The 70,443-nt window shown below is 50.9% G+C and overlaps 1 protein-coding gene across 1 annotated transcript; it reads left to right on the plus strand.

Annotated features, from left to right (window-relative positions):
* The first annotated feature begins 3,112 nt into the window (after positions 1 to 3,112).
* Positions 3,113 to 38,247, plus strand: Slc7a5 (solute carrier family 7 member 5). The gene is made up of 10 exons (XM_041650654.1): positions 3,113 to 3,718; positions 21,915 to 22,040; positions 29,379 to 29,484; positions 30,331 to 30,375; positions 30,825 to 30,948; positions 32,430 to 32,533; positions 32,899 to 32,995; positions 34,214 to 34,363; positions 35,541 to 35,718; positions 36,349 to 38,247. Exons 1-10 carry the CDS (start codon positions 3,187 to 3,189, stop codon positions 36,402 to 36,404), a joined length of 1,518 nt encoding a protein of 505 aa, XP_041506588.1. The 5' UTR covers positions 3,113 to 3,186; the 3' UTR covers positions 36,405 to 38,247.
* Positions 38,248 to 70,443: the final 32,196 nt, after the last annotated feature.

Here is a 70,443-nt window from a genome sequence, read left to right on the forward strand (position 1 = left end):
GTGATGATAGCTCAGTTGGTAAAGCGTTTGCCTTGCGGGCAGGAAGACCTGAGTTTAACCTCTCAGAGCCCATGTTAAAAAAGAAAGGGATGAAAGGAAGGAAGGAAGGAAGGAAGGAAGAAAAAAGAAAGAAAAGCCAAGTGTGGTGACACAGGCTTCTAATCCCAGTGCTGGGGAGGCAAAGCCAGGCAACCCAGAGGGCTCACTGGCAAGGCAGCCTAGCCCACTCAGCAAGCTCCAGGCCTATGAGAGATCCTCTTTCAAAACATAAAGATTCTGGGGGAGGCACAGAGGTTAAGAGCACTTTTTGCTCTTGCAGAGAATTTAGGTTCAGTTCCCAGTACCCATATGGTAGCTCATAACCATCTGTACCTCTAGTTCAGGGAACCCAATGCCTGCTTCTGTCCTCTGAGGGTGCCAGTCACACACAGGGCGCACACATGCAGGCAAAACACTCATCCACATAAAAAAAATAAATCTTAAAAAAATGTAAAAAAATGAAACAAGGAGAGGGTTACAAAATGGCTCAGCAGGTAAAGGTGCTTGCAGCCAAGCCTCATGACCCAGAATGCCACGTACGACTAGGGTAGGAGAGGGCAGCCAGGCAGCACAGGTAGGAGGGAGTAGCTGGAACCTGACTCTTCCCACCCCTTCTTCTATGAAGGACATTGAGGGGTCTTGAGAGAGTCTGACCAATGCAAAACAACATCCTGTCAGCTCTGTAAGAATACTCAACACCCTTTCAAATCCATTACCGACCAGCTGAAGAGCTAGCCACTAAGATATGCGCTGTTCCTGAATCCACCAGTAGATGGCACTCCTGGAAAAGATTTCAGAATCCTAGCCGGTGGAAAAGGAATTACAGGGCAGAGAGAGAGAGATAATTGATGAACACCAAAGCTGCCCTGCAGGAAGAAGGCCCTACACAACACCGTGAAAAGCAGCAGGGAAGGAGACACAGCCATGGGTCTTGGGAACATTCACTGGACCTGGTTACCCTTCCTAGAAAGGACCACAGCAGCTTCCCAGGACCTCAATTCCCAGGCACCAACCCTCCCAACTGTATCAGGGCACAAGTTTCCCCTCTGCCTTCCCTGTTGGTGCTAATTCTTTCTTGGAACTCCAGACCCAGAAAAGCCATTTGAACTTGCCTGCTTGCCCCCGTGACCACCCTTCTTGGCTTCTTGTAGTGTCCTTGGCTTAATTATGGCTGTGATTTTACACGTCCAGGGACTACTGCTACCTCTGGCTCACACCAAAGCTCCCCCACGGCTGTTGTACAGAACCTAGCTACTGTGACCGGGAACGGACAAGGGTTAGTCACCCACAGGTGAAAAGTGGGCAGCTTGCTGGGCTTGAGGTCGGAGGCCACGAGGGTGCGCTTCCAGGGCAGGCAAGCTAACACACCTGCAAAGCCAGTTTTCTCGTTTTCAAAGTGACTCTGAGAGTTGCCACATGTCCTGTTAAATTAGGAGCTGCACCTTAGCAATGCCTCAGTGAGCCGGTGGGATGCTTCTGACTTTCTGAAAGGACCCTGTAAGGAACGAGGGACCCGGGAGTGGGGTGCACGCCTTTAATCCCAGCACTTAGGGCCGGAGGCTATGAGTTGAGACTAGCCTTGTCTACAGAGAGAGTTCAAGTCAGTCAGAGCTGTTATACCGAGAAAGACTGTTGAGGAAAAAACAAAAACAGAAGGAAAAAAAAAAGAAAACAAAGAAAGAAAAGAATGGGAGGAGCAAGTTTCTCAACTGTCCCAAAGCCACCAACTTGGGCGGTCTGTAGTATGGCATGTTAATGTTAGTGCGACCTTTTAGCACCTTGGCTGCTCAGGCTACAGAGATTCCAGTTTGTCATTGATGTGTATGCCGGACATACTGGAATGGGGTGTGGTGGGCACTCCAGAGACCTGCCTTGGAGTCCTTTACTAAACACCCCCTGGACGTGGGCTTCAGAGGAGAGCTTCCTGGTTGCAGCTATAGATGCAGAGATGGCCAGAAGTTTGACATCTTCATTGGTCAGGTCTCCGGAGTGGGGAAGCCAGAGGTATCTGCTTGGCAGATTAGACTGGAAAGTGCACCTGGCTCTCATCCTCACAGGTCTGAAGACTCTCCTTGAAGTAAGGCCCCTCCTTACCCTGGCTTCTGCTTGTTTGTGAGTTTTCCTGAGGACCCGTTGGAACAGAGAAGAGAATCCTAGGTGAAAAGGTAGTCATGGGGCTTCCCGGTCTGACCTTGACCAGTGACTGGAATTTTCCCAGGACACCGGTCAGCTCAAATCACCATGCCCTGCAATTGGGCCGGCGGTGGTGACATTCTTCTCTGACCACTTTGCCCCTAAAGCCCTCTTAGCTAAGATTTCCTAAGAATGACAAGCAAAAAGCCCTCTCACCCTACAGCCTGCCTTTAAAATCCCTACAAAGATTTGGGGGTTTCTCTTACTAGGGGGTACCGTCTTCCAAAGCTTGCTTCTCCAGGTTGGGTGTACCACTAGGCACGCTTCTGACAAGACTCTCCTTGGGATCAGAAGGATATCTAAACCCGGGAATGGGCTGTTCCCATCCTGGCCTGTTCTTCCCTGCTTCCTGAGCTGAAGGGTCATTCCAACCTGCCTCGTTTCCCCAGGGTGGACCATATCTGTACCCACCCCCCACCTCCCAGAGGCACTGGCTGCGCAGACTGGAGGGAGCGGAGACAAATTCCCTCTCGGTCCCAGCCAGGCAACGCCTGGATTCCCTGCAGGTGGTGGGCGTGCAGCCTGTACCACCCTTTCGGTACTTTGACCCCTGGCTAGTCCTCTGCACCACTGGCTTCACCTGGGGCAGAAAGAGGCAGGAGAACCACGCCCTTACAGTCCGGGCCCCCAGTATCCCGCACAGAGAGACTTGCGAGGACCTGTGCTCCCCACGCGCGCCTCCAGTCAGAAGCTCCCGAAGCTCCCGCGCCACGCGCTCTAAAAGGCCTGAGGGCGGGGCCGCGGAGGAGGCGGGGTAACGAGGAAGGAGGTGGGTGGAGCTTTCGCGGACCGACCAACGGTGGCGGTGATGGGCGGGGCCCGGCGAGTGAGTAACGGCGAGGATAAAAGGCAAGGCAGAGAGGCTGGTTAAGGGCGTAGACACGATTCTCTGTACGAGAGCGGCTCGGCCGCGCGCACGCCGGGCATCCAGGCCGAGCCGAGAACGCCAAGAGCATGGCCGGCGCGGGCGCGAAGCGGCGCGCGGTGGCGGCCCCGGCGGCGGAGGAAGAGAAGCAGGCGCGGGAGAAGATGCTGGAGGGGCGGCGCGCGGACGGAGAGGACTCTGGGGGCGAAGGCGTGACTCTGCAGCGCAACATCACACTGCTCAACGGTGTGGCCATCATCGTGGGCACCATCATCGGCTCGGGCATCTTCGTTACGCCCACGGGCGTGCTCAAGGAGGCGGGCTCGCCCGGGTTGGCGCTGGTGGTGTGGGCTGTGTGCGGTGTGTTCTCCATCGTGGGCGCGCTCTGCTACGCCGAGCTGGGCACCACCATCTCCAAGTCCGGCGGCGACTACGCCTACATGTTGGAGGTCTACGGCTCGCTGCCCGCCTTCCTCAAGCTCTGGATTGAGCTGCTCATTATTCGACCCTCCTCGCAGTACATCGTGGCGCTGGTCTTCGCCACGTACTTGCTCAAGCCGATCTTCCCCACCTGTCCAGTGCCTGAGGAGGCAGCCAAGCTCGTGGCCTGCCTCTGCGTGCGTAAGTAGGGGCCCGGGCCCGGGTCCGGGCTGGAAGGGGCGGGCGAGTGCCGAGGTCCCTGTCCCTATAGTTCATCCCGCGTGCCCACCCCAGCATCTTCCGTCTCTCTCAGCAGTTTCAGGCTAAAGTCACAGGTTCCCGTAGCCACGTGCGTTTCATTAACTCATTCACAGTGTCTACACTTTCGGGTCAGCCCTCGCGAGACCTCAGTGGGTGCCGCGGCGGGCGTCCCCCTTCCCGACCTGATTATGATCAAGCAGGCAAGAGAAATACTCCCTATCTCTTTCAAAGCACCACGTGGAGTGTGTGTGTCTGTTTCCTGTTTCAGCTTCAATCGCTGACTGGTTACTAAGAGGGAAATTGCCGTAAAAAAAACCCCTTACGTTCTTCAGACTGGCCTGTCGGGAATTAGTGCTTGGGCTGACGCATGAGAAACGGTAGCAATAAACGTGTGTGGTAGTGAAAGCTGCTTGCTCATTAGAACTGAGCAGCAAAATCCTATAAAGACTGCCAATCAGTAAAGGACTGGCTCTTAACTGTAGACAGTCTGTGGATGGGCTTGGGCCTCCCAAGATGTGCCAGGTAACAGCTGCTGAGTGTAGGCCTTACAGAACTCAGGTCAGGAGGGATTGTTTTCTGCTTTCTAAAAACAGTTGGGAGATTTTGCATGGGGGGGGCGATGTGATCATTTGAAGCAAATGCCAGCTGATGGGGGGGGACAACCTGGAAATCATGCTGCTTTTAGAATTTACAGATGAGTTCATTCAGCAAAGACAAATTTATCTGTTTGCCTGGATAATGGACACAAGGAGAGGGTGCCAGGGCAGCAGGGCCACACTTAAAGTTTGGGGTTTTGAGCCATGGAGGTCACGGTCGGCACTGGGGCAATGCTTGTGGCACTTTGGTGTAAGTGAGACTTGTCCCTTGTTGTAAGTTACATAGCCTTCAGGCGTGCTCTTCAGTTCTGAGACCTCCGCTCTGCTCTGTGGTGCTGGCCAGAGACTGACAGGGTGTTCACCATAAGGTCTCCATGCTGTTTGCTTGCTTCGTGTGTAAAAAAAGAAATGGTCATAGTCAGGTTGGTCAGCAAAAGTGCTGGGCTGGCCAGGAACAGCCTCACCTTGGAACAGTGTGCATCACTGCCCTTGTTGGGTCAGAATTTGAACTATCCAGCTTTCACCATTAATTGGAATTACTTGGCCTTTAGGCAAGATAGGGAATGGCACCGGTATCTTTAGCGTTTTTTGTTTGTTTTTGAGACAGGGTCTCACTATGTAACCCTGGCTGGCCCACAACTTGCCTCTTTCTGCTTCCCACGTGCAGGGAGTAAGTGTGTGCACCACCATGCCAAGTTGGCACGGGCATCTTTAAAGAACTCACACTCCGGTCAGAGTGGACATAGAAAGCTGATTTCTGCTTCTGCAGATCCTAGTGAACTGTAGGAAACAATGCTTGCCCACGGGAGGCAGGGAGGGTGAAGGGTTTGCAAAGGTCCTCTCTTTTAAAGATGTTTTTCATGTTTCATTTTGCACACTGGTGGCGGTCAGATGATACTTTATGGAATCAGTTCTTTTCTTTCCACCACATGAGTCCCTGGGATGGAACTCAGATCTTCATATTTGGCAGCAAGCCCTTTTATTCTCCGAACCATCTTGCTGGCCTAAATACCTTCTTTCTAATAATAATAAAAAGCTGGCATTGATGGCACACGCCTTTAATCCCAGCACAGAGGCAGGCGGATCTGAGTTCTGGGCCACGCGAGCCTGGTCTACAGAGCTCCAGGACAGCCAGGGGCTACACAGAGAAACCAAATAAAATAACGTGGATGGATAATTGTTTAAATATTGAACTTATGTAAACATGAGCTCCACCTTACTGTCACTCCCACCCTGTGGCTAATGGTAAGGCCCCAGTTTGATCATCATAGACACCTTTTTAAGCCTGCGGGGACCCAGCATGTTTCAACTCTTCAGGAAAGCTTCATTTAGGGTTCTAACAAACTTATGCAGCATTTGGGAGTTTCGAAGTCTTAAGGATGAACTGGGTGGGGGGGTGGGGGCATGACACGAGGGGTGGGGGAAGATAGTGAGGAGCTAGTGCCTTCCATGGAGCAGCAAGTCACTTTCTCAAGGACTTCTTTTGTGATCCAAAGGTTTGGTGGGGTTTTTTTTTTTGTTTTGTTTTGTTTAAATTAAAAAATTATGTATATGAGTGTCTTGTCTGCATGTGTGTCTATGTACACCTGTGTCCATTGCCTGTGGAGACCAGAAGAGAGAGTTACAGACAGCTGTAATCTACTATCTGCGTGCTGGGGATTTTGAACCCCAGTCCTCTGGAAGAGCACCCATTGCTTTTAACCATTGATCCATTTCTCCAACCCCACGACACAGGGTTTTTAAAAACCGTCTTATGTAGCTTTCTTACAATCCTTTGTGGCTGCTATGGGTAGAACCCTCTAGGAGGTTCTAGAATGGACATCCCATGGCCTGAGTTCTGGAGTGCCAAGGTGAGACCTGTCAGTCATCCTCTGTCTGCTCACTTGGCCTTCACTTGACAGGTGCTGCAGACAGTTCTGTTTCTGTGAACCACAGCTGTGTGTCTGCCGCTGCCTTCCAGTTGGAATGAGGGTTCTAGGCTCCCACAGGAGGGCCTCATCTACACCTGCTTAAAACAGGCAGAAATCTAGAAAGGGAGCTAGGCTTGAGGAGGCAAGAGGACCCCTAGTGGAGGCCAGAAGGGCTGGAAAGTCTTTCAGGGCCTGGGTGTTGGCTGGGGAGGCTTGTACTCTTGAGTATATGCCAGTGAGTGCTTGTTCTTTCTGGAGGGTGCTTCTGGGGAACATAGCGTTGCGTTCCCTGGTTTCCATGCCTTGGGAAAGGCCCTGAGGCAGCACCAGGAGACAGATTTTAGAGCAGAGGTCTGGTTTCTGTTGCTCGCGGTGCTTGTCTCTCCACATGTTTGCTTTATCCAGTTAAGACTGTATTGGGAAATGACTTGATGTTATCCTAGAGTAAACCCACTCCTGGTAGAGGTAGATGCCATCTCCCTTACAGTGAGCCTGGATCCCGCCCTGTATCCTTGGACCTGATGTGGGAAACCTGGTGAGGAGTCTGTCTGTCTGTCTGTCTGTCTGTCTTTCGGGAGTTTTTTTGTTTTGTTTGTTTGTTTGTTTTGTGGCTTTTTTAGACATGGTTTCTCTGTAGCTTTGGAGCCTGTCCTGGAACTAGATCTTATAGACCAGGCTTGCCTCAAACTCACAAAGATCTATCTGCCTCTGCCTCCTGAGTGATGGGATTAAAGGCTGCGCCACCACTGCATGGCGAGTGTTTCATAAAGATGAGAAGACTTGCTGTCCACATTTTCTGGATGGCCATGTGCCTGTATGAGAGAGGCCTGGGCTGTGTGGCTTGTTCTTGCCTAAGCGAAGCTCAGTAGCTTGTGTAGTGTCAAGTTGACTTGGAGCCCAGTGTCTTGGGTAAGTTTGTACTGCGACGGACACAACACCATGACCAAAAGCAACTTGGAAGAAAAGAGGAAAAGGTTTTATTTCATCTTAACAACTTGTAGTCTGTCATTCAGAGAAGTCGGGGCAGGAACATAGAGGCAGTAAATTGATGCAGAAGCCATGGAGGAATGTTGCTTACCTGTTGGTTCTTTATGGCTTGCCCGGCCTGCTTTTTTTTTTTTTTTTTTGGTGTTTCAAGACTGGGGAACCTGCCGGGCGATGGTGGCGCACGCCTTTAATCCCAGCACTCGGGAGGCAGAGGCAGGCGGATCTCTGTGAGTTCGAGACCAGCCTGGTCTACAGAGCGAGTTCCAGGACAGGCTCCAAAGCCACAGAGAAACCCTGTCTCAAAAAAAAAAAAAAAAAAAAGACTGGGGAACCTGTCCTGAAACTTGTTCTTATAGACCAGGCTCGCCTTGAACTTCCAGAGATCCACCTGCCTCTGCCTCTGAATGCTGGGATTAAAGGCTTGTGCCACCACTGCCCAGCTCCCGGCCTTTTTTTTTTTTTAATGGCATCTAGGACCACCTGCACACCATGGCACACACCCCGCCTCCCCACGCGAGCTGTACCTTCCCATATGAGTCATTCACCAAGAAAATGCATGCATTATAGTCTTGCCTCCAGGCAGCTCTTCTGTGATATTTTTTTCGATTCAGAGTCCTTCTACCCACATGACTCTAGCTTAGTGCCTGGATTTGTCTTGTTGCAGAATTCTACAAACTGGAGCTGAGATTCTGTCTGAGCTGGGATTTATCTAATCTCAAAGGGCCTCGGCTGTCTGTGCTGAGGTGCGCAGGAGTGTAGCAGCCTAGACTCCAGAGCTACACAGGCTCTGGGTGTGGCCAGTTCTCTCTGGAGAGAAGCCCCTAGAGGGAGGAGTCTGAGCAGGCTCACTGTTTCTCTGCCACTAGTCTCTTTTCCCAGACTCGTGAGTGTGAAGGTTGTGGCCCACAGACTAGTCTGCAACATCCTATCCTTTTCCTGGCTGGGTGGAGGATGGGACCTTACCTGCTAAAGTTTGATCTCAGGTGACTGGCTGGCCTGGATTCCCTAGTGCCAGGAAACTCACTACTCCTAACTCTCCACTAAATAGTCGGGCAGGACTTTCTTAGCTGGCATTTGCCTGGGGACCTGTAACCTGAGTTGTTTCCCACCTGGTATCAGATTAGAAGCATTGCGTTTCTGATTGGAGAACTCCACAAGGACCCTCTGAACCTCCACTTGTAACTCTGTAGAATTAGGGTCCATCCTGCCTGGGTGTTGGTGAAGAGTTTTATTTAGCGTGCACCACTGTCACACGGGATCCAATTGTCATCTTCTGTGCTCTGTCCCATGTATCTGCGCCCTCTTCCCATGGAGCAGCCCCACTTCTGCATTGAGAGAAGGGAGAAAGAATCTCTGGAGGATGTCAGCAGCCTCCTTTCCTCTGAAGCTTGGGCTGCAGGGCATAAACTGCCCATGGTGGGGTCTGGGTGAAGAAGTGTAGACTCCCGCTCGACCCTGCCTGGGTTTCTGATGGCCATTGGGCTAGCCAGGCTCTGCTGACCAGGTCAGTGGGTCAGCTGAGTAACAGCTAGAGAGGATGGGGATGGCCTGGCTTTTTGCCCTTTCTTTTCAAGTCACCTGCTGGTTTCTGCCCCCCGCAAGACTGCCTCTGCTGTAGACCCCACTCCTCAGTCCTGGGTTGGAGTTTCTGGGCACTGCCACTGCCATGGCTGGGCTGAGGCCAAGGCTCTGTTGTTCGTAAGGTGCCAGGGGCCCCAGTGTCTGGAGCCATAAGCCCAGTACTGCTGACGACAGCTCAGGAATTAGCAGCGAAGTCGGCTTTCCCAGCCAGACATGAAAATGCATGCACACTGAGCAGATGACACCCAATCACGGGATCTGGGGCCCAGACATGAATAGTTCACAGAACCTGTGACCATGGCAGGCGAGAAACAAGGCAGGCATTTAGGCATTAAAGCATTCTAGCCCTTGGGGGGTGGGCGGATTATGCCGAGGCTCTCTGCCCAGGCCCTGAGGCACAGGTGAGGGCGAGCACCCTGAAAGTATTGCTTCTGGGTGGCACATTCCTGGCCTCTTTGTATTTCCTCTGCTGATCATTACATAGCTCACAGCTAGCTAAACTGAGTCAGGAGTTCGACTGGGAGCACCCAGCCACGCCTCTGGGCAGGGTCTGTTACCTGTTGTGTCAGGGCCCTGGGGTGACCTTGGTCACCACATCCGGGAATCTATTCTGCTAGCATAAGGATGCGGGCTGCTCAGAGTTTTCAGTAGAGGAAGGGCTTCTTCCCTCTGGGTGTCTGTAGTAAGCTGGCCAGCCACCCCTCCATCCCCCTGCCACAATCTCCACTGGGATGGGCTTTACACAGCCATCGGTCCACCCCGGGAAGTCCTGGAGGTTGATGCCTCCTCCTTATTCACCTCTGGGACACTATAGGGGTGACACAGCGCCCCCACTCAGCGAGACTGGTCCCAGAGCCTTGTGGATTGCTGGCCGAGGGAAGCTGCCTCAAGAACAGTGTTCCATGTCCCGGGTCTTACCCATTCTAGTCGTGCGTGCCAGCCTCTGATAGATTCCCCTAGACACTCTTGCTCCTTCCAGTGCCCTGACCCAAGCGGAGGACTCACACCCAGCAGCCCTTTTCTCCTAGCAGTGTTCTGAGCTGTTGCTTTCCAGGTAGCCAGACACAGCACGCCTGTGTGCCACAGGGAGACGGAGAGCCTGAGATGTCTCATTCCTGAGCACCAGCCGTCACACCTGATAAATACCATTGACTGGGTACTTTTCTGTGCCATGCCCACACTTTTCCTCTTCCAGGATTTGCTGCTATGCAAAGAATTAGCCGGATTTCCCATTCCAGTTCTCAGGAGCCTGGTGTGTGCAACCTGATCCACACTGAGTCATCTGACCTTGGGCCTGGCCAGCATCTGTCACTGCTAAGACCTCATGGTGTGGCAGCTGCTCGTGGTCAGTGAGAGGCCTGCCTTCAGCTGCAGTAGCAGAAAGGTCTAGGAGTTCTCTGGGGTCTCATTAGCCTGGCTTGCGTGGGAGGATTCAGGGCCACAGAAATGGCCTGAGCCAGTACCTGACTCTGTGTCTTGAGCTGTGAGTCCCCTAGACTTGTGTGTGGCCCACGGTGGGGTTGACAGTTCTCTCGGTGATGGGTAAGGTAGAGCCTGCAGGGGCACACCTGCTGAGCGGAACAGTTTCCGAAAGTGCTGTACAGTGGTGTCCTGGATTGTTAGGCCCAGTCAGCTGGCAACTCCCCTAAGCCCAGAGATTCTGCCCTGGCTGTTCTCACTGCACCTTTTGGATCTGACTGAGATGGAGAGGGGCCTTGGAGTCTGTGTCAGCGTCCACCTCGGCAGAAGTCAGCTGGGGGTTCCCTGGGAGGGGGACTGAGCTGAGGAAATGTTAGATGAAGAGAAATGAAGACAGAAACATAGGATAGACCCAGAGGACTAAAGGCTAATACCAGACAGCACTGAGTTCATTTCTCAGGCAGCACATATACCACAGGCAAAAGGCAGAATAAAGAGCAGCACAGCCAACTGACCACCTCCCTGCACTGTTCCTGGGAGGAAGTTCAAGCAGGTGCATTACCTTATTCAGCTAAGCAGGTTCTAATCTCTCATGAGGAGTGCCTCTGGCTGACATATACCAGTCCAAATCTTAATAGGAAAAAAGTGTGTTCTTTCAACTGGGCAAAAATGCTCTTTCTATGGGCTAACACAGATGTTACTCATAGCTCTCAAGGTTACTGGGAGAAGCAGAGTAGGCAAGCTTGAACTCAAATGACTTCAAGTCAGAAATGACTCCAGATGGAAACTGAGTCACGCATGAGCTCTCCCACACATTCCCCCCTTTTTATATTTTTTAAGGACCTCTCAGTCCCTCAGAAGACTGGTTTTGCCTTGGAGGTTCCTTATGCACTCTAGTCTTACCCGTCACGGGAAAATGGATCCCAGAGAGCCATCTCCTGTCTTAGGTCGAAAAGAGGCAAAGAAAACTCACTCATCTCTGATTGACAGTCTCTGGTAATAAGTTTTTTAGGGAAGTGTGCCGAGTTTTACTCCATGAGGTTCTTAGCCCACTATCTACAGTGAGTTTATAATGAGCTTGAAAACTACAGGTAAACAAATTATGTCCAAAAGAACACAAGCTCCAGCAACTGCAGTACTACTAAGAAGTGAAGTTAGTGCTGACCATGATGCAACAGCCTTCTTAAATTTCTCCAAAATACCTTCAGCTGCTTTTGCTGCATCCAAATCTAATTTAGCCTTTTTCAATTCCAAAATGTCTTGATGTAATTTAGCCAAATCTAAAGATTCATTAGAATCATGCCAGATTCCCTCAAGATGTGTTTTATCTCTCCCAAACGATAACGCTTGCATTATACACAGACAAAGTGACACGGATCCATTCATAGTTAGCTTGACATCTCAGCTGTGCTCTGGTCTTTAGGCTGTGGAGCTCATCTCCCAGAGATTGTACCACATCAAACAAGGCACTCAGTTTTGTTCCATTTTTACATCTGTATCTTCTTGTGTCTCCAATGTCATAGAAACATTCTTTTTTTTTAATTAATTTATTTATTATGTATACAATATTCTGTGTGTGTGTATGGCCAGAAGAGTGCATTACAGATGGTTGTGAGCCACCATGTGGTTGCTGGGAATTGAACTCAGGACCTTTGGAAGAGCAGGCAATGCTTAACCTCTGAGCCATCTCTCCAGCCCTCATAGAAACATTCTTAGGTAATTGATTAACAAGGCCTGCATTTGAAGAGACTGAGACAAAGCCACTGAAGCCACTGCAGTAGCAGTGAGCATAGCAACAAGAGCAGACATTCATGTTACAACTAATCCAGCAGCACGTTTCTGTCTGCTTAAAGCTTTCTTGATTTCTTCAATTATTTGTAACTCTTTGTCATCAAACCATGGATCATTTACATGCAGACAGCATTACAAAGGAAGGTTGGCTGAGTGGTGTTGGGTGCTCCTTTAATCCCAGCACTTGGGAGGCAGAGGCAGGTGGATCTCTATGAGTTTGAGGCCAGCCTGGTCTACAAGAGTTAGTTCCAGGACAGGCTCTAAAGATACAGAGAAACCCTGTCTCAACCCCCCCACACCCCCGCAAAAAAAGAGGTTGTTTTAACACTTAATACATGGGTATGATCATACACTTGACAATTAGTCAAAATGCAATCAAGACATGACACATTAAGCAATCATGGAGATTTTTACCTCTCCCACCAAAGGAACATAAGGCGCTTTGACACAAGCCAAACAGTTCCTTTCAGGGGGCAAACAGATTTTGAAGAACTGGATTGTCCTGCCACTTTTCCTGTGGCGGCAGCAAGTTTCCAAATGTAAGTCTGAAAATTTTGTACTGGAATGCCAGATTCCAGTTCATAGTCCTTGGTCTCAAGATTCTGCTGCAGACAAAGGATAAGAGTCACTATAGTCCTCTTGATTTCCAGATCAGTCTAGAATGTACTGTGATGTCCCTGTGATGTTGTACTTTAATGGTTTAATGCCAGTCCGTCATCTCCACTCTAAAGTTCTGTTAGACTCTCTCAGTTACTTTGTGCATGAAGGTTACTGTTGAGGGGGTGAAGTATTAATTAGTCTTGAGCAAATGATGTGGTGGTGCTTTCCTGCCGAAGTCTATTCATGACAGATTGCTCGCAGACAACCACATTTTAAAAGTTTAAATTTTAAAATAAAATGCATATATGGTAACTGGGTATAGCCCTAACACCCTCTTTTCTATTATGTTTTTAATTGAGCCTTAAGACTCCCATGTGCCCTTTCAAAAGTCCTTTCCCCAGCATAGTACATCATCTCAAATCCCTGAGATGAGTTTGTTCCAGAGGCTGATATTGGGGTTTTAGCATCATTAGTTTAATGGCACCCAGACAGGAATTACCATTTATTCAATGCATCAGTGACCAAAATCCCTGTGATGATTGTCAGAGAAATTCCCTTTTTATCTAATATTCCAGAGGGGGAACAGGGACAATATATTCATTTCTGTAATTACTTCCTGCTGACCTTAGGACATTGTTCTCAGGGCCCTGGAAGGCTAGAATGTCAAAGGCAATGGGGAACTTAGAAGCATCTGGTTCATAGACAACCTGAAAAGACAGCAATCACATTGGCTGGATTGGTCCACATCAGGCTTCAGCAAGTTCAGGACTCAAAGTCATTTGGAGCAGGTTGTTATCGGCCATTGATGCTTGGATGTGTTTGTCCCCCAAGTGGGAACCTGGTGAGACAGATACAGACTGGGAACAGAAGTTATATTCATGGACTCATTTGAAAATTGCAAATGCATAGTCTCAATAATTAAGGAAGGGGAAGAGTCCCAATACCAGGAAAGAGAGAAAAAAAAATACCATAATCCTTTTACCTTGTGAGAAGTGGATCCAAGTTTTATAATTCTCTCCCTTTTCTGAAGTTTGTATGAATCTCCATTTTATAAAAAGAAAAGCTTAAAAGTTTTCGATACATTAGCATTATCAATCTGTACTGAAACCCATAGTGTAGACAAAGCAGGTAATAGGTATCCATAAAACAACAGGAGCAACTCCATCCTTGAGTCCTAGCAAAAACTACAAATTTGGGCTAAACAGCATGTAACCTATGTTCAGAAGACAACCAAAAGAAATCTAAAATCTTGAGCTTGTGACCCAAACAGTAAGCAGTCGTTGCTCTATTAGCTTGTCAGAACACTATTAATGTTAAACTCTGAAGTTTTGTAATCCTAGTATAATAATATTGTGGAAGGGGAAAGAAATCTTGTAATAATTTCTATATACATCTTAAGCCATTATTTCTTACAAATTGTATCTATATTTTTGAGAATATCCTCTCAGATCCATATAATCCGAGCTTTTATGCCTTCAGAGCCTTCTAATCTGTATTGATGTCCTCAGGCCTTTATATATTTTAGATCCTCAGAATTAATATAGGCTCAATATAAACATTTTGTCCTATTATTAACCATCGTAGGAGCAGTGAGACTGCAGTTTCCATTTATGGATCACAGACATAATGTTGACAGTTTTTTTTTTCTTTTTCGAGACAGGGTTTCTCTGTGGTTTTGGAGCCTGTCCTGGAACTAGCTCTTGTAGACCAGGCTGGTCTCGAACTCACAGAGATCCGCCTGCCTCTGCCTCCCGAGTGCTGGGAATGTTGACAGTTTTTAAGAAACATGTCTGAACTTCTCTATGGAAGTCTGAATAGCTAAGAGCTTTAGCTTGTCATTTCATGGGAGGTCAGTCATATAGAACCGTGTAACTCAGAGGGTGCAATATGATGATTAATTAATACTTGTATTTAGGACCTCAGTCTTCCTTCTTTAGAGAACATGATCCCATTATTAGCATAACTACTCTACAGTGACGAATACCAGCCTTGCTAATGAAGAAAATCAACCAGAATTAACATGGTAAAATCTCCAGCGTTTTTATAGTTTTCTTTTAAACTCAGCATTGCTCATAGACAAATTCATTTTCCTACTTTATTTCACTCTCTTGTTTGTGCCCTTATCCTTCAGACAGCATGCAAATCTCCATCAATGTCTCCTTCTGATTTCTTTCAGTAGTCCAGAATATTGCATAGATAACATTTCAAACAAGAGCCAAAATATAATATATATATTTATGTATATATGTATGTATCACAATAAAAATAACTTAAATATGCATTGATATATAAAAACCTGTACCAGTATGAAACTTTTGAAACTAGCAGTTTTCTTTATCTTAATCCCGATGACAAATATTTGTAACCCATCAGATCTAAATGACTAAAACACATTTTTTTTTTCCCTGTGGAAACGAAAGCACATTTTCCCCCCAAACATAGTGCATCTTTGACTTTTAGTTTAAAATCAACACTTCCCAAAGTGTACAGGTTGGTATGAGTCAACATTTTTTTCAAGCAGTCTCAGGACAGAGAAGGGTTAAGATGAGAAACTGCTGGCCAGCAGAAGAGACCTTGAGTGTTATCACAGTGAAGAACTTGGCTTAGGAAAGAAAAAAGGGGGAGCAGTGCTGGTGGGCACAGAGTGTCCTTGACTACCAGGATTCCTGAAAAATAATTTGATAACTTCTCCAGCCACGATCTCAGATTCTCTGTTTCACATTCATACAGTTTTTCAACTGCAAGCAGTCAGTTGTCTGCCGCCCCGTTCGCATGAGCATGTCTTTCCAGAGTCGCTGCTCTGCCCAGCTCAGCCTGTGCACACACCGCCTTGAAGGAGTGGGGTGGCCCTTGCCGTACTTCTCCGTTGAGAAGTTTTTCTTCAGGACCCAAAGTTTTGGAACTTATGCAATAAAAATGTACAGGAGGCTAGAGGCAGAGGCTGCCTGCCTCATGTCTAGGATAATGAAGAAGATTGATAGACATAATGACAAACAGGTACTGGTACCACTTAAGCTTTTCAAAGACACAACACATAAAACAGAACAGCAACATAGTAAGTCTAAACTCAGACAAAGAGCGCTCATTCATTCACACGCCTTTTTAAATCTCTAGACTCACACTCCTTCCACAGGAGCCTGGGGCACACATCCTTTACATATTTCAAAAACTGAAGCAATTGCTGTTGTCCTTCCTCAGTGCCCCTAACCTTTGAAATCTCTATAAGGAATGTTCAAACTCTAGAAATTGAGGCAGTTGTTGATGCTTTACCTTAGCATCTCTGGCTTTTAAAGTATTGCTAAGTAAACGTAGTACAAAGAACTGTTTACCAGTTCCTTGGTCTGTAGCTACTTTTTATACTTATACTCAAGTCACTTCTTATTTACACTATTACTTGATTACTTCTTATACTTTTCTCACACTGCGCAGCCATCCTCTTTTGTATGTAGACCTGTGCATCTACTTACCTTTGTATTTACATCGCAGAGCTCCCGGTGAAGCTCGCCATAGAACTAACTCCCTTTTACTGAGTGCCCTCTTTCACCCCACGGCGACCATCACTCTGGTGTCCTGTCGTTCCCCCCAGCCCCCGCGCCCAACTCCATACTTGGCACCACTCTGTCAGAGCCCACTCCGGTCGAAATCTGCTGGGGGTTCCCTTGGAGGGAGCGCTGAGCTGAGGAAATGTTTGATGAAGAGAAATGAAGACAGAAACATAGGATAGACCTGGAGGACCGAAAGCTAATACCAAACAGTCCCGAGTTTATTTCTCAGGCGTCATATATACTACAGGCAAAAGGCAGAACAAAGTACAGCCAGCTGACCACCCCCCTGCACTGTCCTTGAGAGGAAGTTCAAGCAGGTGCATTATCTTATTCAGCTAAGCAACTTCTAATCTCTAATGAGGAGTGCCTCTGGCTGGCATACATCAACCCAAATCTTAATAGGAAAAAAGTGTGCTCTTTCAACTGGGCAAAAATGCTCTTTCTATGGGCTAACACAGCCTGACTCAAAGTTACTGGGAGAAGCAGAGCATGCAAGCGTGAACTCAAATGACTTCAAGTCAGAAATGACTCCAGATGGAAACTGATTCACACGTGCGCTCCCACAAATCTGTTATTAAGAGCTACATCCCCCGCCCCCGCTCTAACACACACAGGTTGCATGCATCCTTGTAACACTTAAATGTAACCTAACATTCAGCAAGTTTATCATAGTGTTTGTTGCCATTTGCCATCTACGCTTCAAATATCCAGACACACACACAGACCCCTGCAGCTAGACTGCTCTAGTACTGCATTAGGGACATCAAGGTTAGTCCTATGACAGGCTGTGGTACTTAGGGGTCTGGGCGCCTCCTTTCCCATGAACTGCTGTGTGCTGGAGCAGGTCTGACTCACTTTTTCCTGATAGCTTCACCCATGGAGGAATTGGGGGTGCCATCTGTAGAGTCTCTGCACTTAGCTGGTGGTGAGGAGCCCTTATCACTTCATACACAGCTTCGTTTCTGTGGATACTCAGCATTGCAGGGATCAGATTAAAAGGGCCACAAAGCCCGTGGCATGGGATTTAAGCCATATGGTAGTAGTTGGGGCTTTGCTTGTGGAATGGGCAGCAGAGGCTTAGAGGCATTAGGTATGCTGTGGAGGCCAGACAGCCTTTTGGAGCTGCCAGGAACCTTTCAGACCTCTGCCTTGAGAAGTCTTAGGAAGTCGCTGGGGGTGAGTGGATGTTTTCCTCAGCCCAGGACTTAGGTGTTAGTGAATTTCAGTTTATTAAGCTGATGTTTTCTGGCCCATTGAAAAGATATGCCAGGCCTGTTTGAAAAGTCTCTGGTTCCTGCACCCCTGGAACTGTATTTGGTTGGCTAGTGCTAAGTGTGTGCTTGGGGTATATGAGGTCTCTTTCCCACCCCCACAGCAAGAGAAAGGTAATGGAGAAACCACATAGACTTGAGCCTGAGGGCGGAGCACGGGAATTAGAACATGTGCAACCAGCCTGCTAGTCACCATATCCATAGAACATTGGAGACTCCATAGCAGACCTGTCCTCTGCCAAGACATATGCTTGTCACCCATCCAAGTAACAGCCTATGCTGGAGTTGCCTCACACCATGCAGGTTTCCTGACCTCAGTGGCCAGAAGTGGAGAAGGCCGGTGCAGCCACGTGTTTTCTCTGGAACCCAGAAAAGGAAGCCTAGAGAAGTCACCCACTGGTGTGTGAGTGGGTGCCCTGGGCTAGGGACCTCATCATGTGGGATCTTGCTGATGGCAGCTCAGCTGTCTTGGACTTAGCTGGGTAGAAGGAATAGTCGTTCGTCTGTTTCTCCCAGCGCCTGGGGAGCCTGGCCAGATGAGTGCCAGGGTGACTGGCCACAGACATCCCCCCATTTACTGCGAGGCAGATGCTGAACCAGTGCCCAGAGGGGTTCACTGAGGCTCTCATTGGCTCTCCTTGGGAGACTTGAGTGGGGCATTGGAGTCAGGAGATGCTGCTGGCCTTCAGGGAGTCCTGTATTCACCAGCAGGGTTGCCCACTAGTCTTGGGTCCCTGTGTGTCCTGACTGGATTCAGATGGAACCACTTGCAGGAGCCAGACTCACTTCCAGACAGAGTCCCAGGTCTATTGGCGACTGTTGTTTGATGAGAACGCTGCTGAGTGGGATCTCTGAGGCAGCCCACACTCAAACCTTAGTCCAGCTATTGGTCCAGGGCGAGAAGTGCCCTGAGGGACAACCCAGCCATGCTTCCTGGAACCAGTGAAGCCACCAACCACTTCCTCTACCCTCCCTCAGGAGCCTTGAGATATTTGGTGCTGCTGGGGGAGTCTGGGCAGGACCAGCCTCATTTGCCTGGTGAGTTTCTACCACCTGCCTATTGGTATACGTGAGGCAGCAGCTCCTCAGTGGCTGTCTCTGCCCTGAGTATGATTCTCAAGAGGAAAGATCCTAGTACCTTTGTACAGACCCCAGCCAGAACAGAAGACCATATCCACACAGTGTCCTGGTGCCTAATGCCCTCCCAGCTGTGAGTGTCAGGGTGACCCGAAGGCTTCTTCCGTGACTGGGACACTGTGTTCTGGTGACCTAGCCAGACAGTAAAGGATCTCTGGCACACGGCACCTCTGTGAGGTATGAGCCATGGAGCCCTGTGCTGTCACCATGCAGCTGGCTAGGGATGAAACTAACGTGCCGTGTGAACTGTCATTATTAGGCCTGTGGGATGAGGGCCTGGCCTGCCAGCTATCTAGCTATCTGCACCCAGTATGAGGCTCTGGGTTTATCTCACTGGCCCAGCTGGTACTGAGAGCCAGCACAACCACACTTATCTAGGGGTACCGTGTGGGGAACTCCAAAGAGGACCAGCTTCCACCCTCTATGCCCTGGCCATGCTTATCCCCCTGCCAGAGGCTGTGTATCAACAGCAGTGGGTCAAAGCAGTCAGTCATGCTGCCTGTGTCTCTGATGGGGTAACAGTGGAGAGGCGGCAGATTGTCTGGGTAGAGAACTGAGGTTCCTTCCGGTCAGCCTTCTGAGTACCTCATGACAGTGTCTTGTGAAGGCCAGGAGCCTCTGGATTCAGATGAATTCACTCATTTAGTCCAGATTATTTTGTTTGGAAAACAGGGCTGTGGGAAATAATAATAGTCTTGTTTGCTCCTTACCGAGTCAGTGAGCATTACCGTTTCCTCACCTGCTTCGGTTTTCATAAGAGACAGAGTATAGAGTTCCTTTTGTTCTGTCTTATTCTAAGGTCAGAGAAGTCAGCAGCTAGGAAGGAAGAGTTCAGCCCCAATTGCCAAGGCCTGGTACGTGCTGGCTCTTCTCTGTCCACTTGGCCAGGAGTGAGGCTGTTTTATTTAGGCTTGGCCCTCAGGCATGGCAGGGTGTTGGCGCAGTAGGGGAGGGGCCCTCTGATAGCCAGGATGGTGCGCTGACACACTGTTCCCGTTCCCTTCCTCAGAGGCTCAGAGGGACACCTCACATGGGGCGACTCAGCAGAGACATTATCTGGAGCCCAGGGCTGTGTCATATTTTTCCTTCGGCTGCCAAGGCTGTGGCGCTGTGAGGCTTAGGACTTAGGCACACCCCTCCTGCTGGCTCACCCCAGCCAAATGGGATCTGAGAAGTGATGCAATCTGCCAGCCTCTTGCAGCCAGAAGCCTGGTGTCTGGGGAGACGGGGTTAGGAGAGACTTGGCATCCTGGGCTTTGTGTCTCACCTCTCAGGACATGTGAGACTGTCTCAGGAAAGCTGGCTGGAAGAACGGTGTCCTCTGGGTAAAGGAACAAAGGCTGCCTGATGGGGAGGCATTTCAAAGGGGATTCGTGTTCATCCTGCATGCCCTTCTCACCCTTTCACTCTGGGAGACGTGAGAGTTTTCAAGCAGGTCTTTGTAGTAGCTGCAGCTCCCCAGCCAGTGGAGCTTTCTCTGAGCACAGTCACAGCCCCAGTTGCATCAGCCAGAGCTATAAAGAGGGAGGTGACTCAATGCTAATGAATCTGACTTCCTGGAGGTAAAGCAACTGCCGTGGCTTCCAACCCCCAGCACTAGGGAGTCTTCCTGTTTCCCTTCCACCTGAGGTTGGCCAAGTTCAGATAATTAATGTGGATTTCTGTCTTTGGGTCTATTTCCCAAACTGCAAAATTATGTGTAATTAGTCTGGCTAGGGGAAAATACCTCCCTGCATCTGGGAGGCCTGAGTCGGCAGGGCTTCTCTGGAAATTGCTCAGTAGGGAAGCAATGAGCTTCTTCCTACATCCTAGTGAAGTCAGGATGCTGGTAGACCCCTACCTTGCTGTGGGCATCTTAGGCTGCATGCTGTTCTGGTTAATGTTTGGCCAAGGCAAGCCAGGAACTGCCCCCTCCCCCAGAGTAGAGTGTAGAGGCTTCCTAGCTCTCTTGGGAACAGAGCTGAGGAAGCTGGGGTCTCTAGTATGGGGACCCAGCTGCTTCCAAGGTGGTGGAGTCAGTATGGTTGGTTTCTCGGTGTTTTCATTTATGTTTCCATAATGAAACAGTGTTGAATCCCTAGTTCCTTACTCCACACCTATGCACTCTTGCCAAGGTCTTGGGGTTCATTAGGGGACCAGGCAGTTCCTATCTCAGCTGCCTATCTGCAGCCCTTCTGGGTCCCTGAGGCTCTGCCTTCACGCTGTTGCTGTCACTGTTGCTCAGATGTCTACACAATATTAATTGTGCTTTTCATGTTCAATATATGCCAGTCAAACAGCAGCTGGCAAATGTGTCTATTTTGCCATGCCCTGAGCCCACCTGCTTGCAGCAACATATGGGGACGTCTGTTCCGTTTGGTCCTCACCTGCAGCCTCTCCCCTATGGCCCCAGTGCTCTTGGCTTATCAGATTTACACAGACAGGATGCCTCATCTCCTGCTTCCACCAGCCCCATGGAAGGCCGTCTTTGAGGAGAGGGTCGCCTCACAGCTTACGGTGCTGTCAGAGAACCACGTAGGTACCAGGGTTAAGTGGCCATCCTCCAAGTGGCAGGTTTGGATTTCTCTTGTGCCTGCAGCCAGTGCTCTCCACAGGATCAGGTACACATAGGTAACAGACGAAGGCGGTTCTGATAGGGAGTCCCTCAGGAGGCTGAAACCACTCAGTCACATGGAAATCTTAGCCAGGCATGGTGGCACACGTCTAATCCCAGCCCTCAGGAAGCTGGAGCAGAGGATCCAGAGTTGGGGCCCTTTCTAAAAAGGCCCAGGTGATAGTAATTCTAAAAATGGGGGTGGAAGTGGGGATAGGTGGCGTAGCCTTTCCAGCCAGCACTAAGAGGGGTTTGACAGAGTTTGAGCCTAGCCTAAGCTACAAGGTAAGACCCTGTCTATGAAAACCAAAAAGAAGAGCCGGGCAGTGGTGGCACACGCCTTTAATCATGGCACTCAGGAGGCAGAGGCAGGTGGATCTCTGTGAGTTGGAGGCAGCCTGGTCTACAAGAGCTAGTTCCGGGACAGAGAAACCCTGTCTCGAAAAACCAAAAAGAAGGAAGATGAAAGGAAACTTGTTGCAGGTTTTCCAGGGCACCTGGGATCAAGCTCTTTGAAGAGTTGGCATTTCTAACCTTTGACCCTGGCCCAAGAGAACCAGAGCTTATCAAAACCCACGGGGCAGGCAGGGCTTTACCTCTGTGGGATCCCAGCCAGAAGCACCTGACCTCCTCTGTGCCCCAACCCTGGACTGGAGCGCCTGCCCTGTGGGGTCTCACGCTTTCCTCTCCCTGTTCTTTCCCACAGTGCTGCTCACGGCTGTGAACTGCTACAGCGTGAAGGCCGCCACCCGCGTGCAGGATGCCTTTGCTGCTGCCAAGCTGCTGGCCCTGGCTCTCATCATCCTGCTTGGCTTCATCCAGATGGGAAAGGGTGAGTGACTGGACATGTGACACCTCCTTTGTGTCATGTATGTCCCCTACCCCCCAGTGCAGCGAGTAGTCGGCCTGGGCCTCCTTGACTACCTCACCTGGAACACTGAGTTGGGTCCAGGGAAAGCTGAATGGCAGAAGGGGCTGTGAGCTCCGAGTGTATACAAGACCCTGATCCTCGCTAGTGGGCAGGAGTCTGGAGCCTCTGGGAGTCTGTGCAGGAAGTTGGGGGATCAGAGCTTCCACCTGGCAGGGTTTCATCCACCATAACACCCCTTCCTCTGCTTCATGACCAGCATATCCCACATGTGGGTCTCTCTGGGGACTGATTTTTTTTCTCTGTCCAGAAGCGTGAGTCCTAGTGGTTCCCATGCCTGTGTGTCCAGGGACTGTGTGGCAGGCGTCGGGAGCTAGATTTCAACAACATACGAAGAGTGTCTTCAGGATTCAAGCCCTCACAGTGTGTTCAGATGAGGGGCCCAGTGGCTGGACAGCCGATAAGGAACACAGGGAACAGGCCTGAAAGGCAGGAGCACTGTTTTAATTTAAACATGCCAGTGGGTATAAAAGCAAGGCAAACCTCTGACATCTTGCCACTTAGACAGGCCCTGCTGGCATGAGGAGTGTAGGGCAGCAGGTTAAGACTGCATGGACTTTGGTCACCCACACACTATATGAACTTGGGGAGATCATCTTTTCCCCTGCTGCCTTCTCAGGCTGCTGGAAGGGGTGAAGGGGAAAGGGAGGCATTTACCACACAAGGTAATGTGTTGTCTGTGTTCCCTGTGATCCGCAAGCCATGTGGTGCTCTGCCCGCTGTCCAGAAATCCCAGTACAGGCACACTCATGTCTGTCTGTCTTCTCTCTTTGTCCACCTATTTTTCTTCGCTATGTAATTAATATTCCACAGTAAATGTGTATGGAGTATATTAAGACGTCCCTTAAAAAAAAGTTAAAAAAAAAAGACGTCCCTTTTTGGGAGATAGAAGCACAGATGTCTGGGTTTTGAATTCCCACCTTTATGGGGTGAGGGGGAGGCCCTGCAGCTCAAGCCCAGCTCAGGGCCCCTGTTTGCAATCCTCTGCATTTCTCTCAGTCACTGAAGCAGCCTCAATGAAGAATGGTTAGGAGCTGGCTGAGCTCCTGCTGAGCGTGGTGGTGTATAGTGGCCATTGCTGCCCCAGGAAGTTAGGGACACTGCTTAGGCAGAGTCACACACTTGGCCGCTGCCAGTGCTCAGCATCAGTTACCAGGAGCTGTGGAGGAAGCCCTGGTCCTGGAGTTGCTCTGGGGCCGAGGCAGCGGGGACCTTATTCTTCTTTTCACAGATAAGAGCAGACTCCGCACAGAGCTGAGGTTGACTGGGTCTGCCTCCTTTTCTGATCCTTCCATTTGTATAAAGTCTCAAATCCCTAGGTACAGGGATTTAAAACTTTCAGCTTACCTACTGTCTTCCTTACAGCAGCCCAGCTCCTCCTATGCTAAAGCCTCCTGACTGACCTGAGAGGATGTGAGTGGGTCTGTGATGGAGTCAGGTCAGTTCTCTGCCTTCCTCCTCTGTGGAGCCTCGCCCAGGAACATGCATCCACAGGTGCTTGGAGAAGGCTGAGGTCTGGGTCCTGCCCTCCTGCAGGGGTGGGCACTGTCTGCAAGGAACTCCACGTCCTTCCCTGTGGCAGAGGTCTACATGACCGCGTTCATCTGTTCAGTATTTACGTGTGGCTGTAACCATTGGGCACTATGCTTAGGGCAATGAAAACTCTAGAATATGGCCCAGGTGATGCTTCCACAGCAGGGCCCAGTCTGTCAGGAATGTCTGGGGAGGGTTATCAGGGGTATGTGAACTGCCCACCTGGAGTCCAGCAGCAGAGCGTCCCGAGGCCTTCGCTAATTCACCTACCAGGAACCTTCATGAGGCTCCAGAGGGTCCTTTCCAGATGCATTTGGGAGGCTGTTCGCATTTCTGGGAGTCTGGTTGGCAAGGTTCTCCCTCAGGCACAGAGGTGCTGGCTAGAGGCCAGGGACGGAATTGGGTTGAGCATCACCTGGACACCCCGGGGAGTGGTCCAGGCCTGTTTTACAGGCAGAAGGGATTGTATTCTGTGCTCACAGCCCCAGTCACACTGCACAGCATGCGGCTGGAGGTGGGAGTGCGTTCAGAGGCTGAGGAGATTCAGGCGCTGAGGAATTCAGAACTGGAACCCGGTGTCAGTGAGAACAAACTTGAGCAGGGGACAGCAGAGCTTTTGTCAGGCTTGAATGCACAATGTGTTTATAATTCCGTGGCTGTGGCAAGCACGCCCTACGCCCCCAGCAGTTCCTTTCTGAGTCCCGGACTCAATGCAGCGTCTGCAAAATTCCTGTATGGGTTTCCTGGGGGGGGGGGGGGGGGGGGGCGGGGGACACGGGACGGGGACGGGACCGTGGTGATCGCCAGGTCCTTGAACCTTGAAGGCAGAGACCCTGGCTCTGGGCGTGTGTGTGAGCCTGCTTTAACAGACAACCTGTGGGTCTGGGACATGGTGGTTATTTCCACCTCATCGCCCATCCCAGCCCTCTGCTGACCCTACTGCCCAGGCTATATTTCCTCATCAGGAAAGGTGATAAACCTATGGCCAGTTGTTGGCTCCTTCTATGCTGCCAGCCTTCCACAGAATATCCACACACACACACACCCTTGTGGGATCCAGTGAGGACTGGGCCTGCAGTTCAGAGCTTCTGTCACTGTGAAAAGGCATAAGCTAGCCACAAGAGAGTGTAGACAGAGGAGACAGGGCTCTGACCCTGCCTGGGAAAGTCCTCCTCAGCATCTTGCTGCCCAGGTCCCAGGAGGGAGTACAAGCAATGGAGGCGCCATGACTGCCCCTGCTGCCTATCAGGCTGGGGAGAACTCAGCCTATCGCTGGTATCACAGGGTATCTGCACTTGGTCCAGCCTTCTCAGAAGTGCAGATGGTGCCTAGAATGGTCTTAGATCTCACTGGCTGTGACTGGACTTGTGGGTGGAAGTGGGTGAACTGTGGTGGTGGCAGCTTGGCCAGTGTGACCTCAGAGAAACCCTCGGACAGCCTAGAAGACCTAAGTAAGGGAGACAGCAGATGACAGACATGGTGGGCAGGAACTCCACTGGCCTTCACCTGCTGTGTCCCTTTCTAGTTAACTGGTCTCTCACCCACAGCATCCAGAAGGGGTTATGGCTTGATGTCAGACTGTTCCCAAACACAAGTGCGTGCCAGGCCTTCTCCTCAAGGGTAGACATGGGAGTGGGTTATGAAAGGTTCTTCCCTTGTGCCCATTGACAGGCACAGGTCACCAGAAGACCCAAAGTAGCTCTATTGTAATTCTGCTTAGTATGTACTGCACAGCAAAAGGACAGATTGACCTCCCGGGACAGCTTGCAGATGATCGTGTCCGAGAACACCCTCCTTTTCTCCCAGGCTGGAGAAGGGACTTTACTGCCGAGCACATCCTTGCAATGTGAGGCAGTCTTCATTAGCCTGAGCCATCAGTGAGTGGTCACCTGCTCTGCCAGCGCTCGTCACGGGAGGGGAAAGTGATGCCCTCGTATGCTGGCATGGGTAAACAGCAACATGTGGGCTCCTCAACTGTGTGTTAGCTGTGTCCTTGGTCAGTAGGTAACAACGTCCCGTGCCTGGCTCAGGAGACTAGGTCTGCCTCATGTTTCATGGGCTTCAAAATGACTTTTGTTTGTGTCTTAGTGAGAGGTAGGATATCATATACTGGATCCTGCACCTCAGGGGTGGGTCTTACTGTAGCCATAGGCATAGCATGCAGGATTGCAGTACTGTGCTGGTGTGCTGAGGTCCCGTTGCTTGTGAGGAAGGCTGGTAGCCAAGATCTGGAATGGCTGGCCCTAGGTTTTTCCTGCTTGCCAGCTCTCTGCTGGCTCAGAGTGGACCATATCCCCGGATAACTAGTTTTTCCATGCCTGGATCCCATGTTAGTGAGTGACCAGGTCTCGGGATATACCAGCCTTAGGGAGCCTCTGTCCTCTGAGTTGGAGACTGTAAGACTGGCCGTGATCTACGGGTGGGAAGGAATTCAGCTCTGTTCGTTCCCACCTTTTTTCAGCGTCTGTGTATGCCTAACTGGGCATCTACTAGGGACGGACAGGAAGGCAGGCAGGGCACTTTGACTTCAGTAACCTCCTTTCTTCTGGGGTGGGTTCCCATGGCTACAGTGCATGACACAGTGTCTTTGGGTTGCTGTTCCCTAAAGTTTTCTTCCCTGGGCCTCTGAGCAGTCCCACCCCAGCTACCCCTGCTCTCTAGAGAACTCGGATTCATGGTTTCTAGGACTGTGCCTTGCTGGGGTCTCTGCCCATGCATAGCTTCTCACAGCTGTTCATCAGCCCTGTGGAGAGAAACATTGTATGGCCAAGGAACGGCAGGCCTGCCCATCAGGCCCCACCTGACTTAAGCAGAGTAGGAAAGGGGTCTGAGACAGTGCACAAGACAGAGGAAGAGTAGTGCTGCTCCCAGGACTATAATCTGGTCCAGTTCTCTGGTCCCTGTGTATCTGTGCCGGCCTGCCTGCCTGTCTTGTTCCAGTGGCTCTGGAGAAGTGGGGGAGGAGGGGCACAGCTTGGCTGCCTGGCTCTGGCCATTGCTAAGTTAGCGAACCCTCATTTAGTACATCATCCAGTGCCTGAAGTTTTGTGGACACGCGGATCAGGCCTGACTAGGTCTGTGGAACAGGCTGGGAGTGAGGGGGATTAGTTTAGGCCCTGGCAGTGCCTCCCTGAACTGTGAAGGTCAGGCTGTGCACATCGAGCTGCATCTCTGATCTCTGCCACTAGATGTCGCTAGTATATCACTACTTGTCCCCACCCACAAGCTGTGACAACTCCAAGGTCTCCCGGTTATAAGGTTGGGGCTGTTCTCTCTTATTGCCTGCCCTGCCCCACTTCCAGGAAGGTGCCTGACTCCCAGTTCTCAACTCAGCTAGGGAGTTGCCAGTGTGTTGATCAGACAGGTGGATGTGACCACTCCCGCAAGCCTTAAAGCCACCAAGGTGGAGCTGCAGTCCAAGAGTGACAGTTAGGGTACTGTGAGGTGTTTCCTGAGCTGATCCAGCCTGGGAAGGGTTTGGGAGAATCCAGGCGACCGTTCTGCTGCCCACTCCATGATGCCTACAGAGAAAAGCTGTGGCCTCCAGTCCAGCATAGACCACAGCCACTGTACCCCAGGGCTCTGCTGCAGACCTGGCTGAATGCCACTTGTCCTGACACATAACTGGATTTTAGTCCTCACCGCCATCCTCTCAGTGGTAAGAGAATGACTGTAGATTTGAGATGGGTATACCGGCCTAAACCCTGATACCCTGACAGAGAACCATCTACTGAGAGAACCGAATTAACCCTCCTGCCACCCTTCACCAGGCTGCTAAGAAGCAGGCACCCTGTACTGTACTAAAGACTCCACAGTTACTCTTCTTCTTGAGGTCTCGTTACCAGGTAGTTGTGGACTCCGGTCTAAAACTGTCTGTGTTGACCCAGGGTGGATTCTGGTCACTTTTCCAGTCTCTGGTATTCATTCCCCTCCCTCCCTCCCTCAAGGGCCACAGCGTGTTAGAGAATCAGCTCCAATTCTCAAGTAGCCTGACAGATCCTCAAACCACTGCATCTGTGCCTCATTTTCCCGACTTGTAGAAGTACACCCCAGAGCAGAGACGGGAGTTAGGCCCTATCCACGTAAAGGCCCTCCTTGTTCTAAAGAGTTCCATTGCAGAGCCCGGGGGGGGGGGGGGGTGCCTGGGCTGCCGGAGGCTCTGCCACAGCACTTTTGAACGTACCCTGTCCTGAGCTGCCCTGAACTGCTCACCACAAGCTGTCTTCTGACTGCCCTGTGATCAGGACCTAGACAGATAGGGATGTGGGTAATACCCTTCTCAGAAGACCAGGGGTGGGTAGAGCCCAGGACAGCCTTAGTTCATTGGGAAATAGAATCATGGGACATTTTGTACATCCAGAAAACCATGAAACACTGACTGGTCCCGGCCTACCTTCCTTCCTCCTCCTTCTCCTTTTTTGCATTTGTTCCATTTGTTTTTTGAGACAGGGTTTCTCTGTGTAGCCCTGGCTGTCCAGGAACTAACTGGCCTTGAACTCACAGAAATCCATGTGCCACCACCTCCCAACCAGACCTTCCTTCTTAGTCAGACCCTGGCACAGGGCTGAAAGACAGATTCTGTGGAGACCTTCTTCACAGGGTCCTTTGGTGACCTTGACTCTCGGGTATGAGTCAGGCAGACCTGGGCCCTGTGCTGCCTCCACAGGCACAACTGCAGACCGTTCACCTCCCGGTGACTACGCTGCCCCTCTGGCTCCAAGCTGCATTCGTCCCAATGGCCTCCTGGTCTTGGGGCAAACGTGAGCTGTGTATCCGTGCTGTGGCTGTCTAGCTGTCCCCAGGGCCCAGAGTCATAGGACCCATGAAGTAAAAACCCACGGGTAGGTAACCTAGGTCTGTGGAGAGCCAGCCGCCCACCTTGCTGGGTGCCCAGATACCTGGCTTCAAGTCAGGCATCTTTAAACACCAGACTTTTGCAGGCTTGATGAAGTAGGCCATTCCATAACTAAGGTAATCATGAAGGACTCTACTCCAATAGCCGCTAGCTTTGGAAAATACTTAGAAGGAAGACTACCTGGAGTCTGGGGCGGTCTTGGAACAAAGATCTTTACAGATAGATTTGATGTGTGGTCATCTGAGTGGGTGGGGGTCCTAAGTCTAGTGACAGGTCACTGGAAAAGGCAACGGGTGGACACCAGTAGAGGGAAGTTGTGTGTGAAGTGGCCTCTGCTCCAAGCAAGGTGTCTCTGGATGCCCCTGCTGTCAGTTCACCCCATCCTAATCCTTGGGTGCATTTGCTCACTCCCTTTAGATGGCACAGCAGCCCTGTACCAGGGCCTCCTGAGCTTCACAGCAAGGGACCAATGTGTCAACCCAAGTCTCTTTAAGCAGCCTTGAAGCTTATGTGAACTGTGTGAGAGTCTCTTGAAGGATTTTGGAAGTGTCTGTTCCTGTCCTACACTCCACATGTGAGAGACAACCCTGTATCAGCAGAGACTCTGGATCTGATCCCTCCAGGCCAAGGGACAGGCTGTCCTCTGCTTACAGAGAGAACTCATGGGCTTCTAGTCAGGTCCTATTCCTTTGAGTAGCCAGGGAGTATAGGAGGGGGGATGGTTCTGCCCCCCTCTGCTTGCTTCCCTAAGCTTTTGTTTGGTCCAGTGTTTTGCTCCAGAAACATCCCAGAATTTGTATTATGATCTGTCCAGATTCTCTAACCAGGATTCTGCTTTCTTTAATGCATTGCAGGTGATATGTCCAACCTTCACCCTAAGTTATCCTTTGAAGGCACCAATTTGGATGTGGGGAACATCGTGCTGGCATTGTACAGTGGCCTGTTTGCCTATGGAGGATGGTAGGTTCTGGATGATCTGAGTCCCTTGGCCTGGGGACACATGGATTTGATGTGCCCAGAAACTCAGTGCTCTGACCATACGGGGGTGGCTCAAGTGGGTGGGACAGAGCACAGGGAACATCTTGAGCTGCACAGACACCTACAGGTCCCTACCATTAGGTAACAGGAAAGGAGAGCTCAGTCCTGTCTGCAGTTCTCCATAAGGTACCAGCCCGGCCTCTGCTTTTAGGATAGCTCTGTAGAGGCTTGGGATGTTGAAGCCACACAGAGTGTTTGGACAGGACGGGCTGTGTTCACTTCAAATAGAGTTGGCAGAGGACAGAGCAGAGTGAGCAACTGGTCCCAAGGGTGCCCACTGCCCAGCTCCTGTCAACAGTGAGAGCGTACAGAGGATTTTCCTGTCCCTTACTATCTTAGTCTGTGTACTGTTGCTGTGACCAAGGTAACTTTTAGAAAGAAAGCATTTAAATGGGGGCTTACAGTTTAAGAAGGTTAGTCTTAGTCCATTATCGTCATGGCAGGGAGCATGGCAACATGCACGGTCCTAAAGCATCCAGATCTCTAGGCAGGCTGGCAGAGAGACACACTGAGCCTAGTGTGGGCTTTTGTTATCTCAAAGCCCACCCAAGTGGTACAAAAGCCATAACTCACTCCAGCAAACCGTACCTCCCAGTCCTTCCCTGGTCACTCATAAGCTGGGAACTAAATTTAGAAATAGATGAGCCTAGAGGAGCCAGTCTCATTCAAACTACCACACCTACCCAGAGCAGCCCAGGATTCTCTTCGCATTGGTGTTTCCCGAAACCGCGTGTGCAGTGTAATGACATACTATTGCTTGGTTTCTAGGAACTATCTGAATTTTGTCACAGAGGAGATGATCAACCCTTACAGGTATGTACAGAAATGACAGAGACACATTTCTTTGTCTTAACACACGAGGGAGAAGCCACACACTGAACAAGCCCCATGATGAGCCCTGCCTGGGTTCTATGAAAGGCTGTGTCAGGGGCTTTGCCGTAGAGATGATGCAGGGATAGGGTGGGGTTAGGCCAGAGAGAAGCCGCTGTGGCTCTCAGTCCTGGACCCCAGGTGGAGGGAACTTGTCTGGGGCTGTGCAGCGAGTAGGCAGGGGCCACGGGTGTTCACATTGGGCAGTCTTGGCTCTCTTGAGCCCTCAGAGCCTCTGTTTTCCAGGGATAGTAGTGTAAACCGTGCTTCAGCTGTGTGCGGCTGTAGATGTTCCTATTGTTTGCCCAAGAAGTGAGGCCCAGACGGGGAGCCTGGCTCCTCACCCTGGGGTCCGCGTGGCACACTGACATATCTCTCCCTCCTCTTCCCAGAAACCTGCCCTTGGCCATCATCATTTCCCTGCCCATTGTCACGCTGGTGTATGTGCTGACAAACCTGGCCTACTTCACCACCCTGTCGACCAACCAGATGCTCGTGTCTGAAGCTGTGGCTGTGGTAAGACACTGCTCCTAGGCCCAAACGGCTGAGATTGGTGTGCCACCTCCAGACCTGTGACCAAGCCAGTCAGGCCCGGCCCTTGTGCCCAAGCTTTGCCCTAGCTTGGGAGTCTAGTGTGTGTGGGAGACTGCTCATTTGTTTCCCGGCCATCCAGACCCGAATAATCACACCGAAACTCTATTAATTATGACACTGTTTGGCCAATGACTCTGGCGTATTCTTAGCCAGCTCTTACATCTGAAATTAACCCATTTCTATCAATCTGTATATCGCCATGAGGCTGTGGCCTACCGGCGAGGTTCCTAAGGTTCTGCTGTGTCCTCTCTCGGCAGTTACATGGCATCTCTCTGACTGCGCCCACTCTTTCTTTATCTTTGGATTCCCCACCTGGCTTCACTCTGCTAAGCCATTGGCAAAAACAGCTTTATTCATCAACCAATAAAGCAACACATATACAGAAGGACAGCCCACGTCACTAGTGGTCATCATTGGTGACCACTAAAGATGACCACAGAGGACCCCACCAGGCTCTCTGCATGATGACAGTGGGGCATTAAATGCAGCTGCTTAGCCGGCACCTTGCCTATGGCAAGACAGCATGTGGGTGGTCATAGGCATCTGGGCACGGGTGGCTTTGTTAGGGACCATGGTGCCTTAGGGACTGCTGCTAGATCAGTGTCTGTAACACCCGATTTGGTGTTACACCCTCGGTACAGTTCGCGCGCCACTGTACCAAACGCGAGTCGGGCAAGGGCCTGGAGATTGAAAAGAAGACACAGAGAGACCAGGGTCATTCGAAAGGAGATCAGCCGAATGCCACTTTATTCAGCATTGGGGGAGTCCTTATCTACCTGACTGCAGCACAAGGATCTCCGCCCAGGCAGGTGGGAAATTACCATATTAACAATGGAGTAAATGCCCTGCATGCAGCTAACCACCAGGTGGGGCAGGCATAGCACAGAAACACACAGGAAGCTTAGTTAGTTGATCATAAACTGTCCCCATGAATGCACCACAGGAATAAGGGAGACCAGGGCCCTACAAGTGTCAGTCAGTGAGACAGGACCAGAAGGCACAACCAGGCTCCATGGCAACCCCCGTGATTCCTTCACTCTCCTTTGGGCTACCCGGAGGAGCGGCAGCACTGTCCGGCTTTTATTTATTAGGTGTTGCCTCAGAGCCCAGAGTTAGTAAAGACCTGCCACACCAGGCTCTTGGCCGATGTGAAGAAGCCATCAGTAAGGGAGACCTGTTAAAGATTATCCCCGTGTCTCATAGGAAGCCATCAGGGTGCCTTATGTGTGAGGCCCTGTGTGTCTCCTCACAGTGCAGACTCTAATTCTGAGAAATGGCCACATAAGCAGACGCCTGAGGTCAGCCCAGCAGGGTCACGTGCTGAACTGCTCCAGGGGCCAGAATTGAGACCCTGCCTGTGTCCTGCTGGAGCTAAGTGCTCACCATGTGTTGTATCTATCCAGGACTTTGGAAACTATCACCTAGGAGTCATGTCCTGGATCATCCCCGTCTTTGTGGGCTTGTCCTGCTTCGGCTCTGTCAATGGGTCTCTGTTCACATCCTCAAGGTAAGCGTCTGACAGCACTAGAGAAAACCCCCTGCTATTCCACACACTTTGAAGGCTATCTGTTTATTGATGATAGACAGCCGATTGTTCAATATTTGAATGACTTGAGAACAGGGGAACTATTCTGACCCTCTACTGTTTAAGTCAGATCCTGGAGGCACTATAAGTGAGATACAACCCAGGTTTCTGTCCTTGTTAGCCCAAGAAGTCAAGGACATTGAAAGGCCTGTGGCCAGAGACCAACCAGAGGGCAAAGGCCCTCCCCCTCCCAGTGTAGCTGGCACGCATCCTCCTCAGCTCCAGGTGTCTCTCAGCCATTTCTAGGTGGTGGGACCACTGCTGATTGCCCTCTGCTCCATCCACAGGCTGTTCTTCGTGGGATCTCGGGAGGGCCACCTGCCTTCTGTCCTCTCCATGATCCACCCACAGCTCCTGACCCCTGTTCCGTCACTGGTGTTCACAGTAAGTCTACCACATGCTCCTGCCCTGTCTGTCCTCACCACTCAGGGCCCTGTGTCTGCCCAGAGCAATATGTAGTTGGGAACAGTGTGCCATGCACACTAAAGCCAAGCCCAATACACCACCAGATTTTTAAATTCAGAACCCCATTGTGGTTCTTGAAGTGTATGAAACAAAATCTCTGCCCAGCGAGAACATCTGCTCAGACACCGTCTGCTCTAGCCATGTCCACACACACCATTTAGTGGCCTCAGTGCACAAATTGGACTCCTGTTCTTCCTTCTGTGCCTATCCTTGAGTTATGTTCTCTGTTACTATGTAACAAAGTCACCCCATCCCCAGAAGCCTAAAATAAGAAACACTTACTGTCTCTCCCTTCCTGGGTCAGGAATTCAGGCTCCCTCAGGAGGCGTAGTCAGTCAATTTGAGCTTTTTCTTAATGGTGCTATGATGTGTAGTGTGCTCTTTGCTTTGTTGGAAGGCTCCCCCATTGGACATGGCAGTCACTGCTGGCACAGGAGCCCAAGTAGCTCTAGCTACAGGTGCTTTTGCTGTTCCACTCTGGAGAGCTCTTGTACATCATCCTTGGACCATGGATGCCTCACTATCCTCACTTCCCTCCCTTTGCACCCCAAGACCTCCCACATGGTCATAGCAGTTACTTCTTTGTGTGTGTGTGTGTGTGTGTGTGTGTGTGTGTGTGTGTGTAAGGTGTATTTATTTATTGTGTATACAGTGTTCCTGCCTGCACGTACACCTGCAGACCAGAAGAAGGCGCCAGATCTCATTACTAGTGGTTGTGAGCCACCATGTGGGTGCTGGGAATTGAACTCAGGTCCTCTGGAAGAGCAGCCAGTGCTCTTAACCTCTGAGCCATCTCTCCAGTCCCTAAAAGTATGTTTTTTTTTAAAAAAATGGTTTTTGTTTTGTTTTTGAGATAGAATTTCTCTGTGTAACAGCCCTGGCTGTTCTGAAACTTGCTTTGTAGACCAGGCTGGCCTCAAACTCACAGAGATCCGCCTGCCTCTGCCTCCCAAGTGCTGGGATGAAAGACGTGCGCCACCACCGCCCAGCATAGTTACTTCTTAAAACAAGAGCAAGCAGTTGTGCTCATCCAGACTCTGGCGGGACTGGCTGTCGGTTTTCTGTCTCGTGGCCTCTGGCACCCTCCCACATCAGCACAGCCTTGCCAGGCTCACCTGGCCCTGTCTTTACTTTCAGTGTGTCATGACCCTGATGTACGCCTTCTCCAATGACATCTTCTCCATCATCAACTTCTTCAGCTTCTTCAACTGGCTGTGTGTGGCCCTAGCTATCATCGGCATGATGTGGCTTCGCTTCAGGAAGCCTGAGCTGGAGCGTCCCATCAAAGTGAGTATTGGGTGGTGTCCTTCTCAGTCCCTGGGTGTCATTCTCAGAAGCAGGGTCTGCATCCAAGCAGCCCTGGACTGACACGACCTCTCTAGTTCTGCCCTGTTCATCTCTCCTTGGTGAGTACCATATGAAGGGCACACTGAAGGCTAAGCTTGCTGGGGTCAGAGTTGTCCCAAGACAGCTGAGTTGTGGCAGCTGATGGCCAGCAGTTTCTGTTACCCAGCTAATTCTGGGCACACCGCTGACCCAGTCACCTACTACAGGGCTTCTTCCTGCCCCTCTCCCACTCTGGTCTCCACCAGCATCACAAGGAACCTTGTGGCCAGTTGGTGGGAGACCCCAACCATGCTGGGGTCATCCCACTGTGGGGTTAGAGGTCAGACTGCCCATAGCTGGTCCATGGAAAGTTCACAGATAACCCGTGGGCTTCATTCCCTGAGCACATAGTTAGAGTCTGTTCCAACAAGACTTTCCCACGATGGGAATCCATTTTCAAGACTGTGGAATTCTGGACAGCAATCTGGCAAGAGCCCACAGAGGAAAACCCAGCTCTGCCCACTGGGTTATTCAGCACGCCAGCTGCCCTGCCAGAAGCCTGTCTGCTTTGGCTAGTTGCAGGCTGTGGCTTTGGGGTGAGCATTTAGACCCACAAAGGGTTCTCTGAAAAGGCAGTATTCCTGGCTTGTTGGTGGGTAGCCAGGGTCTTCCCAGAAGGATCAACCTACTGCTCCTCCCCGAGGTGACCATGGGTGAGTATTGTAGCCGGGGTTTCCATGTCTGTGATGTGGGGACTGCAGGGCCAACCTCTGCTGCCCTAAGGAAGCCTCAAGAGAAACGGGACCAGCTGTGTCTATACTAGCTGAGCTTTGGGTAATTGTATGCTCAGCGCCTTGTACTGAGGTCAGAGTGAGACCAAGCAGGACCTGGATTCTGCTCTCTCCGGGCCCACAACAGTTCAAAGCAGGCCAAGGGAACAGCTAGAGGTAGTTAAGCCACTTCAAAGCAAAGGGCCAAGGTCTAGGAAGAGGAGGCTGGACAGACCCAAGGAGAAGGTGATGGCTCCAGGGCCACATGCCAGCCACAGGACAATAGGCGGGAACTTTCCACTTGTGCCCACGGGCCTGGAGCAATGTGAGGAGAAGCTGGTAGCATTTATTTCTCCATTCTATCCTAGGTGAACCTGGCCCTCCCGGTGTTTTTCATCTTGGCCTGCCTCTTCCTCATCGCTGTGTCCTTCTGGAAGACACCCAAGGAGTGTGGCATTGGCTTTGCCATTATCCTCAGCGGGCTGCCTGTCTACTTCTTTGGCGTCTGGTGGCAGAATAAACCCAAGTGGCTCCTGCAAGCCATCTGTGAGTGTATACAGTCCCTGCCCATACCACCCAGGGTGGGAATGTCCAGGGTAAGGGATTCTTGATCCTGCCATGACCACCATGCTGAGCCTCAGGCTTTGTGGTACTAGGTTTGAGTCGCTAGTATAGTGTGCCAGCCATGAGTAACCGGGATACAGGAAAGAGAGATGGAGCTCCACCTTAGCTGGTCTTAGACGTTCCATGCCAACTGGCAAAAGCCTACTGCAGGCCATGAGCTTGGACATGGTGGCCTGACCAAGAGAGGGAGCCTGAGGGGGTTGTAAATGAGGCACCTGGCTCGAGACTATTCCAGTTAGGTCCCTGTCTTCGCTCCCCTAAAACTCTAAGGGGGAGCGTGTTTGCAGACCGGGGTTATCACTGTGTTCTGGGGGACTTTGGATTTCCAGAATGGGGAGTGACATCAGCCTGATGGCATAAGTTCAGATTCCTGGACCCATGTAAAAGTCAGACGCAGGCCAGCAGCTACTTGCTAAAGTGTCTGTCTGGCCCCTCCCTCGAGGTTTCAGAGGTGACTAATGGGCTGGCGAGAGCAAGCGGGGCAGCAGGAGCCGACCCCAGTTCCTGCCCATCATCCACTGCCCTTTGCTCACCCCTGATCTCTCCCCGCAGTCTCTGGGACGGTGCTCTGCCAGAAGCTTATGCAGGTGGTTCCTCAGGAGACTTAGCTGCGAGTCTCGGGTGCCACAGGGAGAGTGCGCACGGTGACTGCTTCTGGACAGTTCACCTTCGGAAGAGCAACATTCAGGCCTGTCATTCCCCACAGCTCCAGCGAGCGCCACCAACTCTCCAGCACCATCCACTGTCCCTCCAATGGTCGAGGGTCCACAGCGGCTGCGAAAGAAAACTCTGGTACGAATTTGGTCCCAGAAGGCGACCGTCCGTGCATGGCACTCAGTGTTAGCGCATGCCGTGAGCTGAGGCCTAGTCTTTGTGACTTTCTGGGGACTGCCACATCTGGTCTTTCTCCCCGCTCTGATTTTTGTTTTATTTTGTTTTCGTAGCTTGCATTTTGGGTCAAGTTTACACTACCGAGATGATTATTTTTAAACAGAACAGGGTAGCAAGGAGCAGGAGACGCGTAGCTAGAGCGGCCCAGCTGTGAATGTGAACGCACTGGCCACAGCCCTTCTCCCGAGGCTGTGTCGCTCAGTAGCAAAGTGTGCCTCAAGGGGACCACGTCACTGTCACCCGTCGACAGAACTACTGAGACCGGGTGTCACCTGTTCTACTGTGGACTTGGACTGACAGGCAGATGACATATCTTACTTGGGTTGTTTTGTTTTTCTGGGATCCTGGAGATGGAACCCAGCCTCATTCATATGGGGCAAGTGCTCTACTGCTGAGTTACGTTTTTAACCTTATAAACGTAGAGCTCAGGTCTCACTGAAGTCCTGGGGATTCCTCTTCCCTTGGCCATACATGAAAGAGCGCTCCGCAACCATAACTCAGCAGCTGGCTGCCATAGCTAGAAGCTCGTGGGAAGAGCTGGCCTCCAGCTGTCATCTACAGGGCCACGTGCGCTTGTGCACACTGGCAGACACAGTTTATCGACCCCCTACCCCAGCGCTCCTAGAAACAGACCAGGAAGACGGACAGTGACCAGCACCAAGGGTCTCCCACCCACACCCTTAGTTCACCGCCTTAGTTCCTGAGACTGTCGCCGCCATCCCCTCCTTATCCCCTGTATCCATTGTCCAAAACATGCACCAGACGCCCCTCCCTGCCGGGTGCCACCTGTGTGACAAGAACACTCGAGCTTCCTGAGTATGAAAGCTGCTGGCTGCACGCTGCTATCCCTCCTGTTGGGACCATCCTACAAGCTTCCCATTCTCTTTTGGAGGAGACAGCTGAGGTCCAGCCAGCATACCTAACCAAGAACTGATCTGCTTGGAGAGACATCAGGATCTAAGAACCCCTTGCTAGCCCCAGCCGTTGACGCAGGTCACGGCCTGCCTGCAAGAGTGATTCTCTGCAGAGCCTGCATGGTGGTGACCTTACCACTGTCCACGCCCCCCCCACCTCCCTCTGTGTTCCTGGGGTCCCCTTCCATAGGGGTGAGGAGGGAGCGGTCAGAGTGCCTCCTGAAGGCTCTCTCTGCTCTCCCAGAGATCTGAACTGGGGTCTCTGCCCTGGAAATCAGGTCAGGGACCCAGTCCCAGCCTGGGTCCAAAGGGCAGGGGCTCAGTGGGCCATTTTCATGGTGCTGACCTAGGCCCTGTGAGAAGACCTTGCTCGTTCCTATTTCTGATGTCCTGGGGTCTCCCGTTTTGTTTTCTCAAAGCAAGCCCTGACCACAGAGCCATTTTGTTCTGTGCTTTGCATTTTCGGTTTTGTCCTAACATGTCACTGCGTCTGGCTTTTTTCAGGGGTCAGTATCTGAGTGGTGTGTCCAGGCTGTGTTCCTGCCACATTGGGGCCCTCTACTGTGCCACCTGAGTCAGTGATATGGTTGTAACATCTTTTACTCGTGTATTAATGGCTAACCTGTTACACTGGGCTGGGGGTGGGGGTGGGGTGCTGCTGTTTTATGGGACTTTTTGATTGTTTTTTTGTTTTGTTTTGTTTTTTAAAAAAAGCTATTGGAATTCTAAGTTGCTAACAGTCTTCTGTGTTCTGTGTTCAATGCCAGATTCCCTGTGTGGGAACTGCCTCTTTTCCCTCAGCCCACCCCTTTCTCACAGCCACCCAGCCCCCTGAGGGTGACAAGGCTGGTAGGGAGCCAGGGAGCCAAGGACACACTAAGGTCACTGGAGGGAGAAGGTTCCTGGAGGCCCCTAGGTGGGGAGGGGCTTGGCCTAGAAGGGACCTTATGCTAATTGTTCTGTAAGCACCATCTGGTGGGAGTGGGGTGAGAGGAAAGGAGCCCGGCAAGGAATAAAATGATTCCAGTCCATCTCATAGCACCCCCATCTCTCATGGACAGGTTAAAGCTCATGGCCCAGAACCTAGGGTCACTTCTCTCTACATCCTAGCATCTGTGGGAGAGGGCCCCTTGAGGCCAAACCCCCACCTCTATCTAGCTTCCAAATGTCCCTGGCTGTGCTGTGTGTCTTTGAAAAGCAGGACATTCCAATGGAAGGTGTGTGTAAATCTGGGGCGGGGGAGGGTTGGAAACTCGGTCCCTCTGAAGCATGGGCCTAGTGTCTGGCCTACCTATCCCATACAGGGCAGGAAACACACACCCCTTTTAGGAGACATGGAGACATGTGGACCCATATTGGGTGAGTCATACCACCCTTTCCTTTCCTGCCGTAGAGTTAAGTTAGAAAGAGCTCTTCAAAGGTTTTGAGCCTCCCCGAGCTGTCTTTGAAGGCTATAGGCACAAACATGCCCTGCCTTTTATTGGCCCCCACCTGAACTGCTCCACCCCACCCCCATTCCCCACACAGTCCAACCATTCTGCCTATACAGGACTTGTGTCTGCTAAGTCATGGGTAATAGCAGGGCTGCCAAGTGGCCTGGCCTCAAGTGTATGTGATCTTGTCCCCATTCAGGGGGCTCGTGTGGCCCCTTGAGCCGAGACAGGTGCCCTGCAAGCTCCCTGCCCTCCAACGCTTGCTGACACCAACCCTGAGCTGGTAGCCATGTATGCCTAGAGAAGGGGGGGGGGTCTTCTTCCTGTAAATGAACCCCACACTCTGACCTCAACATACTCAGCCCTTGTGTCTTCTTTGAACCTTGGCTGTGTTATATCCCAGCTGCAAACTGCCCCTTACTCAGCCCACAATGAGCTGGTACTGGCTTCCTCTTAACTCTTACCAACATTTAACGGAGCAGACATGGGAGCTTCGGCATCCAGAGTGGACAGCACAGTGCCAGTGGACATGGCTTTTGTGAACTCTCCTGGAGGGCTATGTACTCCGTATCCATAGACGGCCAACACTACTGACCGCTGTGTGCAACCTGCAGCCTCTGTCTTGAAGGAGCTCCTAGGGAAGGATCAAGGGCGAGGAGCCAGAGGCAGATCTGCTAGCTCTGGGTTAGACACCTGAGGGGCCAGCCAGCTGGAGGCTGAAGAGCTGGTTTTTTTCCAAATGTTAAGCAGGTGCTTGTGAAATGAGAGCAAATCAGGATTTATTCAGAGCCGACTTCTGAAGGATCACAGAAAGGGGGGGCGTCGCAGTGCTGGGACGTCTGTCTCACTGGTGTAAGGGTCTTAAGAAAGTGAATAAGGGGAGGATAGGACCAGAAAGACCCTAAGAGTGGGTGACTGGAGGGAGCAGCAGCTGATGGAGCAGACATTTCCGCAGGCCGGACTGGGAAGTTTGGTTGCAGGTGGGGACCTGCAGAGACAGAGACCGACCACGTTGAGATCTCGACCCAGTGTCCAGGTCCTCCACTCCATCAGAGAAAGTTCCAAAACTCCTACCTAGGAAGAAGGCCACTACAGAGAAGCACTTGAGTCCCGGCACCTCAAGAGCTCCCTTGAGGGACCCTGAGTAGCTCGCTTCAGAGGCAGACTTAAACAGGGGAGGATCCTTTGTGAGTTAAACTGAGAGGGCAGTGGAAAGTTCAGGAATGGGTAGGGATTTTCCTGTGTATGGGCAACTCCCCTTTTCCATTCTGTGAGGCATGGTGGCTGGCGCATTATGGGAGCAGATAGTTCTGCAAGGCTGATGATTGGAAGACGCCATTTTAACCAACCAAAGGGTGGTTCGCAATCAGCTTGGTGGGTCACGCCGTTGGGCTCAGCTAGCTTTGGTGGTCTGGCTTTTTTTTTTTTTTTAACTGCTTAAGGATTCACACACCATGCCAATACTCCTTGATTGCATTAAACTCTGGCCTCTTCCCTATGCCTGTTCCTTGTTTCAGGCTGGCTCCCAGGGAAGAAAGAAAATCAGTTAGATCAGCCAACATCTTGTCCCATAGGTCAGTGTGAGGTAGAGGAAGGAACTAACACTGAGTAGTCTGCAGCTCCACTGGCTCCCCCTCAGGTCTGACTGCTGGAAGGAGCAGTTTGGAAGATAGTGGTCCACAAATCCCTGGAGCTGGTGCCTTGGTACCCCTTGAGGAAAACAGGGTCAAGGGTCAGAGGGCACTGTCTAGCAGATGTTTTCTACAGCTGAACGTAGTCATCCTAAACCACACACTCCGTTGCCCCTCCCTTCGTGCCCTCCTCAATACCAAGTCAAATGCTATGCTGATACCATCAAATCCAGCTGTATAGAAACCCCAGTTGGGGCTGGAGAGATGGCTCAGAGGTTAAGAGCACTGGCTGCTCTTCCAGAAGTCCTGAGTTCAATTCCCAGCAACCACATGGTGGCTCACAACCATCTATAGTGGGATCTGGTGCCCTCTTCTGTCATGCGGGGATACAAGCAGTACACTCATAAATATAAATGGATATAAATATAAATAAAATAGAAATAGAAAACCCAGCTGTTGCTCATTAGGGCCACTGAGGCACAGGTAGTGAGGCATCTGTAAGTAGAAATCCTGTTGGTATCTCGAGAGTAGGAAATACAAGCATCTAGGCATCTCCCCAGCCCAGCCATTCATTGTCAGGACAAAACTGACGCCTCCTGCATTGTACCAACAGCCTAAGTTCTGCCTGCCCTGTCTCCTCTCAGAACAGTGTGGGCCTGGAGCTTTCTCTCTAGAGAACAGGAAGAGGAAGGAGAGACAGGGAATGGGAGCACAGATGCAAGCCTGTGCTCTATTCGGGGGCCCCCATTCAACCTCCCTTACCCAGCTGCCTTGCCTGGTGAGACCATGGGCTATAGAATGGTACCTTATGGGTCTCAAAGCCTTAGACAAGTCCACTGAGCTTGCCAGGCCGGTGGCGATGTTATACATGGTGTGTGTGTGTGTGTGTGTGTGTGTGTGTGTGTGTGTGTGGTGTTCCCTTGACCAATAGCCAGCCCAGTCTCAGGCTGGGACTTGAAGCAGAGGCTTGTCTCTTGGAGACAAGAAACTGATTTGGAAACTCTGTGTTGGCGGAGGGGAGGGGGGGCATCCCCTTGACCAAGGGCCAGGGCCAGGGTAGATATTCTCAGGCTGGGACTTGGAATGGAGGCTGTACTAGAGACAAGAAGTTAATTAATTTGGAAACAGATCTGGGCCGGTGGGTGACCCCAAGAACAGTGTATAGCCTCTAAGGCCCTAGAGAAGAAGCCATATTGTGCCACGGCCTCTTCTGGTCATCCTCTGGTTTTGGGCAGGGTATTTAAGCACATATCTCTGACCCCTAGAAGTCCTGAATGCCCTAGGCCTCTCTCCAGAAACATCTGTGGCGATGGTGGAGGTTGAGGGCAGTACTGAGCCTCATGTCATAGGGCATCGGAAGAGGAGAAAAGGAGAGACACATGCCCCAGACACCACGTTCCCCCTCCCCAAGCACTAGAGGGTGGAATGTTGGCTATCCCTCATACAGCATAGCTGAGGTGTGAGCCAAAGGTTTCTGCAGCTGGGTGGTAGGGAGGAACCAGACCCCCCACAGCCCTCCCACAAGAATCGCTGGTCACCTCCCCACCCTCACACTGAGGCCTGACCCCGTGGATGCCACCTGAGAAAGTGCCAGCCTTGCAGCATGAACTGGGTGGGTGGTGATGCCACCTGCCTCAAGACAAACAGCTCCTGGAGGTGAGGCTCAACACCCCTCCGCACTTTAGATGCTGTAGAACCAGGCAAGAAGCACTCAGTGAAGGGACCCCCAAACGTCTATACCTAGAGTCCTAGACAGCTGCGTCATGCAGGATCACACTCACCCCTCACACACACCCAGCCTCCCTCAGCTCTTGGCCTAATCCCACCACATTGCACCTCAAGCCCAAGATAGCCAAGTGGCCACGCCACCAGGAAAGGGGCAGGCCCCTCCCTCGGGTGTTGTTTAAGCTTTAAGGCTTCATCTTCTGCCAGAACTTCTAGATACCTATCTCCTATGTATGCACAGCCATGTCAAACACTGTCCTGTTCACTCCTGGGGTCCAGTTCTAACAAGACCTTTCCTGTAGCCAAACACAGTAAATTCTGCGTGTAGGAACTCAACTGTATCATTAAAGTCTGTCTCATAAAGCCCACACCTTGGTACCTGCCCACCCCAGTGAGCATCTCTTCTCAGAAATGCTCTTTGCCTGTTTCTTTGGCAATCAATCATTGACTGGGTCAAAGGGAGTGCTGGAAGATTCCAGAGCCCCTCCTTCCTTGCCATCTTCAGGGCCTCTGTTGGGCTTCTGTAGGCATCATCTTTAGATGGTTCTTGTAGCTTCTGACAGAGTCTGAGCCAAGGCTAGGGTGTGACCCTGACTCCCTGTTCTGCCTCTCTACACCTTTTGACAAGGAACCTGGGCTGTTGGAAGGCCACTCTGTCCTCTGTGAGAGGTACCAGTTAATCCTACCGACTTCACAGAGGATCTCTTAATCCTAAAGATTGGGTGGGGCCTCAGGCAAATCTGGATCAGGACACAGCTTGGCCTGGGACTCATCTCCCGCAGCTGTCTTTATCTCAAGGTGAGCCTTGCTTGGTTTCATGCAGCCAGATGCTTCTGGCCATGCTTTGAACCTCTGGGCAGACTTGATGTCACTGATGTCTTCCCCATACTTCCCCCTGCTGCTGTGGCATTTCCTCCAAGCCCTCTGGGACAAGGGCATTTGATCCTGAAGTCTGGCCTCTATCTTAGACTAGCTGTTCTGTTCCTGCACTTACCTCTGTTGCTAGAGATGGACTCAAACCCCGGAGAAGCAACAAACAAATCTGGAGTTGGGCAGAGAGTTCCATTCCAAACAATTACTGCAAGCAGAGCTAAGGGAGCAATGGGGAGGAGGGAGGCTTTTCCCTTTGCCCATGTGGTTCACAGTGAGGGGGGATCTAAGGTATTGGGGAAGGGCTTCCACAAAAGTGAATACTGGAAAAGAAGAGGGGACTTGGGTTAGGCTGCACCCAGGCACACTCCCCTTCACTCAGGCCACTTGTCACCCCTCCATTGTACCCCAAGACTGCCCAACACTCTTCCTCAAGATGCTGGATAAAGAGGCTGCACGTGACCTTGGCTTCCTTTTTCTCTGTTGCTGTATATAGATAAACCAACTCTGAGGTCACGGTGAACTAAAGCCAGCAGGTTTGCAGCTCAGATGAGAAAAGACACTCATCTGAGAAACTCGGCCTGCAGTCTCCAGTGTCCAGAGACTCTCGCTGGACAGGCCCACTCTCTGGAAGAAGCAGGAGACAGGAATGGAATCTGGTCTCCTGCCATCATCAGTGACCTTGCCAAGGATCCTGTGGCTCTTGCATATTGAAAGACAACTCAGCCATAAATACAGAGGACACAAAGTGTCCTGGCACTGACTAGGGACAAGTACAGGGCTGCTCAGTCAATGCCGTGTGTATTCTAGAAGTGACCAGCTGCTTTGTGCTCTTCGTGGGGACCGGTTGCGTGTGTGTAGGTTGTCTGCAGAGCTCTGAGATCAGTGCGACCTTCCCTCTGAACCACAAACTCTGTTGTGCAGGAAGGGCAGCCCGTGCTGCTGCTTTTGTGGAGGGGCTTGAGTGTGGGAACATGGTTCTTTGCTCTGTCTGAAATATCTGTGGAGGGTCATGCCAAAATTAGGACTTGCCGGAAGGGAACTTGAATCCCACGGTCTGGGCAGGAAGATTTCATTTCTCTTTGATTATTTTTTTTCTTTTTCTTTGTGTTTGAAGACAGCCTCACTAAATTGCCCAGACTGACCCTGAATTCCTGTCGGCCAGGCAGGCTTTGAATTTATAACCTGCCTCTACCATGAGCAACTGGAATGACAGGCCTGCACCAGCAGACATAGCCCCCTCGAATTTGAATCACGGTGCTATTTCACTTGTTCTCCCAAAATAAAATGTTTTTGTTGTTGTTTGTTTGTTTTTCGAGACAGGGTTTCTCTGTGTTGCTTTGGAGCCAGTCCTGGAACTAGCACTTGTAGACCAGGCTGGCCTCGAACTCACAGAGATCTGCCTGCCTCTGCCTCCCAAGTGCTGGGATTAAAGGCGTGCGCCACCATTGCCTGGCCAAAATAAGATGTTTTAAAGGAGTTCAAAGAAGTCTGTTGGCTCCAGGGAAGTGACGTGATCCAGGGCTGGATGGGGGCTTGGAGCTGCAAGACTGTGTACTGTGTGTGTGCAACATCACTTGTAGCTCACATGGAGAAAGTGTGTGTCTGTCTGCCGACCTGCTGCCTTTTTCCGAGTTCGCGGTGCTTTCTCCATTTGTCCCGAGACCCCAGGAACCTTTGCTCACCCAGGTGTCTGACTTTGACCTTGGATCACTGGAAGAGGCACAATGGACTGTCCCACTGCCCTAGGAGAATGGGTCTTTTCCTTCGGTTCCTGGGCTGGCAGGAAACTGGAGCAGAATGTCAGGTGCCTCCTCTGCTGAAATGGTCCCACTACACTGCGTTCTCAGAGATGGAACCTCCAGTACAAGCCCCCAAAACAGATGCCTCCAAGACCCAGCAAGCCCAGAGTCTCTAACTCCCTGAGCCCAGATTCACTGCTCTGCGCCTCCTTCCATCCTGATGGGGCCTCTCATGGGAAGTGGTGGAAAGACTTGGCCAGGAGCAGACTGTAAAGCCCCATCCCTGCTCCACAAGGGCAGACAAGCTCCAGCTGCCCCCTGCTGTCCTCACAGTTGGTGACAAACTTTAGTGGACTCTGTCCTGTGGTTTCCAGGTCACCAGGATCTGAGTCTGGTCGGTGAGAAGCGGACATAACATCCTGAGTCAGAATCAGACATGGCCCAGGCTTTCGGTTTTTACAGATGGAGAAACTGAACCCCAGAGAGAGACCGAGGGAGAGTGAGAACCTTTGGATGGACTCAACTGAGTTATACAACTGCGAAGTGGGGTGCACACTCTAGTTAGGGTTTGTCCTGGTTGTCAAAGAATGTGGTCCACAGTTTTAATGGATCAGGATGTAGTGGGTGAAGGCTGGGGCAGTGTCTCAGTCTGGTCCAGGCTAACCTGCTGCTCACTCGCACTCATAGCTGAGGCTTCAAATTCCTAGAGATCTTCCTACCTCAGCCTCTCACGCTGGGCTTTTAGGCAAAAGTCACCCCCCCCCCCCAGCCTTGAATCACTTGGAAACCTCAGGAATATCCACAAAGGACATGAACAAAAAGGCTCCAGAAAGCCTCCAGGCTTTGCAGAAGGCCCTTGTGGAGCCCACCTAGGACCGTGCAGTGAGCTTAAATCCTGGGATTAGACAAGCTCCGTTTAAGGTAGGGCATTGAGAAAGGGCATCACCCAAATGGGAGTGGAGCTGAGACCTAAGCTTTTCAGTAAGTTGTGGGAAGGACTGGCAGCACAGACCACCTCATGAGCTTCTAACCAAAGAAACACCAGAAAATGGCATGGCTCATAAGAGGGGGTGGTGGTGGTTGGGGCTATGGTACCCAGGATGTGGCCGTCAGGTTTTCCAGAACTGTAGGGTACATGGAGGAAGGTAGGATTTTGATTTTCTGTACTGGCAAACCCCAAACAGCCAGCAGGTATAGGCAGTCAGACCCAGAAGGGTGGGAGTTAAGAGTCCCCGAGGTGCCTGCAGTTGGAAGCCAGAGAGAGCTGCCTGCTGCCATGCTCAGGGAGAAGAATCAGCCGTGTTGAGAGGTTGTCCCGAGCCCGGGCACTCACTGTTTCTATCCAGGACTTGGGTAAATTCACGGAGGTGCCAGGACTTAATGTAACATCCATTGCTTTAGTGGTTAGGATTCCATCTCTGGCGGCCTGAGCCTTTGCATAACTCCTCTGCCCACTGCCTGGAGCTTGCTTTGGGCCAGACCTGAGGGAACATTTCCTGGAAGCCTCTGGGGAAAGCTCTTAGTAACCCAGGCTCCTGGAAGACAGTTTTTTTCCCAAGACACATCTGGGCTCAGCGTGAAGCCACCACTACTGTTACGGCTGCAGTCTGAGAAAGACCACTTCGCCATGCCAGAGTCCAGAGCACCAGGGACAGAGCGCAGGAAGGATATGCTTGTCCCCCAGCTGCCATCGCAGTCTCTCCTGTGTGCCTCAGGCTCCTGCAATGGGGCACATTGCACGGCTCTGGGCATGAGCCAGGTTCTCCTAGGACACCCACAGCTGAGTTGAGCTGCTGCTTCCGTGCCTGTTTAGTTCCTATCCTCTCTGGAGGCTGCTCTGGGGTGGCATTTGCTGCCTCCTTTGCCTGGTTCAGGCCTGGAGTGGACACCAGTGGGCAGGACTGAGTCTCACCTCCTCAGGGACCTCAGATGGCTTCAAGCTAAGTTCTTCTAGCCGGGCGGTGGTGGCGCACACCTTTAATCCCAGCACTTGGGAGGCAGAGGCAGGCAGATCTCTGTGAGTTCGAGACCAGCCTGGTCTATAGAGCTAGTTCCAGGACAGGCTCCAAAGCCACAGAGAAACCCTGTCTCGAAAATAAAAAAAATAAAAATAAAAATAAAAAAAAAACAACAAGCTAAGTTTTTCTAACTTGCCAGTGGTCAGAAGAGACCACTTGCCACAGTTCTTCCACGAGCAGTGGCTAATATCCACGGCAGGGGACTGTATGACAGTGGATCCCCGGGCCCCAAACAGGGTAGTTTTAGTGACTCAGTGCCCCTAGGGTTGGCAGGACCTCTCTACAGGTAGCAATGGGTGTGGCTGCTCCCTTCTCTGCTCAGCCCAGCTTTTCTGATGAACAGCTCCCCAGTCCCAGTCCCAGCCCCCACCATAAATCTTTACCTCCTGCATCCTAGGGAGCCCCCATTACCTCCCAGGGTACCTGGCTTTTACCGCTCTGGAGAAGGGTCTGCTCTCTCCCATCCTGCATCTTCCTTCCCTCTCCACATTGGCTGGACGGCTCGGTTCCACAGCACATCCTAAGAGCCCCAAGAGACCACACGGTGGCAAGGGTGACAAGTTTATTCTGAGAGCACATTGGGCCGGCAGTGAGGGGTGGCAAAGAGGGGTGGCAGTGAGAATGTGGTGTGGAGTCCTTAAGCCTCTTAGGAAAAACAACTGTGATCCCCACATGGGGCAGATTTAGTCCAGGCCTCTACAGTGTTTTCTGAACTCTAATCAGCAAACATTTATTTGAAAGCCTGTTCCCTGGATGTTGCCCATGCATCTCAGTAGCCCAGCCTGCTGCCAGTTAGCAGGGATGCTCTGGCTGTAGAAGGAGGATGGGGGACTCATGAGCACACCTTCCATGCAGGTTGTAAAGATCAGCCCATCAGGGGAGCCCGAGATTCTACAGTCCCTTCACGGTACACCCAAAAAGGACATTCATGGGCGCTAGAGCTCTGACAATTCCAGCCATGGGTCATGGGTGACAGGCAGGGTAGACACAACCACTAGAGGGCCACTATGCAGAGATGAGAATGATGGGCAGCTTGGTATAGTGGCAAGAGGCATCTTACAAACTAAGCAATGCTAAAAGGAGCCTTTGGGGGAGTGAGGAGATGGCTTAGTTGGTAAAGAGTTAGGTGTGCAAGCATGAGGTCCTGGGTTTGAGCCCCAGAACAGACAGAAAAGCCAGGCTCAGGAATGTCAGCAGCAGAAAGGCAGGGAGCAGAGTCAGGCAGATGGACCCCTGGGCCATGTGTCAGTCAGAGGACAGTTTGCAGGTTCTCTTCCCCACCACGTGGGTTCCAGGCATCAAAATCCGGTCACCAGACTTGGTAGCAAGTACCAATACTCTCTGAGAGCTTATTTAGTTTGGGGTTTGAAGGTTTGGTAGGTTTTTGGTTTCATTTGTCATTTGTTTTTGAGACAGGGTCTCACTACATACCCCAGGCAACCTTAAACTCACCATGTAGTGCAGGCTAGCCTCAAACTTGTAATCCTCCTGGCTCACCACAGCCCCCTCACCTGAGGGCTGGCAGTACACACGTGGATCACTACAGCTGATGACACCTTGACTTTGACAGCAGGGTCCTTTTGGATTCCTGTAAAAATGAATCTCAGTCCTGCACACTGGGGTCCACTCCAGGCCTGAGCCTTGGTGCTAACTGACTCTGACTTAGGGATCTTGCTCAACCCACGGCGATGGGTCATTTGTGCCACTAGCAGAGATAGGAGTACCCTGGCTCCATCTTGCTCCTGGGAGCTCTGGAAAACCAGCCTTTTGGAGTGCCTTCTGAATGGCCAGGTTCAAGCTCCTTCCCCTGATAGAGGAAGTAAGTGATGGGGACCACTTCATATACATTAGTGAGCATCTATGGAGTTTCCACAGAACATTCTAGAAGGTCTCAAACAGTAGGAATGCCTAGAAGGGTCAGCTCCAAACTAGGAGGGATGATACACACATCACAGCTCTTTTTAACACCCCCTGCACTGGTACTGTCTGTCCACCACCAATCTTACCCACACCTTTCTTAACTCCCAACTCCAACTTGCCCCTTAGCTCTGATACCTGGGCCTCTATTTTCCTTTCACAATGCGTTGATGAGGGCAAAAGAACAGGTTCCGTGAGGTGAGACTCTTGTAGCACCTGGGGAACAATTTTTGGAGGTGGCTGGGGTGGTGGGGCTCAAAGGGGTGGGGCTTAGCCTGGGTGCTACCCACAATATGAGGGGGGAGAGAGAAAGAGAGAGAGGAGAGGGGGTAGGTAAGGGCTCGTTTATTTTATTTCTTCAAATGTTTATTTTTATGTTGTATGTATGAATGTTTAATCTGCATGTATGTAATGTGTACCTGTTGTGTGCAGAGGTCAGAAGAGGGAATTGGGTCCTCTGGAGCTGGAGTTATAGATGATTGTCAACTGCCATGTGGGTGCTGGGAATTAAGAGCAGCCCGTGCTCATAACCACTGAGCCATCTCTCATTGATTTCTGAGATTGTATAACACAGGGTTGGCTCCACAGAGTGAACACTACCCTTTGTTTTTAATTTCTAAAAATTTTTATTTGTGCACACGCATGTGCCCGAAAGCCTTGATGCAGATGTGGAGGTCAGAGGATGGACCTATGGGAGCTGGTCCTTGTCTCCCATCTATTGTGTCAGGATCGCTCTTGTTTCTGCTTCTGCAGAGATTCTTCCAAGGTAGCTGCTGGCCTGGGAGCCTCTGGAAGATTTGCTGTAGTACCTGTAGTACTGGCTCTTAGCTCCTTCTGTCTCGCACCCCATGCCTCTTGTCTCCCCTGGGCTCAACTTCATGAGCTGTGCAGCAGCTATGAGAGACCTGCAGGACAGACTGCCTCTGGCCTTGGTTCTGCAGGAACCCTGGGCACCTCCCAACGTGCTGGACTGACTCTGGAAAGGCAGGAGATCGGCATCCGGATGTGTGTGTGTGTGTGTTGCAGGGGCTGAGCTGGGGGAGATGCCTAAAGACAAAGAGAAGAGGCCCACGCAATCTGGTTTCTAACAAAGACTTTGCTTCCAGGGACTCTTGCATGAGACAGTTGATTAACAGACTTGGCAGAACTATTGTCCTTGTGCAAGCAGCTTATGAAAATGCTGTGGTCTTCACATCCTGTGATGAGGCCTGCCATGGGAACGGGTCCAGGAGGTGGCCCCCTCCTAGCTCCAACTCCATTTTATTAGGAGTCCGTGTGTGTGTGTGTGTGTGTGTGTGTGTGTGTGTTACATGTGAATGTGTGTTTGTGGTAGTAGGTGTGTAAGCCAGGTTTTGTGTGTGCATGGTTGTGTGCATACGTGTTGCTGGAGATGAAACCCAGGCTTCGAACACTCTAGGCAAGTGCTGGCCACTATGCCAGCGCTCAGCTCTGCTAGTTTGCGATGCGCGAGACTTTGTTAGTTCTGGTAGCTCTCAGCTGGAAGTAGTGGTTCACACCTGCAATCCCAACTACTGAGTTAGCAGCTGCCAGCCTGGGGCCACTTAGTGAGATCCTGTTTCAGAAGTAAAGAAAAGCCAGAGAGACGTATGATGTGGTGGTGGCACTTTCCTAGTGTATGCCAGACCCTGAGTTCAATGCCCAGAACAGGAGGAAGAAAACACAACCTGGCAATTTTCATGGTACCATGATGGGGCTCATTGAGGGGTGCGAGGAGGAAGCCAGAGTCTGGGAGTCTGGGCAGCAGCTCCCTCTGATTCTGATGGCAGTTCTTATGTTTCCCAGCACCTGCTGTTGGGTCAGCACAGACCTTGACCTTGGGAGGTAATGGTGTTTAGCCCTGAAGGGAAAGGTACTTGTCCTGATAGGTGTCTGGTGCCCATTGGGATATGGCGGACCTTCCCTGAACCACCCCTTAGCTGCCCCTTGGTGGGGTGAGAGCCTTGAAAAGAGAGCTCATCCCAGTGGTGCTCTCCAGACTGCTGGCTGCTTGGGAAGAGAGCTGGCTTCCAAGGGAAAGGATGCCTGGGCCTTGGGTCCCTGCCCTCGGCTCTGCCTATCCAAGTCCCTCTGTGCTCAGCTCTGCGCTCTATTCCTCCTCCACCAGCTTCCCTGTCTGAGGCCTCTAGGTAAGGTCAGGAACTGCAAGAAACAAGATGTTATCTGCACTGCACTGCCCAGCTCAAGCGTCAGGAGTGGGGCTGCGCTTTCCCAGAGCTGCTTCAGGTTAGTGTGCCCTCAGGCTAGGTAGGCATCATGGTCCGAGATTTTAATCCCAGTACTCTGTAGGCAGAAGCAGGAGGGACTCAGTGAGTTGCCGGCCAGCCTAGGCTACACAGAGTGTTACAGGCCAGTCTAGGCTACACAGAGTGTTACGGGCCAGCCTTGGCTACACAGAGTGTTACAGGCCAGCCAGAGCTATATAGCAAGTCCTTGTCTCAAAAGAATAGGTCTCCAGTCCTGATGCCTGCAAGTGTGACCTGGCTTGGGAACAGTCTGACGACAGGGTTAGTCACCATGAAGTCACACTGATGTAGGAGGGGCTCTAAGTCCAACAACGGGTGTCCTATTTGCTTACATACTCAGCAGTGCTAGGGATTGACCCCTGGCCCGCATGAGTGCTGGGCAAACACTAGACCACTGTACTTCCGGCCCTCTTTTTTACTTTTTATTTTTAGACAGGGTCTCCCTTGGGTGACCTAGAACTCACTCTACAGCCCAGGCTGGTCTTGAACTTACAATCCTTCTACCTCATCCTCCTGAGAAACTAGGATGATAGGCCAGAGCCACTAGACTCAGTGGCTGGTGTCCTTACTAGAGAAAGTAAGTTTTGACACACGTATGGATTACATAGAGAGGGAGGCAGAGACTAAATTGATATAGCCACCAACCATGGAATGCCTGGAGCCTGCAGGACCCAGCCATATCTGGATGCCAGCCTTCTGCTCCCAGGGCTATAAAAGGACAATACCCATTGATTCTTAATCACTGCAGCCACAGGACGCTCATTCCAGCAGCTGTGGCTGGGCCCAGGGACATCATTCCCTTTGCCACAGCAGCCCTAGTCTTGGAACCAATACCCACTGCCTTGGTGTTTGCTGTCTGCAGAGTCCTGAGGCCTGTCTGAACTATGACTGCTCCCTGTGTGACAGCACTCCTAGATCCCCTGGGGTACCCTGACACAAGGTACCTGTAGATTAGATGCTGTCTAAGAGATATACATCCACCCTTAGTTGTTCAAGGAGCAGGTCAGAAGCCCAAGGACCCAATGACTAAAGCTCCTGCGTGGACTGAGACAGAGCAGAGAGGCTGCTGGTGCGGAGGGCGGGGGTGTCATGTGGAGGGGCTGTGTGAAATGTGCAGGCTTTGAGTCATGGTGTCACTGCCGTACAGTCTTGAGAAAGTTCTGATTTACACCCCCACTCTCCAGACACACACACAGCATAGAAGGATGGAGGGCATGCTTCTTAAGTGGTCCCAGGCTCTGCGAGCCATTGCATGTTCTGAATTCTGGTTCCCAAGTAGCAATGGTCCACAACTCCCTTGGGAATGTGAGAAAGACTGGAGGGAGCTGTGGGCCATGCAAAGGTGACAGGCTAGAGGGCACCTAAGAGCCAGCCAACTCCATGCAAAGTGCTGCGAAGTGCTGCAAAGTGCCTGTGCCCCAAGGCTGTGCAGCCTGAACTTTCAGATGGAACCTGTTTGTTTTTTTTGCTTTTTTTTTTGTTTTTTTTTTTTTAAGACAGAATCTTTCTATGTAGCCCTTGCTGTCCTGGAACTCATTAAGTACACCAGGCTGCCCTGGAACTCATAGAGGTCTGCCTGCCTCTGCCTCCCTAGTGCTGGGCTTAAAGGCTTAAAGGTGTGCACCACCAGCACAGGACTTCCAGGTAGAGCCTGTGACAAAAGATCACTCAGACCTCAGCCGAAGACCTGAGTTCTCCCACAGCCTGGAGGCTGGAAGGCCAAAGTCAAGGTGCTGGTATGACCACCCTCCCTCTGACTAACTCCTGCTTTCCAGCTCTTGGTAGTGGGAACAGTCTCTGGGGTCCCTGGCTCCTGGTTACATTTTTTTAATTTATTTATTTATTATGTATACAATATTCTGTCTGTGGTGCAGGCCAGAAGAGGGCACCAGACCTCATTACAGATGGTTGTGAGCCACCATGTGGTTGCTGGGAATTGAACTCAGGACCTTTGGAAGAGCAGGCAATGCTCTTAACCTCTGAGCCATCTCTCCAGCCCATCACTGTAATCTCTTAATCTCTGTCTCTGTCATCATATGTCTGTATTTCATATATAATCTCTGTCTTTATATCTATCTCCTTTTTTTGTTTGTTTTTCAAAACAGGGTTTCTCTGTAGTTTTGGAGCCTGTCCTGGAACTAGCTCTTGTAGACCAGGCTGGCCTCGAAATCACAGAGATCTGCCTGTCTCTGTCTCCCCAGTGCTGAGATTTGCCACCACCACTCGACATCCTATCTCCTTCTTATAAGGACGCCAACCATTGAATTTAGGACCATTCTAGCCGCATAAATAAGCTCACCTTAACCATTACATATGTGATGATTTTTTTTTTCATTTTGATACAGGGTTTCTGTAAAGCCCTGGCTGTCGTGGAATTCGCTCTGTAGACCAGGCTGGCCTCAGACTCATAGAAGGCTGCCTGCCTCTGCCTCTCCAATGCTGGGACTAAAGGCTAGAGCCACCATGACCTGGCCAATGATCTTCTTTCTAAATAATGTTAATTATGAGGTTCTAGTAAAATGGGGAAGATACCATCTTACTCTGATTCAGGCGACCATGTGGCATTTGTCGTCAGCCTATGGCCTGAGCAGGTGTTCCAAGCACTCTGGGTAGCTCTGAAGGCGCCTAGAATTCTGCCAAGTTGTGCTGGAGTCCTGTATGGGATGAGCTTTTGCCCTGGCCCAGTCTCCCTCCTGGCTGGTGACTCACCAGCACAGCCAGACCTCGGCTCCAGTCAGGGCACAGGAACCAGGCCAGTGAAGATGAGCTTAGCAAATATTTCCCAAGAGCAGGAAGTTCTGCTTAGTGTCACTGTGGCCAGGGAGGCCAGGTGTCAAAGACGTGCCTCTGTGCTATGATTGAAGCCTTGAGGGCCTTGGAGTCTGCTTCTCCCCTGTGGTCACAGTGCTCGTCTAATGAACTCTACTTTTGAGAACAGGCAAAAGGTTGCAAATGTTTCTTGGCTAGGTGCCGGGGCAGTGTGTCAATACCTAGCACCTTTTCTATTCACCCTGGGCCAGCATGCTGCACCCAGTACCACGCCCAGGTCACAGACAGCACTCTGGGGCAACAGGTCCTCTGCGTTCCGCTGGGCGTGTTTTCTGATCGACGCCCCATCTCTCTCTCTTTCTCTTCTAAAGACTGAGCCTATCCAAAGCCACAGAAAAACCCTGTCTCGAAAAACCAAAAAAATAAAAATAAAAAAATAAAAAAATAAATAAAGACTGAGCCTCTTTAGTCCTCTGACAACTTTTTTTGCCTTTATTTTATTATTTTATATATATGGGTGTTTTGCTTGATGCTTGTCTGTGCACCACCTGTATGCAGCACCTGTGGAGGCCAGAAGAGAAAGTCAGAGCCCCTGGGACTGGAGTTAGAGATGGTTGCGAGCCACAGCTGTGTGGCTGCTGGGAATCAAACCAGAGGTGGTTGTAAGAGCACTTAGTGCTTTCAACTGCCGAGCCATCTCCCCAACCCCCAACTCTCATAAAAAACAAAACAAACAAACAAATTAACTGAACGTGGTGGCGCACACCTTTAATCCCAGCGCTCTAGAGGCAGAGGCAGGAAGACCTCTGTGGGTTCAAGGCCAACCACAGACACAGTGAGATCCTATCTCGAAAAATAAAACTCTTTTAAAAAAAGAGTTTTAAAATCTGAGCTCTAATTCATAGATCATAATTAACGGTTTTGTTTTACTTTGTATATTCATGTGTGAAGCACAGGCAGGCTTGGGTGTAGAGGTCAAAGGACAACTCTTAGTGGAATCAGTTCTCTCCTTCCACTATTTGGGTCTCTGAAATTAATTTCAGGCTGCCAGGCTTGGCAGCGGAGCCTCTACCAGAGGAGCTGCCTCACCAGCTCCACTTCAGGCTTCTCTCTTCAGGAGTCCTTAAGATTTCCTCCCCCAAGGAAACAGACCTAAATAAGGCCACACATGGAGAACCCTTGGGGCTATATGATGAGACAGACAAGGTGCAGTCCCACTCCCACCCCAACACACATCCAGGGTCCCAGAGCCGGCAGTGCCAGGAAAGTACAGGAGAGGTAGGTGGAAGGCAGACAGCCTGTTGAGACTGAACACTGCTCTATGCTGTGAGAGTGGCAGGCATAACCAATGGATCACAGCACTCCTGATTCCATTTCTTGAGCTTGGTAGTTGAGCTCTAGGCTACATAATTTTCTCTTTTTAAGAAATAAAATATTTGGCCAGGTGGTGGTGGTGCATGCCTTTAATCCCAGCACTCGGGAAGCAGAGGCAGATGGATCTCTGTGAGTTCGAGACCAGCCTGGTCTACAACAGCTAGTTCCAGGACAGGTTCCAAATCTACAGAGAAACCCTCTCTTGAAAAACAATAAATAAATAAATAAATAAATAAATAAATAATATTTATATTTGCCAGGTGGTGGTAGCATGCACTATTAATCCCAGCACTTGAGAGGCAAAAGCAGGCAGATAATCTGAGTTCGAGGCCAGCTTGGTCTATAGAGCAAGTTCCAGAACAGCCAGGGCTACACAGAGAAACCCTGTCTTGAAAAACCTATAAATAAATAAATAAATAAATTTAAAATTATTTTACGTGTACGGGTGTTGCTTGCATCCATGTCTCTGCATCGCCTGTATGCCTGAAGAGGCCAGAAGAGGGAGTCAAATCCCCTAGAATTAGTTACAGGTGCTGGGAGTTGAACCTGGGTCTTCTGCAAGAGCACGCAGTACTCTTAGTCACAGAGCCATCTCTCGAGGCCCCACAATTCTCTCTTAGGGGGCCCTTCATCGTGTCCTGTGCTCTGGGATATTGAGAAGTCATGACCTCCGCTGATAGATGCCAGCACTTTCTCCTTTGTAGTTAATTGAGAAAAACTGAGACATGTCTTCCCATTTGTCAGGTATCACCCAGAGGGTCTGCTCAGCCCACATCAGTGCTTCATGGCTGGCACAGGTCGAACCTTTGTGGTGCCTGCTGGAGTCTAGGGCACTGATGGGCATCTGATTGCTGTAGGTGATCATCCTTGGACAGCTTCATGACCTCTAGCAAATGCGAGTAGCCACCTTTGGCTCCCACTGTTCTGGGAGGGTTTTGATGAGGCTGATACCTAACAGGAGTCTCACTGACCTCTCCCTCCTCTGCCCTCCCTAGGAGCAGGGCCTCTCATCCCACACAGCTCACAGAGAGCTGCTGTCTGGCACCAGATGAGGGCGTTCATGCCAGGGCAGCTCCGATGAGCAACCAGCACCTCACACCTGCCATTTCCAGCCCCACAGGTGCCCCTCAGGCACGGCAGAGGGAGGACACTGCATGGGGCCCACAGGAAAAGGCATGCTCACTCCCACCCCATTCACGAGCCTGAGAGCTAAGTAGGACACGTGACTGACTGATGGTCTGTGTCCTTGCACTGTGTCCAAACTCCATCCTCTCCTCCCACTAGCACTGGGTTCAAGGAGCATCCATGACGTGAGACATCTTGGGAAACCAACATGAGACAGACCTTGAAAGAACAGGAGCCAGGGACACCCCACACAGGGCCGTCTTCTGCAAGGGACCACAGAGGAGTCTGTCCTACCCAAGAGTCCTCAGGAAAACCCAGGCAGAGCTACCCAGTCAGAGAAATCATAGGATGCATAGGGCAGAAGGAGAATATCTCTTTGGGTAGGGGTAAGGCAGTGCTGGATAACGAGTGACCTCCAGTAGGAGCGGGCACAAACCGGAAAGGCTAGCGCTGGTACTCTGTTCAGGTCAGCATGTGCTGATGCCTGGCTTTGACCATCAAGAGCTGGCTGAGGCCAAGGCTCAGATAAGCCTGAGTACAGCCTGTGCCCGGGGTTGAGAAGCTCAGTTCTCAGAGCTGCCAAGACATCCTCTGCTCCCCTCCCCCTTGCTCTTCTGGTATGGGCCTGCCTCTGCCAGAGCATCTCCCTTTCTCCAGAGAGGGCCCTTCCATAGTCCAGTGAGCTGATGGAAGGAGGGGCAAGGAGGAGAAGCAGGGGAAGCATACTCCTGAAAAGCCCCTCCCTCCTTCTCCGGCAGTGACGCTTCTGGGCAGGTCTGATCCATATGGCTGCGCAGTTTGCACACCTAGCACTAGCCTCTGCTCCTTTCTGATCTGCACCCCGCGCAATAGCACAACAGCACTAAACACTGGAGGGCACCCTCCATCATCCGCAGACCTACAGGAGCTCCATCCCCTGCACACCTACAGGAGCTCCATCCCCCGAAAACCTACAGGAGCTCCATCACCCGCACACCTACAGGAGCTCCATCATCCAGACACCTACAGGAGCGCCATCATCCAGACACCTACAGGAGCTCCATCCCCTGCACACCTACAGGAGCTCCATCATCTACACACCTACAGGAGCTCCATCATCCGCACACCTACAGGAGCTCCATCATCCGCACACCTACAGGAGCTCCATCATCTGCACACCTACAGGAGCTCCATCCCCTATACCATAACTCTGCTCAGTTCATTCACACAGCTGACCCTGAGCATTGTCTCCTGTTGTCCCGAGCTGCTGTCTCCTGCCTCCACAGTGGATACCATACTCAGGGGTACAGGGGCCTCTCAGTACATGAGGCAATCCAGCAGCAGTGTGCTGAATGAGGTAAGGACTCCACAGAGCTGGTGGGACAGCTCCAGCCCCGCCACTGTTTCTTGGTGTGGTTCTCGGGCTAGTTGTCAGTTCAGAGGCACAAAGAGCCCTTGGCACCGCCTGAGAGAACAGAAGGGGCTGTGTGCTGCCGTCCATCTGGAGCTCCTAGCCCGGGTGCTTGGGGGCCACTTCAGTTGATGGAGTTCTTCCTGACTGTGCTGAGGTTATAGCTCTCCACAAGGGGAGCTCCGCTCTCTGCAGAACCCACTCAGCCACACCCTCGTTCATCTAGCCACCCCTACTCCTGAGTCTGGCCTTGGCCGTCAGTAGCAGACAATGGTATTCAGTGGCCCAGTGCAACCACGGGTAAATGACACTCATGTGTTGGCAGGAGAACCTGGCTTGTGCCTTCCTGGTTGGCAGAGTCTCAGGACATTGAGAAGGGAGTGTTATTCAGGAACAGAGGGCAGGGATGCCTGAGAGGCACCAGCCAAGCAGGTCTGGGCACATTTACATCCCTTCCCCCGTCCGTGGGGACTTCATATGGCTTTGGTGTGGTTGTTAATTACAGCAAACACAGTCAGAGCTGGAGAATTTTTACGTGGCATTGTTGGCCCCAGGGCTGAAAAGATGCAGCCGGTAGCAAGTCGGTGGAAGGCAGGTGGAGCAGGGGTGTTCCGTTTACTGAGACAAAGCTCGTCCGGGGAGAATTCTGCTGGAGACCCTGGAGACTCCAGAAAGGGGATTGAAGAGGCCAAAGTGAGACTGGGGAGAGCAGCTCGGTCAGCAAAGTGCTTGCTCCAAAGGGACCTGTATGATCCCTAGGACTCACGTAAAACAAAACAAAACAAACAAAAACCCACAAAAAGCTGGGGGTAAGGTTGGTGCACAATGGCAATCAGCCCTGGGGAGATAGGGAGCAAAGGATCCCTGAGACCTGCATAGCTTCTTTGGTAAGTTCTAGGCCAATGGAGAGACTGTCTCAAACAACAACGTGGGCCAGGTAGTGGTGGCACATGCCTTTAATCCCAGCATTCTGGAGGCAGAGACAGGGCAGATCCCAGTGGGTTTAAGGCCAGCCTGGTCTACAGACCGAGTTCCAGGACAGGCTTCAAAAGCTACAGAGAGACCCTGTTTCAATTTCCCCGCCAAAATGGATGACCTTTGGCCTCTACATCTACTCAAGAGCACACAGATTCACCTCTCTCTTTCCACCTCTCTCTCTCTCTCTCTCTCTCTCTCTCTCTCACACACACACACACACACACACACACACACACACACACACACACCAAGGGGTTTCTGTGTCTGGCCAAGGAGGAGTATGGCTGGTTTTCTATGATAGTAAGAGTGTCTGAGTGTCTGGGGTATTTGAAATTTGTAACCTGGGACTCCCCCATAGGGCAGAGTGCCTTTGGAGGATCCCAACAGGCTTGCTTCTGTACCTTCAGATACAACACCTTCCCTGCATGCCCCCCAACCCATAAACCCTGCCAGTCACATAAAACAACACCCTGGGCTCCAGCACCTGGACTGAACCTGGCCAGGTCAGGGCACACCCCGTTCCCTCTCGTGCCTTGCCTCTCCATGTCTAACACATTAATTCCCAAAGAATGAAAGAGCCAGGGGGACCTGAGAGAGCTGGAACTTGCTCCAGAGGATTAACGACTTCCCCAACCTGACAGGACAAGTCTAAAGAAGAACCTTCCCCTCCCGGGGCTGTCCCACTGTCTTTTGTGATTCTCGTCATGTTTCAGTGATGCTCACAAGGCCTTGCAGACATCCAGGGCCTGAAGCAAGAAGAGGCCTGGCGCAGAGCTGTGTGCCTTTTCTCTAATTCCTCCCTCAATCAAAGAGCATCAGCAGCTTCTGACGTCACGCTTTGATCTAAAGATCAGCAGATTATTTCTTCACCAGAAAGGACAAACCACCGCTTGTTTGCCTTTGAACTTAAGGCTTCTCGGTGATGGCAAAAGCCTGCCAATGAACTGACAAATCCCTAGGAAGAGCCTAAGGCCCATCATCTGTCCTGGCTGCTGTGGGAGGGGATGATGTCTCAAGACTGCTCAAAGCTGAGCTCCTGCAGAATTTCAGTCCTGAAATGGCGTGCCAAAATCCTGGGATATGCATTGTCCCTCTCCTTACTTACAAAATGTGGGCTGTACCCTGTAAGTGAGACCACTGAAGATTATAGGGACACCCACTCGGCTCCGGTGAGGCTGCGATAGTGACAGTTAGCCCTAATTGTCAACTTAGTGCAACCCAGATGGCCTGGGAAGAATGTCTCAATAGGGGACTGTCTATATTGAAGTGGCCCGTTGGGGATTGTCTTAGTTGTGTTAATCGATGTGTTGAGGTCCAGCTCTCTGTGGGGGGCACCGTTCTCTGAGTCTGGGTCCTGGACAGTTCAACAGTGGAGGAGTAGGGAGTAGGGCTGAACACAGGCAAGCAAGCAGGGAAGCAAGCCTGCCTGTTTGCTCTCGCCTGTGGCTGTGGTGTGACCAGGTGATACCTTCACTTCCCCTTAATCACGGATGCTAACCTGGAACCTGGAGCTGAAATAAACTGTTTTTCCTAAGTAGCTTTCTGTCAGGATATCTTCTCACCGCAACAGAAATGAAACTAGACAACATGTCCATCTCCTTTCCCGACATCGCCTCTCTCATCTCCGTTGACAGCTGGGGAGGAAAATCTTCAGCTTCACGTTGCTGGTACCATTCTCGCCGTTCTCGCCATTCTCGCCATTCTCGCCATTCTTGCCGTTCTCGGCCCTTTATATTTTGATTACATTTTAGAATCACCTTGCTGGCACCTATGCTTGTTTGCAGGCGTGCACACGTGTTCATGTGTGTATTCACACACACACACACACACACACACACACACACACACACACAGAGAGAGAGAGAGAGAGAGAGAGAGAGAGAGAGAGAGAGAAGAGACAGACAGAGAGAGAGGGGGGGGAGAGTTTTCTGGAATCCTATTGAAAACAACATTAAGGACTCTAGCTGTGACTCGGTTGGTGATTGTGACTGAGACTGGGTGGAAAGTCCAGGGAGTTCCCCTGCCCCCAGGGTCCCCCCACATGCAGAGCCTACCCTATGATCAGCATCCTGCACCAGAGTGTTTCATTTGTTACTGTCAATGAGCCTGATGAACAGGTCGGTTTCACTCAGAAACCCTCAATCAAGAAGGCCTGAGTTAGTGTTGAACTGATGGGAAGGACTCTATTGGTCTCTCCCTCCCTCCCTCCCTCCCTCCCTCTCTCCCTCCCTCCCTCCCTCTCTCCCTCCCTCTTTTCTTTCAGTGCCTTTTTTTTTTTTTTTTTTTTTTTTTTTTTGGTGCCAGAGATAGACACAAGGCCTTTTGGCTATATCACCAGCCCTCTTTCTCTTGATTTTGAGACAAGGTCTCAGGATGTTGCCCAGGTTGGCCTTGAACTCACTCTGTAGCCCAGACACAGTGCTTTGCAGTCCTTGCATCTCAACTTTCAGAGTAGCTGAGATCCCAGATCTGCACCCCAGGCCTGGCTTTGCTTTAGCATCTTCTTTCAAAGTGGTCGCCCTGCACAATCCTCGTCTGCAGGTACCCAGCAGGTACCCTCTCTGCCGCTGTTAGGGTTTCCAAACCACAAGTGTTCCTTCTTCCATGGAAGCCTGCAGAGTGGGACTTGTCAACTCCGCAGGGTCCCCGACACAGCCTCTGTCTGCCCTCTGGCTGACAGTCCCTTCTTGGGATGAAGAGCAGCGTCCACCATCTCTCTCTCCAGTTCTTTACAGGACCGCCTTTACCCGGGGTCTTCTTCCTCCGCTAGCCAACGCTTCTTGGGAATGGCTCCTTAGCACAGACCTAATTGGTTTGCACCCTCTGGCCTTCCATGTAGGATGCTATAAGTCAATGTATCCATTCCTCCTCCTTCTTATCCAGTTTTCCTGTCAACAGAGAGACTAATACAGAGGACGCCTGCTGTAGTTCCTCTAGCCCTCATAATTGTTCCCTTAAACACACAGCCTCCCTCTGGGCAGCTGTGCTGACGTCAGATGTTTTCCTACTGCACGTCATCCCTGCCAGGCATCCTCTGCAGTTGCTTGCTAAGACTCTTGGGCTACTCTCGCTCAAGGACCTTCATATTGGTTCTAGAATCCAGGTTACCTTCTCAAATCATCCCAGTACTTGGGGCGGACCACACTCATCACATTGGCACACCATACCCCTTAGACAACAGCCATTCGGGGATTCTCCCCCACTCCACACCCTTCCTTCAGGTGGCCCCACTTTAGTTTCTTATCTCATTCCTCTCTACACTACTTTTGCATACAGCCGCTGCCGCCCCCAGCTCAGTCAGAATTTCCTCTGCAGACACGGCACCCTTGGGCAGCAGTGCTTCAAGATGTCTGCTCCCCACACCCTAGCAGGAGCAATGCCACGGCTTCCTCCAAAACTCACCTCTGGTTTTGTCAAGTCCCACTGACTATGCCAATGGCTAGCAGAAATTCTTACCCTGGTTGGGTGGGTGGGGACTAGGGAAGATTTACCCTTTCCTCATAAGGTCCCAGTGACAAACTAAAGTTCGGTTCCACCAAAGTGCACACTGGGGAACCAGTGAGCTGATGGGGTTTATGGTGACGGTAAAGCAGCCAGACTGCAAGTCCGCACTCCTGAGAGATGATGGTTCCCCGCAACTGTTTAGAGAGAGTCCCCAGTCCTCCCTGACCTACATGCTTCAGCCTCCTCCTGGGACCCTGAGGCCATATGCATTAGAGTTGGAATTGCTTACAATAGCTGGGAGAGGTGAGTGGAGCTGAGGGGCCTCTCGAACAAGCCCAGGTGCACTGAAGATGGGTGGCTTCCATTTGGCTTGGAGGATTTTCCCGCATGACACACTGGACCCATGGAACCATCTCCCCAGCCCAGTTTGCTGCTCTTGTGCAAATCCCAAATTACTCCGAAAGGCAAGAAGTTCTCTAGAAACAATGAAAATGAGCCCCAGGAAGAATCTCTGAGAACCTAGCAACAGGAGTCAGGGTGTCAGGTAGGGGGAGAGGGACAGACAGATTAGGGTGTCACTGGAGGACACAGGGTTCTCTTGATGGGAAGTGCAGTGATCAGCGAGTGCCTGTGTTCATGATGAAGATGCAGGCGGGATTAAGTACAAGCACACAGAGGCCTCTGCCCTGCCCTGGGCATGTGCCTGCCTTTCCTGCTCCGTTTGCTTCCAGGACAGTGAGCAAACAGTGATCTACCAGTTTCCATGGATACCTAAGAGTATCTGATAGCAGTGATTGTGTGGATGGCCGCTGTATCTTTTCCTTGGTCTCTGTGTCCTTCCGGATGGGGAAAATCAGCAGGCATCTTGAGATCCCAGAGCCCCCTGTGCCAGTGGCTAGGCTTGGATGAAGGCAGATCCTGTGGTCTCTGCTGTCTAGTGTGTCAGGAAGGAGGGCCAGCAAACTGTTCCACGTGTGAGTACCGGGGTCACCAATGGCAAGTTTTCCTGTAACTCTTTAAAACTATGACCAGATCCCTCTTTAAATTCCTCTTTAAAAGAAGGGTACAAAATGCAGTTTCTCCTACACTGCTGGGAGGAAAGGGGGAAATCATAAAAGCCTGCACCTTCTCCTGGGCTGGCTCCCCCACAGCCAGGCCTGTAGGTAAGACCGATCTCTATCTGTATTAGCTGTGCCACCGAAGACAGGACAACAGATACTCTCACTACTGTGGATAAAGTCTCCAACTCAGGTTCAGGTTCAGTCCTGCTGAGAGCTGTTTCAGGATCCCCTCCTCCTCCCCTCATCCCCCCCCCCCCCCCCCAGGATGATGCAATATTTGCGTCTTGTGTCTACAAGGCTCCCTGAGTCTCTTCTGCATTGCCAGACTGACCCCTGGTGGCCAACAGGGACATTGCCGGATTGGGGATTTGAGGATACTACTTAACTTCCAAGCCGTGTTGCATCAGCCTTGTAAGCACCTAAGCACCTAAGACTTAAGGGGGCGTGCCCGCCTGCTCACAGCCACCTGAACGCCAAAGGTGACAAGGGTGGGGTAGCGAAGAGTCGAAATGTGAAGACCATCTCGGGTTTCCCGATTTGAGGCCCATTGTTCATTGTTTCAGGGATTCCTGCTTGTTCTTGCCCCCTCCCCCCCTTTTTCCCTCCAAGTCAGGGTTTCTCTGTGTGGCCCTGGCTGCCCTGGAACTAACTCTGTAAACCAGGCTGACCTTGAACTCAGAGATCCACCTGCCTCTGCCTCCTTGTTAAGGGACAGTTGAGCCGGGCGGTGGTGGCGCACGCCTTTAATCCCAGCACTCGGGAGGCAGAGGCAGGCGGATTTCTGTGAGTTCGAGGCCAGCCTGGTCTACAAGAGCTAGTTCCAGGACAGGAACCAAAAGCTGCGGAGAAACCCTGTCTCGAAAAAATTTAAAAAGGGCGGTGGTGGCGCACGCCTTTAATCCCAGCACTAGGGAGGCAGAGACGGGCGGATCTCTGTGAGTTCGAGGCCAGCCTGGTCTACAAAGGGAGTTCCAGGACAGGCTCCAAAGCCACAAGAGAAACCCTGTCTCGAAAACCCCAAAAAAAAATAAAAATAAAAATAAAAAAAAATAGCCGGGCGATGGTGGCGCACGCCTTTAATCCCAGCACTCGGGAGGCAGAGGTAGGCGGATCTCTGTGAGTTCGAGACCAGCCTGGTCTACAAAGGGAGTTCCAGGACAGGCTCCAAAGCCACAGAGAAACCCTGTCTCGAAAAACCAAAAAAAAAAAAAAAAAAAAAAAAAAAAAAAAAAAGGTACAGTTGATTCTATTTTCTTTTTAATTAAATGTTAGACTTTGATCATGTCTTTAGCTAAAGGTCAACTTCTTTGACTGGTTCTTCATCAATAATCTTGTAAACTACACTTTGCAAACTATTTCTATTGTTCTGAGAACTGACTGATCACCAGATGTTTCTTGGTATTGTTACCTGTCTGCCCATAAACCATAATGTGTACCTTTCCGGTGATCATAAAAATAACTGCAAAAGGGGGCTGGAGAGATGGCTCAGTGGTTAAGAGCATTGCCTGCTCTTCCAAAGGTCCTGAGTTCAATTCCCAGCAACCACATGGTGGCTCTCAACCATCTGTAAAGAGGTCTGGCGCCCTCTTCTGGTCTTCAGGCATACAGACAGAATATTGTATACATAATAAATAAATAAATAAATAAATAAAACTGCAAAATTCCATTCTACTTTTAGTCACTTGTACACTTAGTACAGAGAGAGTCTGCTCTGTCTTAATCTGGGCCTTTTTCATTCTCCTACTATGGGAGACTGAAAATATGGCCTGGCTGTCATTACATTTTCACTTTGCAACATCTTGCTGTTAGCTCCTGGTTTTTGACACCATAACACCCCAAGTGCTGAGATTAAAGGCATGTGCCACCACTGCCCAGCTGTCCTTGGCTCTTGATGGACAGGGACTGGTGACCAAGGAGGGCTCTCTGCTTCTGTGACTGAGCCCAGGTCCAACAGTCCCTCGGCCTCGGCTCTCTAACTCTCATGGCACACACATGGACATACACACAGGATAAATACATGTAAAATGTAAAAAATAATAATAACAAAAGGGGACTGGGGAGATGGCTCCGAAGAGAGAGGACCAGAGTTCTGATAGCCAGTGCCTGTGCCAACACCTAAGAGAGGAGGTGCCCGCCAGCAATCCCAGCTCCTGAGAAACAGACACAGGGGTTCCCCGGAAAAAAATGCCTCGCTAGACTAGACAAATTGGTAAGTGCTGCTTGATTCAAGTGAGAGGCTCTGTTCACACACGAGCAGTCAAAGAAGACACCTGATAGGAACCACTGGCTCCACTTGCAGGCATACTCAAGTGCACGTGAACCTGCACACACGGGTGCCCCCCCAAACATGATTATATGCATGCATACCACACACACACATACGTGCACACAGAAATAAAGCTTCAGAGGGGTCAGGGGTGGGGTTGGGGTGGCTGGGATATAGCAGTTTCCCTCACCTAGCATGCCTTTTGACCTGGGGTCAACGACTAGTATTGTAAGGAACAAAGAAACAAAGGTAACAGTGACAGCCTCCTCAGCAGCTTTCCTGGAGGAGATCTTAGGGATGGGTCAAGGGTGAGATGGAGCAGATATGACATTGTGAGGATACTTAGCTCACTTGGGTACCCAGCAGCAGCGGCTCATCCTCCTACCCTCCCCCTGATAGAATACATAATGAAATTGTATTATATTGATATATTAATGGGAATTTGTTTTTGTAATTTTAAGACAGGGTCTCACTTGTTATGTAGACCAGGTTAGCCTTGAATTCACAGAGACACATCTGCCTATGCTTCCTGAGGTGAATGCTGTCTCTCTGTCTCTCTCTGCCTCCTTCCTCAACCCCTTGCATTTTTGCAATCTGGTCCCAAGTCACTATACAGCCAAGTATGACCTTAAACTGATCTGATCTCCCTCCACATCCCAAGTGCTGGGATCCTTATGCCTCCCCAGAATGTGGAACTCTGTGTGTGACTGGCGCCCTCTGCTGGCTAACTGCAGCACTGTAATTAAAATCTTGAGAGTCGCTAGATCCTGGTGAAAACGGACCATTTTGTAAACTGAGAAATAACCTCAAAGGTCATAGTATTAACAGCCGGGCATGATGGTACGTGACAGCAATCCCGATGGAGGCAGGTGGGTCAGGAGTTCATAGTCATCCTCAGTCACACAGTGACGTGGAGGCCTGCGTGGACTACCTGAGACCATGTCTCAAAACCCTGGGGGGAAAAAGACCCCTAGTACCAAATGGTCAGCCTAGAAATCCTGTACATACAAGCAACACGAAAGGATCCAAGCAGGTTCTATTTATGAATTTATGCATTTAGATATGTGTGACAATTACAAGTACAGAAAAAGAGGCCATGAATTTGAGAAGGAGCAGGGGAAACGGGGGATATGGGAGCAGGGGAGGAATTATGTAATTATAGCTCAATTTTTTTAAGACCCTAAAAACAGAACACAAAAACTATTGTCAGTTGGGCCCACTGTGGGGAAACTGACCCTATGTGTCTCCCATGTGATGAAACTGTATGGTCATATTTCCTCCTGGAGTGTCCCCAAGCCTTTTCTAGTAATCTCTGTCCCCCTGAATGCAGATATTATCAGTATAGGCAGGGAAGAAGGCCGTACTTGAGGGAAGTGAGCTTGTTGCTGGTGATATGTTTGGCTTTTTAAAAGATACCCCGCCCATGTCAGCGGCATGGACGATGCTGTGGCTGACAGTAGGCTCTTAAGGTTTCTCCGGCACAGTTTGGAGCACCTGCTGCTTTCTCCCTGCCTGCCTCCAGAGCCAGCTCGTCTTCGGCCCAGGGATGTCAGTCAAGCACACATGCTGGGGCCGCTGGCAGCCACCCTAAGCACCAGCTGCAGGCTATGAAAATAGACTCCCAGTTCCCTTGAGCATTTCTCTTGCTGATTGTCCGAAGGTTCCGAGCGAGGCCACTGGGTTCCTTCCCATCAAGGCCACTGGAGGGGCCAGGTGTTTGCCCTTCATAGAAGCCGATTCTGAAACCTTCCTTCTGGGCAGGGTGCTAACCACATCCCCTGTTCATGGCTGAGTGTGTGAATGATGCAATTGTCAAGGAACAAGTGAAATACATCGAAGTGGAGCTCCAGGCTTTGGTAAGAGGACCAGGAAGCCGACTGGGGGGTTGGCGATGTCTTAAAGACTTCCTAGGAATAAATTCCTACCGTCTCATTTCAAGGAAGATGAACCTTTCCTTCTGACAGCTTTTCCTCTGACTATACTGAGAATACTTCAGAAGCTGTCACACTTCCCCACAGGCTGTGTCTCTCTTTCAGAACACACCCCCCTTTCTAACAAACAACAAACCCCCAAACTAGAAACGCTGTCCCTCAAAACAACAATAACAACAAAAACTTAGCAGATCTTGAAAGACTGTGGGGTCAGAGCCCACCCGATGCGGAAAAGGTGCCATGGCCATTTGCATTAGAATCAAAACCAAGTACACTTCTGTCAGGGCGCTTGCTCTTTGGACCATTTTGAGCAAAAGCAAAATTTTGACTTGTTGGGACAGTTCAGTTGGAGCGTTGGTCCTTTCTTTTAGGACCCCAGATTTATTCCCAATAATAATCTCATCACAAATCGGTGATTCTGACCTTTAATAGCCCCATTAAAGAGTTTGGCATTGTGTTGGGATGATGGCTCAGCAGTTGAAGGTGCTTGTCACCAAGCCTGACAGCCTGAGCTCAGGGCCCACATGGCGGAAGGAGAAAGCCAGCTCCAGCAAGCTGTCCTCTGAATTCCATACGCATGCTGTAGCGTGCATGCACGTGCACACACACGCATACATACACATGTACACACACACACACGACAAATGAATGTAGAAATCACTTTTAAAAAGAAGACCTTGGGGGCTGGAGAGATGGCTCAGAGGTTAAGAGCATTGCCTGCTCTTCCAAAGGTCCTGAGTTCAATTCCCAGCAACCACATGATGGCTCACAACCATCTGTAAAGGGGTCTGGTGCCCTCTTCTGGCCTGCAGGCATATACTCAGACAGAATATTGTATACGTAATAAATAAATAGATATAAAAAAAAAAAGAAGACCTTGGCATCAGCTCCCTTCCTGATTCGTAGCTCACATCCTCTGCTTTCTTCTCTTTCTGGTCCAGCCTGAGGAGGCAGGTAAGGAGTAGCACAGAGGGGTTTGGGGGGTGGCCTCTGGAAATACCACTCTTTCAGTGTAGCTTCATTGTTCCGGGCAACATGGAGGCACAGGTGACATCATTGCCAGGTGGGTTGATGCCTCTTGTTCCCTCTGCTGGCCTCTTACATCCCACCAAAATCAGTCCAACTCCCCAGCCTCCCAAGGGGCCTCCAACACTGACAGAGGCAGACAGTCGATATAAGTGTATGAATCACCTGTTTCCCCGAGTGTCTTAGGGTTTCTATGGCCTTGACAAACACCAGGACCAAAGAGCACTTAGGGCAGGGAGGGTTTGTTTGGCTCACAGTTCCTTGTCACTGTTCATCCTAAAAGTAAGTCGGGACAGGAACTCAAACAAGTCAGGAGCCTGGAGGCGGGAGCTGATGCAGAGGCCATGGAGGCGTTGCTGACTGGCTTGCTCCTCATGGCTTGCTCAGCCTGCTTTCTTATAGAATCCAGGACCAAAAGCCCAGGGATGGCACCACCCAAAATGGGCAGGGCCCTCCCCCTTCGATCATTAAGAAAATGCCTCATAGCTGGATCTTATGGAAGCAGTTTCTCAACTGAGGTTCCCTCCTTTCAGATGACTCCAGCTTGTGTGTTGATGACATAAAACCAGCCAGCACACCTCCACATAGGCAGTGTATACACTGCATAGGAAAATGCAAATTGAAATAGGAGTGAGAGAAACTGTGACACTCCTGTTAGAGCAGGACGGTCCAGGACCCGGATGACAGGTCCTGGAAGCCGAGGGCAGTGCAGAATACAGGGTGCAGTGGGGGCTAGAAGCCATACATGCCTCTCATACATCCCAGGATGGTCTCTAGTTCTCTATGGAGCTAATGATGATCCTGAATCCTGACCCTCCTCCTGCCTCCACCTCCCAGTGCCATGTGCAGTACCAGACAGAGCTCACCTGCGTTGGCGGCTCCAGAGCCTTAGTCTGTATGGTCTGTGCTATCTTCTAGGTTTTGTTGTTTCCTCTGCTTGTCTTGGCATCCTACCAGGCCTTGACCCGGAACTTCCTGATAAGGAAGTCAGGAACACAGCAAGCTTTGAGGAGGTGGAGTTGAGAGGACTTGGCTCGATGTTTGAGCCTTTGTCTGGCATGTGCGAGGACCGGGGTTCCATGCCCAGCTGGGAAAAAAGAAAGTGTATAATAAAAGCAAATAACGTAAGGCTAAAAGAGGGTCCTAGCATCCTTAAGCAGAATGAAAGCACAGCGAAGGTCCCTGCTCAGCACCAGCAGGAAGTGCTCCCCAGTTAGAAGGTTGGTCAGGATGGGAGGGTAGCCCGTAAGTGACTTAAAGTTTCCTTCATTGCTTTGCTTTGTTTTTCTACACTTTACAAAATTAAAGACAAGTATGTCTTAACTACATACTAAAAACATCATTTCCAAATGAAGAACAAGCAGGGTCTTTACTCATTAGGAAAGACAGACAGACTCCCACCATGCTGAGAGACGACGGTGTGCACAGGATGGACCTGTCTGGCTTGGCACCAGCAGGACTGCTCACTGCTGCTGCCGCGGATGTAACATGGTACAATCCACACTGGAAAAATGGTTGGGCACTTAAAAGACCATACACACACCTCCAGCGAGCTGTGACCTAGCTGTTCTGCTTCTAAGCACTCGCCCAAGGGAAACAAAACCACATGGTTGTAAGTCAGATCCAGACTATTCAAAGCAGAGACTTTCGTCACACCCTCAGGTTGAAAGCGGCTCGGATCCACGTCAGGTGCTGTGTCAATGATGAGGTGTGGTCTGTCTGCGCCCAGAAAAGAATTCATTAGGCTGGGGTGTGACCCAGTGGCAGAGGACTTGTCTAGCATGCAGGAGGCCTTCAGTTTGGTTCCTATCATGAGAGGGGGCAGGAATGAGAACACATGCATATAATGTCAAAAATAGTCATAGATAAGCATGCAAC

Source organism: Microtus oregoni, unplaced genomic scaffold (assembly GCF_018167655.1).
Source record: "Microtus oregoni isolate MIOR12 unplaced genomic scaffold, Mior012 000004F_ref0000308, whole genome shotgun sequence".
Taxonomy (NCBI): Eukaryota; Metazoa; Chordata; class Mammalia; order Rodentia; family Cricetidae; genus Microtus; species Microtus oregoni.

Excerpts from the sequence above, each read along its gene's own strand:
- Slc7a5 (XM_041650654.1), top strand. The coding sequence starts at position 3,187 with ATGGCCGGCGCGGGCGCGAAGCGGCGCGCGGTGGCGGCCCCGGCGGCG. Across the intron at positions 22,041-29,378 it reads CTTCATCCAGATGGGAAAGG|GTGATATGTCCAACCTTCAC; the intron begins GTGAGTGACTGG and ends AATGCATTGCAG. Across the intron at positions 30,949-32,429 it reads TGTCTGAAGCTGTGGCTGTG|GACTTTGGAAACTATCACCT; the intron begins GTAAGACACTGC and ends GTATCTATCCAG.